Source organism: Elephas maximus, chromosome 4 (genome assembly GCF_024166365.1).
Source record: "Elephas maximus indicus isolate mEleMax1 chromosome 4, mEleMax1 primary haplotype, whole genome shotgun sequence".
Lineage (NCBI taxonomy): Eukaryota > Metazoa > Chordata > Mammalia > Proboscidea > Elephantidae > Elephas > Elephas maximus.
In genome coordinates, this window is record NC_064822.1 from 114,634,282 (window position 1) to 114,706,370 (window position 72,089).

The 72,089-nt window shown below is 37.9% G+C and overlaps 3 protein-coding genes across 3 annotated transcripts; 1 reads left to right on the forward strand and 2 right to left on the reverse strand.

Annotated features, from left to right (window-relative positions):
- The first annotated feature begins 2,900 nt into the window (after positions 1 to 2,900).
- On the forward strand, positions 2,901 to 3,839 carry LOC126075573 (olfactory receptor 6C2-like). Its single transcript, XM_049883412.1, has one exon. It carries the CDS (start codon positions 2,901 to 2,903, stop codon positions 3,837 to 3,839), a length of 939 nt encoding a protein of 312 aa, XP_049739369.1.
- An 8,991-nt stretch (positions 3,840 to 12,830) lies between these two features.
- On the reverse strand, positions 12,831 to 13,784 carry LOC126076423 (olfactory receptor 6C4-like). The gene has a single exon (XM_049884941.1). The coding sequence runs from the start codon at positions 13,782 to 13,784 to the stop codon at positions 12,831 to 12,833; it is 954 nt and encodes a 317-aa protein (XP_049740898.1).
- Positions 13,785 to 21,151: 7,367 nt separating this feature from the next.
- LOC126075618 (olfactory receptor 2AP1) lies at positions 21,152 to 22,081 on the reverse strand. Its single transcript, XM_049883457.1, has one exon. It carries the CDS (start codon positions 22,079 to 22,081, stop codon positions 21,152 to 21,154), a length of 930 nt encoding a protein of 309 aa, XP_049739414.1.
- Positions 22,082 to 72,089: the final 50,008 nt, after the last annotated feature.

A 72,089-nucleotide genomic window follows, 5' to 3' on the forward strand; every position in this document is an offset into this window, starting at 1 on the left:
TTTCTATCATGCATGCTTTTCCTGGGTTTGTGGCTGTATATTAATATTTCTCCTTAGTATGGTTTGTAATTGCCTATTTTGTTGCATACCTATGCATTTTTCATTAGACTTCAGACATTGTGAGTTCTTCAGCGTTGGATATTCTTGAGCTGTGTTCTTGGATACGGTTATATTACTTGGAAATAAATTCATCTTTTTGAGGTTTATGTTTGCCTTTGTTAGGTGGGACCACAACATCTCCTTTCAGTCTATGGATTATTTTTCTATATTATTGAGAAAATAAACTTCTATGTACTCTACCAAATTCCCTTGAATTAAGAGTTTTTCCTTTCATTCCCAGCCCTGTTTTATCTTCAGGATTTTACTCTTTATTATTTTTTGGTGGCTCTTTTCCTAGCCTCAGTAGTTTCCTTATATGCATGCAACAATAATATTCAGTTGAAGACTTGTGACTTGTGGGCTTCTCTTTGAACATATCCACAGTTCTCTTTTCGCTCTATAGTTCTCACCTCTCTGGTTCTCTGCCATGTAAAATTTAGCCACCTTGGCTAAATTTACAGCTTTGTTCTCTCAACTTTGGAAGATGACTAGTCTGCTTCTGCTTTTCCCTTCATTGTGTTGCAACATGAAAACACTAATTAGTAAACTGTGTTAATTGTACATTCACCCCATTTGCTTCTCCCTCTCAGGGATAACTGGCCTTTGCTACCTAATGCTTGGTATCTGAAAATTGTTGTTTCACGTATTTTCCTATGTCTTTTACTATTTTTTTACAGTGGAAATATAAATATTGGGCATCCATCCTGAATTGAAGTGGAAACCTTCTGGCCATTATTTCTTTAAATATTGCATCTTTTTCTGTCTCTTTTATCTGGTATTCCACACAATTGTTTGGATTTTTACTAAACCCCTTACGTGTTCTGTCTCCTTTTTATATATATTCCATCTATTTGTCACTCTGTGCTTTAATCTAGGTGTTTAATTTTAATGTATATTTCCCTTTATTCTTTCTTCAGCTGCATTCAACTTACTGTGTTCTAGCTACCAACTTTTATTTTCTATTTATTTTTAACTTGAAAATTTAAATTTCATTTTGGTTTATAGTGTTCATGGAAATTCTTCTTGTTATATAATGTCATGAGCATATTAATTTGAGTTATTCTAATATGTCTGTGCTTGAAAACTATAATATATCAATCTTCTGTTTGTCTGTTTTGCTCTCCTTATTTACTTTACCTTTCAGTTATGTGGTCATGCCTCTTCCAATGATTGTTAAATTTGTCTTTGTTTCTGTTTGTCACTGTGGGTATTACATACGAAAAACTTGTATAAGGCATGGTCATGGAAGTTCCCTAGAGACATCCAAACTCCCTGAGGGAACGAATCACTGGGCTGAGGGCTGTGCGGACCATGATCTCAGGGAGCATCTAGCTCAATTGGCACACAATAGTTTTTAAAGAAAAATATTCTACATTCTACTTTGGTGATTAGTGTATGGGGTCTTAAAAGCCTGTGAGCAGCCATCTAAGATACTTCAGTGGTCTCACCCCTTCGGGACCAAGGAAGAATGAAGAAAACTGAAGGTACAAGAGAAAAATTAGTCCAAAGGATTAATGGACCACGTTTACTATGGCCTCCATCAGACTGAGTCCAGTAAAACTAGATGATGCCCAGTTACCACCACTGATTTCTTTGACAGGAATCACAATAGAGAGTCCTAGAAAGAGCTGGAGAAAAATGTAGAACAAAATTCTAACTCACAAAAAAAGGCCAGAATTACTAGCTTGACAGATACTGAGGAAACCATGAGTATAGCCCCCAGACACCCTTTTAGCTAAGAAATGAAGACATTCCAGAGGTTCACCCTTCAGCCAAAGACTAGGCAGGCCCAGAAAATAAAAAAAAGGGGCATACCAGCACAGGGTCAAGAACTAGAAGGCAGGAGGAGACAGGAAAGTGGTAATTGGAAACCCAAGGAGGAGAAGGGAGGGTGTTAACATGTCATTGGGTTGTTAACCAATGTCATAAAACAATATGGGTACCAACTGTTTAATGAGAACTAGTTTGTTCTGTAAACCATCTAAAGTGCAATAAAAGAAAAGAAAGAAAAGAAAAATCAAACACAAAAAAAGAAAAATTTTAGAAATAATTTGAAACCCTGGATGAACAGTTGTTCTTCTATTGGCACTTTATTTTGCCCTGGAAGTCAATTAGGCCATATCATCCTAATCCAATCAGGAACTAATTACAAAAGATGGTCTAATTCCAGTTCATCATAACTCCTATAGTCCATGAAAGTCCCAATTGATATTTCCCAGATTATCTCATCCTTGATGGACTCTGAACTTCATTTTGTGTGCTTATCCAAACTCATGAGACTCACAGAAAGATATCACACCTTTCAGATGAAAAATAGTTAATACCTCAATGGGAAATATGTTGTCAAATATCCATCTTACCTTTCTATGGATCTTTATCCCACAAGTCCTTACTGCCCTATTACCATTTTGGTACTTTCCAAGGGATAATTTTTTTGTTTATTTACTTGTTTATTTTGTTGTTTTTTAGCCTTTCTAGTTTTCTATTTGAAGGTGAGATAGCATACTTTACCAGAGAAATTTTCACAGTACTTAAAAATATTACAGAGAAAATGTGAAAAAAATTTTATAAGCTATAGATGTAATAGACAAAACCTGATGTGAGTTTTTGAGAATAAAAAAAAGGAATAAAACCTCAAAGCTCTTTTCAGTGGAGTCCATTTTAAAGTAAGGCTTATATAGATCACTGAAAAACCATAATGAATAAGAAGAAGGGGTCATTTAGTATTTGTACTTTCTGGTGAGTTATATACTTTCTGATTTTTTCTTTACATGCAGATTGCCTAAAGATCAAAGGTAGTAATGAGAAATCATACAGCAGTAACAACTTTCATCTTGCTGGGACTTACTGATGACCCACAGCTGCAAGTTCTGGTTTTCATCTTTTTATTTCCGACGTATATTCTGAGTATAACCGGAAACCTGACCATTATCATTCTTACTCTCACGGATTCCCACCTTAAAACACCTATGTATTTTTTCCTTCAAAACTTCTCCTTTTTAGAAATCTCATTCACAACAGTCTGTATTCCCAGATTCCTGTACAGTATATCAACTAGGGATAATACAATTACTTATGATGCTTGTGCAAGTCAAATATTTTTTATTGGACTCTTTGGGGTCACAGAGTTTTTTCTCCTGGCTGCCATGTCCTATGACCGCTATGTGGCCATCTGCAAGCCCCTCCATTATATGACCATCATGAACAGCAGAGTCTGTACCATCCTCGTCCTCTGCTGCTGGATCTCTGGGTTGATGATCATCATCACACCGCTTGGTATGGGCCTGCAGCTGGAATTCTGTGACTCCAATGCCATTGATCATTTTGGCTGTGATGCAGCTCCTCTTTTTAAGATTTCATGCTCAGATACATGGTTCATAGAACAGGTAGTTATAATTTGTGCAGTGTTGACATTCATTATCACACTCATAGGAGTGATTCTTTCTTACATATATATCATCAAGACAATACTAAGATTCCCATCTACTCAGCAAAGGAAAAAAGCTTTTTCCACGTGTTCTTCTCACATGATTGTTGTTTCCATCACCTATGGTAGCTGTATCTTCATCTATATCAAACCTTCAGCCAAAGAGGATGTGGACATTAATAAAGGGGTATCCATGCTCACTACATCTGTTGCTCCTTTGTTAAACCCCTTCATTTATACCTTGAGAAATAAGCAGGTAAAACAATCTTTCAATGATATGATTAAAAAAATTGCATTTAATTCACAAAAGTAAGAGTACACTGAAAGTGTGCAATCAAACGAAAATGGAAGGCTAGTTCCTTAATATTTCTTCTAAAGTTCTAACTAGTTGAATTAGGTTAACTTTCTTATGGTCCTTTCATTTTGACTCATGAACCTACTCTGATCAAGTAATTCCTTACCCTCTTCAATCTCAGTCAGAATTGCTTTCATGGCTAAGAGAACAAGGCCAGCCAGAGTGACAGGCCTTATTAATACTTCTTCAAAGCCACATAAGAATACCTTAGGAGTAATGACCATGTCACAGAGTCAGCAAATCAAGGCCTGGGAACAAACTCTGTCCACTTCCTCTTTTTTTAAATCAAGTGTCATTGGAATAGAGTTATACCCTTTCACTGGCATATGTTGCTTATGGCTGCTTTTAATGAAAGAATCAAGTAGTTTAGTGAACCTTATTGCCTAAAGATTTAAAGTATTTGCTATCCGGTCTTTTACGAAAAGAGTTTTCCCACCTAGGGTGTAGAATTTACTTTCTGCTCTCATGATTTTATATCATTTAGGTAGAAAATAATAGGAAGTAGACCGCTATGCAACCACATTGCCTTCACCTGCCCAGAGATCTCCAAGGCGTGACCCTTCAACTTGTTGGCCAGCTAAAAAATTTCTAGTTTAGTCATTCCCTCTGTAACCTCCTCCTTTGTCCCTGAGTATACTTCAAAACAGATTTTAAGGACACTATTTTGGGAAGCCTGCCTATTCTGTCTACCTAGATCTCATACTATCCAATAAAGCATATCAATATTTGATAAAAAATGGAAAACTCATCTGCTTTCCCATTTAAAAGCAAATTTGAACCACCATTTCCTATAAATCTTGAATCTCACCAAAAATGACCCTGAAAAAAATATATCATGAAGTATGCATGCAATTCAAAATCCAGCTGCAGGAATGTATTCCCTAAGAATTTGGGGTAAGCCATTCACATGATCTGTTCAACATTTGACTAAGATCATTTAATTTATCATAAGTTTAAGATTCCATTCCTGAAGTTTGGTTAGTGTTTGTCAAGTGGTGTTTGGCTGAACATCACAAGTGCAGTCTGCCCTGCAATAACATAAAAATTGTCATTCATGTGTGGAGAAGAGCATCTTAACTGGAAGGGACCCTCTAAGATGAAAATTCTTTGATACTAGTTTTAGCTAAATACTGCTAGAAAATTTAACTAGTTTCTCATAGGGAGTATATTCACTAATTGTTATGTTAGATCTTGTTTCATTCATGCTATTAAAAAAAAGCAGCTTTTATTTTTTTTTTTTCTCCTAGATATTTAAAATAGATACTGGAAACTTCTTCAAAATTGAAATACAATGCAATTCAATATTATCTGTCTAAGCCAAATAAATTATTAAGGAGATTTAAAGCTGACATTTTACCTTGCCTCTTTAATGGAATATTAATCATTTCTGATTTTATTTATTTTTTTTACCCCAAATAAGCACTAGCACTACTTTGATTAGTGGTTTAAAGTAGTTTGGAGTAGTTGCTTTACTGTTTGAAACAATACTTTCTATATGAAGGAAACCTGAAAAACTTTGTCAAAGACATTGCATTTAGAAGATGTGAATTCATTGATTACATTTTTATACAAATAGCTTATTTTTGCATTTTTTAAAGAGTAGATACCGTTTCGATGTTGTTGTTAGGTGCCATGGAGTTGGTTCTGGCTCATAGCAATGCTTGGTACAACAGAAGAAAGCATTGTCTGGTCCTGGGGCATTCTCACAATGGTGTCTATGATTAAGCCCATTGTTGCAGCCACTATCTCAATCCATCTTGTTGAGGATCCTCCTCTTTTTCACTAACCCTCTACTTTTTCAAACATTATGTCCTTCTCCAGGGACTTTTCCCTTCTGATAACAAGCCCAAAGTGTGTGAGACCAAGTCTCATCATCCTTTCTTCTAAGCAGCATTCTGGCTCTACTTCTTCCAAGATAAATTTCTTTGTTCTTCTGGCAGTCCGTAATATATTCAATATTCTTCTCCAACACCGTAATTCAAATGCATGAAATTTTATTCAGTCTTCCTTATTCATGGTCTAGCTTTTACATGATTATGAGGGGGTTGAAAATAACATGGCTTCAGTCAGAAACACCTCAGTCATCCAAGAGTCATCTTCACTTTTTAACACTTTGAAGAAGTCTTTTGCAGCAGATGTCAAATAAAATATGTGGTTGGATTTCTTAACTGCTGCTTTCATGGGCATTGATGGCGAATCCAAATAAAATGAAATTCTGTGCAACGTCAGTCTTTTCTCCATTTATCATGATGTTGTTTACTGATCCAGTTGTGAGGATTTCTATTTTCTTTATGGAAGGTGTAATCCATACTTAAGGCTGTAGTATTTGATCTTCATCAGTAAGTACATCAATTCCTCTTTGCTTTCAGCAAGCAAGAATGTGCCATCTGCATATCACAGGTTTTTAATGAATCTTCTTTCAATCCTGATGATGCATTTTTCTTCGTATAGTCCAGCTTCTTGGATTATTTGCTCAGCATACAGTTTGGATAAGTATGGTGAAAGGATACAACCCTGACACACAATTTTCCTGATTTTAAACCACACAGTATCCCCTTGTTCTGTTTAAACAGTGGCCTCTTGGTCTATGTACAGGTTCCACATGACCACAACTTAGTGTTCTGGAAGTTCCATTCTTTGCAATGTTATCTGTTATTTGTTATGACCCACACAGTCAAACACCAATTCATAATCAATAAAACACAGGTAAACATCTTTCTAGTATTCTCTGCTTTCAGCCAAGTTCCATCTGACATCAGAAATGATATTCTTCCTTCCAAGCCTTCTTCTGATTCTGGCTTGAATTTTTCACAATTCCCTGTTGATGTACAGCTGCAATCATTTTTTAATTATCTTCAGCAAAATTTGACGTATGTGTGATATAAATGATACTGTTTGATAATTTCCACATTCTGTTAGATTACCTTTCTTTGGAATGGGAACAAATATGAAACTCTTCTAGTCAGTTGGCCAGATAGCTTCCAAACTCCTTGGCATAAACTAGGGAACACTTTCAGCTTGCTTCCGTTTGTTGAAACATCTCACCTGGGGTTCCATTAATTCCTGGAGCCTTGTTTTTCACCAATGTCTTCAGTGCAACTTGGATTTCTTCCTTCAGAACCATTGGTTCTTGATCATATGCTACCTCCTGAAATAGTTGAACATAAACCTATTCTTTTTGGTTCAGTGACTTTGTATTCCTTCCATCTTCTTTTGATGCTTCTTGTGTCATTCAATTTTTTGCCTATAGAATCCTTCATTACTGCAATTTGAGTCCTGAATTTTTTTTTTCAGTTCTTCCAGCTTGAGAAATGCCAGACTGTTCTTCCTTTTTGGTTTCCTAACTCCAGGTATTTGTACACGTCATTATAATACCTTACTTTGACTTCTCGAACTGCCATTTGAAATCTTCTGTTCGGCTCTTTTACTTCATTATTTCTTCCTTTTGCTTTAAATACTCGATATTCAAGAGCAAGTTTCAGAGTCTGTTCTGACATCCACTTTGGTCTTTTCTTTTATCCCTGTCTTTTTAATGACCTTTTGCTTTCTTTACGTATGATACCCTTCATTCCATCCCGTAGTTTATCTGGTCTTCAGACACTAGTATTCAATGTGTCAAATCTATTCTTGAGATGGTCTCTAAATTTAGGTGGGATATGCTCTAGGTTGTTCTTTGGCTCTTGTGGACTTATTCTAATTTTCTTTAGTTTCAATTTGAACTTGCACATGAGCAATTGATGATCTGTTCCACAGTTGGCCCCTGGCCTTGTTCGGATACATAACATTGAACTTTTCCATTGTCTCTTTCCACGGAGTAGTGAATTTGATTCTTGTGTTTTCCATCTCGTATAGTTACCATTTATGTTGATGAAAAAAGGTATTTGTAATGAAAAAGTCATTGGTCTTGCAGAATTCTATCATGTGATCTTCAGCATCTTTTCTATAACCAAGGCCATATTTTCCAACTACAAATGCTTCTTCTTTGATTCAATCTTTCTCATTCCAATTACTAATAATTATCAATGTATCTTGACTGAATGTTTGATCGGTTTCAGGCTGCAGAAGTTGGTAAAAATTTTCAATTTCCTCATCTTTGGCATTGGAGATAGGTGAGTAAATTTGAGTAATAGTTACATTACCTGGTGTTCCTTGTAGGCATATGGATATTATCCTATCAATGACAGTGTTGTACATCAGGGTAGATCGTTAAATGTTCTTTTTGACAATGAATGCAATGCCATTCCTCTTCAATTTGTCCTTCCTGGTTTGGGTTAGTTGGGTATAGTAGACCATATGATTGTCTGATTCAAAATGGCCAAATGCCTAGGATATTGATCTTTATGCATTCCATTTCATTTTTGATGATTTCCAATTTTCCTACATCCATGCTTTATATATTCTCCTTTCCAATTATTAAGCAATGTTTTCAGCTCTTTCTTCTCATTTTGAGTCATGGTATATCAGCAAATGAAGGTCCTGAAAGCTTGTCTCCATCCACATCATTAAGTTCAACTCTGTTTTGAGGAGGCAGCTGTTCCCCAGCCATATTTGGAGTTCCTTCCAACCTGAGATATTCATTTTATGGCACTGTATCAGACAATGTCCATTGTTATTCATAATGTTTTCATTGGCCAATTCTTGAGAAGTAGATGGCTAAGCCCTTCTTCCTATTCTGTCTTGTTTCAGAAGCTCTGCTGAGACCTGCCTACCATGGATGACCCTGCTGGTATTTGAAATACCAGTGGCATAGCTTCCAGTGTCACAGCAACATGCAAGCCACCAAAGTATGACAAAAGGATAGATGCATGGCGATTTGATTTTTAACTCTATTATTTAATTAATAACATGATTATCTTTCTTCCATCAAATCTTATTACATTTCTTAAATGTATATGATATAAAATATAGCCATGAAATACAACTATATATTTAAGAAAAGGACCCCTGGTAGTGCTATGGTTAAGCACTAGGCTGCTAAAAGAAAGGTCAGTTGTTCAAACTCGCCACAGCTCTGTAGGAGAAAAAGCCTAGTGATGGGCTCCTGAAAGCTTATTGCAGCTTAAGAAGTCCTATGGGGCATCTCTACTCCGTTCTATAGGGTCACTATGAGTCAGAATTGACTTGATGGCACACAGCAAAAAATATATTTAAAGAAACAGATATAAAGGTATTAAAAACCTAGAAAGAGGAAGGCCTGTGTAGTATTGTTAGAAGAGGAGAAGAGAAATAGATGGAAAGAGATTGGAAGAAACAAGATGGCATTTCTGTCACACGTAAGTGTAATCATTTGTTTTCTTTATGATTAATCTCCTTTTAGTTGTAAATATTCTCTGAAAAGTCCACTTACCTTCAGGAGATAAGGAAAATAAGACACCTAAATGAGCAATCTCCAAGGCCCTAAAGTTTAGGTGGTCATAATCCAGGGAACAAAAAAGAGGAAATTTAATCATAAATATCTGGATATTATAATGAGCTTTATTATTGTGAGCTGAAGAATAAATGAAAGGTTGAAATAATGGCATGTAAGTGGAGACTGTAAACTGAATGGATAAAGGAATGAAAAAAATAATGTGCTTTGTATAGTCATGTTTATTTTTGCCTTTTTTTTATACAACAAAGTAACAGAGAGATGTTCAATTTGAGGTAAACTAGCTGAAATTATACAACTTCCATTACGATACCCTTACCCTGCATCCAAAAAAAAAATAAATAAGTGAAGGACTTTATAATTCTATTTATATGTACTATCAGTCATGAATTCCTAATACTAACTGTAGAACTATGAAAATCATACTGAGCTAGGGCAGTTTCCCAAGTATGAAACCTGTCCCAGAGAACTAAGGAAGAAAAAGTGAAGATTACCCATCCTGTGACTTAAAAGTAAAGAGTTGAGCATCTATTCAAAACCAAGAGCTAACATCATTTGCAATGTTGAGAAGCTGAAAACATTCCCTCTGAAAACGGGAGCAAGACGAGGATGCCCTTTATAACCATGCTTATTTAACATTGTGCTGGAAGTCCAAGGTAGAGTAATGTGGCAAGAAAAAGAAATAATGGACATTCAATTTGGAAAGAAAGAAGTAAAACTGTCCCTCATCTCAGATGATATGATACTATACATAGTGAACTCCAAAGATTCCACAAGAAAATTACTGGAACTAAAAGATTCAGCAGAGTAGCAGGAAGGACACAAATTAACATAGAAAAATCAGTTGGATACCTATACACAAACAAAGAGAACTTTGAAAAGAAATCAAGAAAGCAATAACACTTATAATCATCCCTAAAAAAATAAAATATTTAAGATTAAATCTGACCAGGGATGTAAAAGACCTATATGAAGAAAACTACAAATCACTACTTCAAGAAACCAAAAGAGACCTACATAAATGGAAAAACATACCATGCTTATGAAAAGGAAGACTCAATATTGTGAAAATGTCAATTCTACCCAAAGCAATGTACAGATATAATGCAATCCCAATCCAAATACCAACAGGATTTTTTTACAAGATGGAAAAACTAATCACTAACTTTATATGGAAATGAAAGAGGCCCCAGATAAGTAAAGCATTATTGAAAGAGAAGAACAAAGTAGAGGACATCACATTCTGATCTGAGAACGTCCTGTATAGACACAGTGGACAATACAGCCTGGTACTGGCACAATGACAGACACATAGACCCAAGGCACAGAATTAAGAACTCAGAAGCAAATCTATCCACCTAGGGTTAGCTGATCTTGACGAAGGCTCAAAGTCTATTAAACCGGGAAATGACAGTCTCTTTACCAAATTGTGCTGTCAAAACTGGATATCCATCTGTAAAAAAAGTGAAACAGGACCCATAGCTCACACCATACACAAAAACTAATTCAAGGACATAAATATAAAACCTGAAACTATAAAGATCATAGAAGAAAAAATAGGGACAGCACTAGGAGCCCTGATATACAGTATAAATAGGATATAAACCAAAACTAATAATGCACAAGCACCAGAAAATAAACTATATAACTGGGTGCTCCCAAAAATTAAATACATATGCTCATCAAAAGATTCAACAAAAGAATAAAAAGAGAACCTACAGACTAGGAAAAAATTTTTTGGCTACAAAATATCTGATAAGGGTCTACTCTCTAAAATGTACAAGATACGTCAACACCTCAACAACAAAAACAGAAATAATCCAGTTAAAAAATGGGCAAAAGATATGAACGGACACTTCTCCAAAGAACACATTCAGGTTGGTAACATGCACATGAGGAAATGCTAGTGCTTATTAGCCATTAGAGAAATGCAAATCAAAACTACGTTCAGATACCATCTCACTCCAACATTACTGACACTAATCAAAAAAAAAAAAAAAGAGAGAGAGAGAAAATAACAAATGTTGGAGAGATTGTGGGAAGATTGGAATTCTTATGCATTGCTGGTGGGAATGTAAAATTATTCAACCACTATGGAAAACAATATGGTGTTTCCTTATAAAGCTTGAAATAGAAATACCATATGATCTAGCAATCCCATTTCTAGGAATATATCCTAGAGAAATAAGAGCCATCACATGAATAGACATATGCACACTCATGTTCATTGCAACATTATTCACAATAGCAAAAAGATAGAAATAACCTAAGTGCCCTCAACAGATGAATGGATAAACAAACTATGGCACATACACACAATGGAATACTACACAATGATAAGTACCAATGATGAATCCACAAAACATCTAACAACATGAATCAATCTGGTGGATATTATGCTAAATGAAATAAGTCAATCATGAAAGGACAAATACTGTATGAGACCACTAATATAAAAACTCAAGAAAAGGTTTACGCACAGAAAGAAACAGTCTTTGATGGTTATGAGGGAGGGAAGGGTTGAGGTGGGGAAGTTATTAACTAGACGTTTTTTAGGTCAGTGTTTTTTTGGTGAAGGGAAAAACCACAATATAGGAGAATTCAGTACAACTTGACCAAGGCAAAGTCATAAAAGCTTTGATAGACACATCCAAATACCCTGAGGGACTGAGTTACTGGGGTTAAGAGTTGGGGATCATGGTTACAGGGGTCATCTAGGTCAACTGACATAACAAAGTTCATAAAGAAAATGTTCTACATCCAACTTTGGTGAGTATCATCGGAGGTCTTAAAAGCTTGCAAATGACACCTAAGATACATCTACTGGTCCCATCACATCCAGAGCAAAGGAGAATAAAGAAAACCAAAGACACAAGGGAAACAATAATCCAAAGGACTAATGGGCCACAAATTACCACAGCCTTCACCAGCCTGAGCCTAGAAGAACTAGATGGTAATGTATAGTAATGTATATACAATCTGATCTTTCTTCTCTGTCTGCACTGTAATGGTCTTACTAGGCCGGTTTTTTAGGCTTTTTTGAGAAGTGTCTCATTTCTCTTCATTTCACTTTTTTTCAGTTCCTAAGTCAAATTTAACTTAGCATAGAAATGCTTTATTTTAATTATTATTATTTTTTTTAACTTTAGCTTAATGTAGAAAGCATTGGATAATTTGGACCCTACATTCCCAGTCTTTTCATTCCATTCACCTATGGGTATTTTTCTTCTGAGGCATTGAACTTCTCATTTTTACTCCAACACACTGAGCTTTTAATAATCTCTATCTTGGAGAGTACCACTGTAGGCTTATTCATTGGGAGAAAAACTTGAAGACAAACTTGAATGTCAAGTAGTTAAAACCTTCTCGAACTGTTCAGTTTGTTAGTTAGACCACTTTATTTTTGTCTTGGTTTTGCCCTCAACAGACTGTTAATAATATTTTTTCCATGTCTTCATCTCACCATTGAAAGTAAGTTCTCAAAGATACTGTCTCATTCATCATTTTTTGCCTAGAAATTTGAATAATGCATTGTATGTGAAAAGAGTTTAATAAATAATTCCTTATCAACAAATTTTCTCTTATGGGATGAATTCTATGTGGCAGTAAAGACTCACAATTTTTCTGACTGTATCCTTGAAGGCTCTTTTCACTTGTTGGTTCCGTAGGGTATAAATGAAGGGATTCAATAGGGGAACAACAGAAGTAATGAGCACTGCTACTGCCTTGTTGAAGGCAACTCCTTCTTTTGCTGAAGGCTTAATGTAAATGAAGATGCAGCTGCCATAAGAGATGGAGATGACAATCACATGGGAAGAACATGTGGAAAAGGCCTTTTTTCTTTGTTGTGCTGATGGAATCTTCAGAACTGTTTTGATGATGTAAGTGTATGAAAGCATTACCAGCACCAGGGTAACCACCAAGGTCACAATAGCTAAGATAAAGTCAATCAGCTCCAAGAGACTGGTGTCTGAACAGGAGATCTCCATGAGGGGCCCATAGTCACAATAAAAATGATTCAGCACGTTGGAGGCACAGAAATCTAGTTGGCTGGTAAGAATGATGGGGGATAAGATGATTAGGAAACCACTCAGCCAAGACCAGAGAACCAGCTGGGTGCAGGCTCTGCTGTTCATGATGGTTGTGTAATGCAGTGGTTTGCAGAGGGCCACATAGCAGTCATAGGACATGGCAGCCAGAAGGTAAAACTCTGTGTCCCTGAGGAATATGGCAAAGAAATACTGAGTGAAGCAGCCAGAAAAGCTGATGGTATTATTTCCTGTCAGGATGCTGCTCAGGAATCTTGGAATGAAAATAGTAGTGAAAGAAATTTCTAAGAAGGGGAAATTCCGGAGAAAGAAATACATAGGGGTCTGGAGATGGGAGTCCAGCAGGGTGAGGGTGATGATTGTCAGGTTGCCCATAACACTGAATACGTAGGTGAGGAACAGGAAGATGAAAACCATGGCCTGAAGCTCTGGGTTGTCTGTAAATCCCAGTAGGACAAACTCAGTCAAAGAAGTCTGGTTTTTCATAATTAGCCTTTGTTGAACTCTTACAAATAAAAGGAAACAAATCAGTGGTGAGTGTGGAATGGGAGCTCAGGGTGCCAGAGATGAATCTAGTACACAAAGCCAACTCATGTACATTTCCTCTGTTTACTACTGACATATTGTACTTGAGTTAACTTCTTGGGAAGAGCAATTCTTTGGCACAGAGGCCCTATTAATACAGTTTTTGACAGATCCTTGTATGCTAGGATATTTTATATTCCATCCAGAAAAACATAGAACTATTCAGGCAATAATCTGTTTTGGGTGGTGCTTACTTTCTTCTACCAACTCACTCCTTTACCTCTTTGACTGTCATGGTCAAGTGAGACCTACCCAGTACAGGTGTGTTCATGTTACAGTATTCGAAGACCTTTGTGAGATCACACTTTTAGTAAGACCATACAAGTCTTAGTTGACAATGACGTTCCATGCTGTGGAATGATAAACTATAAATGTTTTACCTTCCTTTACTAGCACATGTAATAAAAAACTGCAATAGCAATGGAATGGAATCAAAGGATACAATTCCAATTCTGACACACTAAGGAGTTAGAGTTAATTCCCTCTTCCTATCTGTTTAAGATTTTCTTCCTTCAGATTCTTTCTGATTCTCCTGTATTCTCCATGCCATCCTTGTCCTTAGAAAGAGACTTATGTTATCATTTGCCAGCAATTCTGAATTCATTTCGTATGTAATTGTCAAAGTTTACTTGAAATACCCTCTATCCACCTTTTTCCTTCTTACTGTCCATCCTTTGTGAAACAGTGGTTGATTCTAGCTAAATTGTAGGAAGAGGCAGAGCCTTGCTGTACGTTGAATTCTTCTCCAATGTAAATATCCCATATTTCTTTCTTGAGTGTTTTTTCCCCCTTGTATCAGTGTATCTTCTGTGCTGTAGTGATAAAGAGGGTTTTATATTAATCACTTGGTGGGGAAAGTAGTGTCCTCTTTAAGACCTGAATTTAAGTCCCCTTAGCGTTTACTAACTTTGCCTCTGTAACAATATGGAACATTCTCTGGTAGCAGTAGCGTAGGAATTTAACTGTGGAGTAATGTTTGTTTCATTGGTTGTACTTGCTTCAGTTAAGTTTCTACCACCTTATAGGTGGTGGGAAAGTATTGCTGAATTAGTGAGAGTCTCAAGCATGCTGTATTTTCTTTCATTTGCAGTCCTTTTTTTCCATTCCTTTCCTCTGATTTTACTCATGTCTCTTCCTCCTAAATGATTTTTATTATCTCCCCACCTATTCCCCATGGGTGAATTCCCAGTGGGTCCTGCCTTACCCTCTGTCCCTGTGTTCCTGGTAGAATTTGAAGGCTTTTGGCTTAAAGCCGAGTTCTGCTGTAGTTTGAGTCATCTCTGTGCGTGGCTTGGGCTCAGTTGTCATTAATCTGTATGGATCTGTCTGCTTTTTGGTGAAATCAGAGTCTTTCAGGCACTGATCTAACAATTACCAATGGGAGAAGAGATGCAGTGTTCAGGAGTGGCTCCCAATGAATGATTTAAAATCTCTTGAGTGACGAAGTTAATCATGGCATGGATGCCTTTTTATTCTCTCTTTGTTTCCAATATGAGAAATAACTGCTTTCGCTGTGACATAAATGTAACCTTACCAAATAGAGCAGAGAAAGCTCTTATCCATCCCCTCCCACGTTTTTGGACAAAAGACTTTTATAGACAGGATCTGTAGGTCATGTCACTTTTGATTGCCTCCTTCAGGATTCTATAGGGAGAGACACATCTTTAATCAGTGTTCATTTCAGACCCTCCATTATGTCGTTGCGTTGATGTAGTCATTGCTTATATTCACATGTTCTGCACAGTAAACAATATGATTCATTGACATGTATAACTCAGTGTTCTTACTCATTTGCTCACCTGCTATGCATTTCCTTTCAGAAATTCACAATCAAATCATCTTAATGATTCACAACCTTAGCAAGATAATATTACAGTTTTTGAAAACTAGGAAGATATTTACGTTGGTTAATCCAGATGGTTGCAGTGGGGTTTTAATCCAAAGTATCCTAAATTATGAATGAAAGATGAGAAATTATGAATGAAAGATGAGAGGTTAGGTAGGATCAATTTCTGAAATCTTTTGTATCTGCCTTATATCATGTCTTTGTGTACTCTGTGACAGAGTTATGTAAGCTTTCACAGGTTTTTGGTAAAGAAATAGATTCCAGCTCTTTCCACCCCATATCATTCTGGTGGGCATTTGTCAGCTTTGCTTCCTGTACTAATTTGAACAGTAACAGAAATGAGACCCAGAGAGACGCTATACCGTTTATGTAGAGCAAATAAATAGAATAGTTACAAGTTCCAGGAGAATGGTGTGCTTCAAAATATTATTTCCTTCCTTCTAATTATGTCTTAAGTAGAAAAAAAGCTGGTGATTTCTACGAGGTAGACATTGGCTTCTTTGTAGTTTCCATGTCACCCAGAGTGAGGCAGTTTTTATTTGCCTTGTTCAGAGAAAACACGAGGGATTAACTAAGTTAACAACAGAAGGTCTCCTGTGATCTGTCTTCAGAAGGTGCTAATAAACCTCCTTTGTTGACAAGTTGGAAATGAACTTGAAATAGATGGCGGAGGAAAGAGGTTTCAGAGAGAATGGTGAAGAATGTGGTTGGAGCACACCATTACCTTTGAAGCATGGTCCAAATATAGGAGTAATTATGTTTGTCTCTTAGTGTCTACAGTGTTGTTCAGAACCTAATTTGGCATGGTGGTCAATTTGAGTTTCCAAGAGTGCTTAGGCCTGGAAGTCTAGTGAAAATTGGGTCCAAGAGATAGCAGAGCTGGGGTCATACTTGGAAACGATTTCTCTCATGTGTAAGGGCTCTTCTGGGAACAGATGATAAATCTAAAATGTAAAGAATCAGATAATGGCAATAATGTAGTAGAAAGTGAGTAGAGAAGGCTGGATTGAAGGAAAAAAGCCTAAGATACTTGCTGAGAATATGATATTTAATTTAGGCCCCCAAAATATTATTTTTTCAAGTTCTGGCTGGGTGCAACAAGCTAATATAATGTTTGTCTAAGGGCACTGTAATTCTTTAGTTTACATACTTCTGCCTGGAATAATGAATCTGGGTTTTAAAAAAAAGTTTTGTTGATAAAAGATCATAATATAATTGGAGGAGATTCTTGAAGTCGGAAACTTGTTTCCAAATGTGACCTGAATCTACTAGATCTCCTGTGGAAATAAGTACTTGACGCAGTGCATTGAGTGGGCCAATGACCTGCTGGGATCACCTCATGGGAATGATATAATTCCTTTGTTCACATTTTCTTGGAAACACAAGTCGCTTTACCTGTAGAGTGGATGTTTAGTCAAGGATCTTTGCTTTTTAAGTCACAGAAACTTTCTCAAGCTAGCCCAAGTAAAAGATATTTATGCTAGGGATCTGCCAGGTAATGCAATGGGTGCAGGTTCTTATAGGAACTGACATTAGGAAACTTAAAGGATTAGAAGCTGCTTTTTCTCCCTCTTATGGCCCCGTGGTCACTCATCTCCCCAATCCTAGAGGTCACAAGGGTCTCTTACCTTTATATTTCTCTCTCTTGAATGGTTTTCTCTACTTGAACACGAGCCAACATTTAATCACAAATAACAACAAACATTTATCGAGCCACTACTTTCCCTAGGCACTGTTCAGATACTGAGAACACTGCAGTGAATAAAACAGAAAAAAATTACTGTTCTCATGAATCTTTACATTCCATGGGAAGAGGAAGACAATTAATATGTAAATAAAATCCATATTGTGTTGGAGAATGGTAAATGCTAGGAGAAAAATGGAGCAAGTAATGAGCACAGGGAATTTTGATGAGTGGATTGCAATTTTAAAAATGTGGCCACACACAGCCTCCCTGAGAAGGTGATGTTTGAGTAAATATTCGAAGGAAGTGAGAGAGTGACTTATGTATATCTTGTGGAAAAGGATTCCAGGAAGAGGGAAAAAAGTAAGTGCAAAGGGTAGAAGGTGGAAGCAGGCCAGTGTTACTGGAGTGGTGAGTAAGCAGATAGTGGTAGGAGATGAGGTCAAAGAGGAACTGGGGACCATTTCGTAGGGCCTTGTAGGTCATTGTAAGTGAGTGAGATAGAAAGTCATTGGAAGGTCCTGAGCAGAGAAGAATCTGAGCTTAGAAGTTTCTAAACTCTAATTTATGTTTTAATAAGATCACTTTGGGTATTACATTGAGATTAAATGTCAAGGGAGCAAGGGTTGAAAATAGCGTCAATTGGGCTATTGTAATAATCCAGGTTAGAGATGATGGAGGTTTGGGTCAGGATGGTAACAGTAAAGGTGGCAAGAAGTGGTCAGATTTGGGGTAAATTTTGAGGGTAAAAGATTTACTCACGGACCACATACGGGATTGGAGAAAACAAGAGAGGAACCAAGATTTTTTGCTGGAGCAAGCGGAAAATCTAATTACCAAATACTGAGGTGGAGGGAGACTTTGCTCATTTATTAATTGAACATTTACTGAGTGCCTGTTATGGGCATAGGAGCCCTAGTGGTGCAGTAGTTAATGGGCTCAGCTGCTAACTGAAAGGCTGGTATTTGGAATCCACCAAATGCTCACAAGAAAAAGATGTGGCAATCTGCTTCCATAAAGATTTATAGCTTTGGAAATCCTATGGGGCAGTTCTCCTCTGTCCTGAAGGGTTACTAGGAGTCAGAATCGATTTGCTGGCAATGGGTTTGGATTATGGGGCTGTCACTATGTTATATGCAGTGAGATCATCATTCCTGCCCTCAAGCCCAGGAACCAAAGCCACTGGCCCATAGTGCGAATGAAAATGAATAGGGAGGAGGGAGTATAGTCAATGCGGTTGTTGTTAGGTGCTGTCCAGTCAGTTTCAACTCATAGCAACCCTGTGTACAACAGAATGATGCATTGTCTGATCCTGTGCCATCCTCACAATCGTTATTATGCTGGAGCCCATTGTTGCAGTCACTGTGTCAATCCATCTCATTGAGCTTCTTCCTCTTTTTCGCTGACCCTCTACAGTTAGCAGTGGATAAAAAACCCTTGTTCATAATTTAATCTTTATTGGAAGCTTATTGGGGGTGAGAGTGGAGGCAAAATATTGATTTCTCAGGTCCAATGTTTTCTGGAGGACTTTCTATTCCTTCTGAAAGAAAAGGAATAAAGTATCCACTTTGTCCAGAAGAAATATGGAAATGGAAAGGAGAGGCATCTTGAGAAAAGTCACAAACTATCAGATGGAAAAACATGGCTTTTTGTAAGCTTTCAATTTCCTAAAGATTCATGTTCTAAAGGCTTCTAACTGAAGTTTGTTGAGAGCTGGGAAAGATGGGATACAGGAGGGAAGCCAAGGACACTTAAAATACTTTCAAACACTTAGAAATACTTAGAAACACTTAGAAATACTTAGAAACATTGAACATGAATGTTAAGAGCAGTTATAATGGGTGGGTGGGTGTATTGCTCTGTGGTTAAGCCATTGGGCTCTGGTTCCACACAAATCTGGCTTCTGATTTTAGTTAAATCACTTAACTCTGCGACCTTACATTAAGTTATTTCACCTCAGTAGGTTTCATTTTTCTCATCTGTAAAATAGAATGGAATTTCCAGGTGGATCTAAGAAGTCTATGTGAGGCATGCTTTGCCAATTCATTGTTCTCAGTATCTAAACTCTCAAATGGCTAAGGCTCTTCCCTTTTAAAATATTCTCTTCTGGGCTCCCTAATTCATTTGTCTGTCCATACATGTCCACATCCATTATTTCTTCAACTATTCAACAAGTATTTATTCAGCACCACCTACCACTGGTTGGCATTGCAGATAGAACTGCGACCAAGGAGATTCTATCCCTGCACTCCTGGAGTGCAGAATAAAGGTGAATACAGACTTTAAATATATAATTGTTTTATTATGGGTACTATTAATGAAACAGCACAGGATACCATGCTAGTACATAACTTGGGGGCCATCCTTCTCGTCTTCATTATTTCACTCTTGAAATTCCATTTTACTATTCTCTTTCAGTTACCTCACCCCCTACTCCCACATTTTCTGAAAATGGCTAAGTTCACCAACAGTGCCCTTATTGTCAGTTCTTATATTTTCAGTCTTCATATTAATTGCTCTCTGCAGCATTTCACATTGCCATCCATCTATGTTTCCGGAGATATTCTCTTCTTCTTCTTTTTAGATTTTGGAAGGGTCTTTAGAATTTAATATTAAATCCTATTCTATACTTGCTTCTATTTGTGATTGCCTCTATTCCCATAAGAGCCCTGGTGGTGCAGTGGTTAAGAGCTCAGGCTTCTAACCAAAAGGTTGGCAGTTCAAATCTACCAGCTGTTCCTTTGGAATCGCATGGGGTAGTTCTACTCTGTCCTATAGGGTCAATGTGACTCAGAATTGACTGGGTGGCAACAGGTTTGGTTTGGTTTTGGTTCTAATCTCATACCATCAATTACCATCTCTATGGTTGTTATTGTTAGTTGCCCTGTTTTTGCAGGGGAGTACTACTGCATAAGGTTTTCAGGGATATGAACTTTGGGAAGCAGATTGGCAGGCCTGTCTTCTCATTTGCCTATGCGTAGGTAGGTTTGACCCGCTAACCTTTAGACTAGTCATCTAGCCCTTAACGCTTTGTGTCACCCAGCTGCCTATCTCTATGGCAAGGATTACTAAATCCATATCCCGTAAACCTGTTCAGTCAGTTCCAACTCACAGTGACCCTATAGGACAGAGTAGAACTGCCCCAAAGGGTTTCCAAGGAGCAGCTGGTGGATTTGAACTGTCAAACTTTTGGTTAGCAGCTGTAGCTCTTAACCACTGGCCCACCACCCTCCCATTTCCATTGCAGGGCTTCTAAGCCCATATATATCTGACTTCAAATCCAGGTGCCGTGTCGTTACGGGCATTCAACTTATTTTAAACATGAATTTAACTCAAAATCAAAATTATAATTTGCACATTGTAATCTTTTTCCTTCTCTTTTTTTCTTGATTGAAATCAATGAAAAGAACATATACTCAGTCTCCCAGGATTGAAATTTTGTGCAATATTCCTTCTTTCTTTGTTTTGCTTGCTTGACCTATTCCTACATGTTAAGGCCCAATTTAAATGCTATCTTCTCGGAAAATATTTATTGACTCTTTAACTCTGATTGAGTTGCTTTCTCATTTATGAAACCTTATTTATGTCTTTGTATTAACACTTAATAGGCTGTAAGTTATCTATTTCCAAGTCTCTCTTACTGAACCAGAGTTGAACTTTTCATTGGATACATAGTAACTGGCACAGAGCTGGTACATAGTAGAGACTCATCCATTAGGACTTGAATTCTGAAATTATTTAAAGGTTCATAAGCTTTTTGATGGCATCCTTGAAGGCTTGTTTTATCTGCTGGTTCCTTAGGGTGTAAATAAAGGGGTTCAATAAAGGGGCAACTGAGGTAATCAGTAGAGCTACTCCCTTGTTGAATATGTCCCCTTCTTTTGTTGAGGGCTTAACATAAATGAAAAAGCAGCTTCCATAAGAGAGGGAGATGACAATCATGTGGGAAGAACAAGTGGAAAAGGCTTTTGTTCTTTGCTGGGCAGAGGGGAGCTTCAGAATAGTCCTGATGATGAATGCATAGGAGAGAATCACTAGCACCAGAGTGAGCACCAGGGTCACAGATGCCACAAGAAAGACAACCTTCTCTAAAAGGCTCGTGTCTGAACAGGAGAGTTCCCGAAGGGGCTCAAAGTCACAGAAATAATGATTCAGCCTGTTGGATGCACAAAAGTCCTGCTGACTCATTAGGGTGATAGGTGGTATAATAATCATTAACCCAGCCAGCCAAGAGCAGACAACCAGCTGGGTGCAGACTCTGCTGTTCATAGTGGTCATGTAATGCAGGGGTTTGCAGATGGCCACGTAGCGATCATAGGACATGGCGGCCAGAAGATAAAATTCCGTTGCCCCAAGGAAGATGACAAAGAAATACTGAGTGAAACAGCCAGCAAAGCTAATACTCTTATTCCCTGTTGTGATGCTGATCAAGACCCTGGGAATGATGTTGTTTGTGAAGAAAATTTCTAAGAAGGAGAAGTTCCAGAGAAAGAAATACATGGGGGTCTGAAGGTGGAGATCCAGCAATGTGAGGATGAGGATAGTCAGGTTTCCAATGATGCTGAGCAAATAGGCGATGAGCAGAAAGGCGAAAACTGCTACCTGGAGTTCAGGGACATCTGTTAGTCCCAGCAGGATGAACTCCATTACCATAGCTTTATTTTTCATTGTTGAAATTTTTTGAGTGTCAAAGTGAAAAAGAGACAGTAACCAAATGTGAAAAAGGAAGATATGCTCTGAAATGGACAGGTGAAATCTGAGGAGAAGAAAAGGAGACAAACCATGAAGTTTTCCTCTGATGACGTGAACCCGACCAGTCACTAATTTGAATGGTGTTGGGTCTTTCCTGGTTTTATTTGCCCCATATAGAAAAGTTTTTGTGATTGTTTCCTCATGGTACCCTATCAGTGTCAGCCAGAAGCAAATGCCTGCTCCATAAATGAGGTTCAAAAAGTTTGTGGAATGAATTAATAAAGGAATGCCTCCAGGAGTTGTCTTCTTCCAGAATAATTACTAATTTGCTTCCTCCTGCATTTATTTTCCTTACTTCCCATTGAACTCCACTCATTGCTCTCCTTCTGTCTAATTGTCCTTAAAATGCTGTTTTTCTTACTCTTCTCTGCCTTTTTTTGTTTTTATTTTTCATATAATTATAGCAATCTCTCGTGTTCTTTCTGGTCCAGGTCCCTTAACTCCCTCAATGCTAAAAAGTGTCAGTTCCTCACTTCTTCCCAACGGACCCTCCATTCTTCTCTGCCGATGTCTGTTCATTAGAATTCAAAGACCTTTGAGTTAGGAGTATGTCTGTCCTTTGAACCTTTCCACATGCCTGTCTAGAATTCAGTAAACAGTAAATTCTAATAATCATCTGCATTAACTTACTCAAATGCATTCTGAATCTTTAGAACAGGAGTTTTGCTTTTCCATTAGAATAAAAAAGAAAAAAAAAAAACCTGTTACAGTTGAGTTGATTCTGACTTATAGCGACCCTATAGGACAGAGTAGAACTGCCCCATAGGGTTTCCAAGGAGAGGCTGGTAGATTTGAAATGCCAGTCTTTTGGTTAGCAGCTGTAGCTCTTAACCACTACACTACCAGGACTCCAATAAGAATTTTCCATAAAAATAGGGAGATTCTATTACATTACAAGGAAATTTTAGGAGCTTAAGAATACTAAATCAGAAGTTCTTAACCAGGGATCTGTTATTTCCCAGATTAGATTTACTATGTTTGTGAATCCACAAAATCATGTGTAAAATGTTTTGTGTATGTAAATTTGGGAATGCAACTGTTATCTCATTAAAAATATTAAGAACCATTATGTTCAAGACTTTTCAGTGGTAGCCTGGTTGTAGGGTTAATCAAGATGTAGATCCTCTTCTCAGCTTTCAGAAGGTTGTTTTGAGTAATTATCCTTTTAATACAAATATAATCTTAGCATAGATTTCAGGGAACGGGACATCAGGAAATTGCTCATTGAAACCTTTTGTAGCTAAGCTGATGGTCCCATTGCGTAAAACTTGTTTTCTGGGATTTTTCTGGAAGGCTCCATCTTTGAGCACTTTAAGATCATTTCCAAGTCTCTAGTGATTTGGAAGCTCATGTGGTTAAAGAGTCATATTTTCTGGGGGTGACTTTTGATTTATTCAAGACTTTTTCTAGTTATTGTTTTTATAAACATTTATAAGGAAACAGCTTTGTGATGTTTTAGGCTTTAATACATTTTGCATTTTATATCATTTCTCAGCAAACATGTATATACCTAACAAAAGCTTTATAGAGCACACCTTACTAAAACATGCAATATAATCTGACTTTTTAAATTTTATTCCATATTTAAATTTTGTTTTTGAATTCTGGTTGCAGCTCATTAAATGGATTTCATGACCCCCCTGATAGGTTGCAGCCCATAGTTGCGATCAGAGATCAGAATATACCACATAATGGCCCTGATGCCCTTGCCCTCCTTGTTACCAACCTGGAGTCTTCAGGGAGTGGTTGAGTATTCACACCTGCATTCCTTTCAGGTTTCACAACCGCAGAATAAAATCAACGAAGTAAATGAAGTAAAAATCAATGAAGCTACAAACGGGGGAACATACTTGCTCACTTGACTATCTAAACAAGTATAGTGGGATTTTAATCCTAAAAATTCTTAGAGTTGAATCAAAATGTTAAGATCACATAACTACAAAGTAATATAAAATTTATCGTGTTTTCTACACTCTGCTGCCAAGTCGTGTCCTGCATTTCACAGAAATACACACACTTTGAGGGCTTGTTTTAGAAGAAGTAATACTCTTCTCTGCCTCTTATCATTTAGTGGTGATTTGTTTATTGCTGCTCTTCCACTAATTCGGACTGATGCTGAATCAGTTTTCGGACGTCTGCTCTTTTTAAACACAGCCAATAAACAGGAAGCTGAAAGGAGGACTTTTAGGAGCTTTCTGTTCTAGAGGAAAGAAGGCTGATGACCTCAAAAGAATATAAACTCCCCCTCTCATCCCCAGGTCATACTTTACCCAGAGTGACACAGGTTATATCTTCTCTGTTGAGAGTGTGCACTGAGGGATCAATTGTGTGAAGGAGCACAAGTTGCCCTGGGGATCCATGTTTGCTAAAGGCTAATGAATGTCTTTTGCTGACAACTTTGGGAAAAATCTTTAAACATATGCTGAGGAAACAGGGTCCGGAGAGCCTTTCTTGGGGGATTAGGGTGGAGGGTAACAAGAAAGCATCAGCTTGCAGAGAAAAGGAAGAGTATGAGGTCACAGCATTTGCCTTCCCCAGTGGGTGGTGTGGCTGGACTTGGCAGTGGATAGAAAGGACAGCAGCCTAGGTGGAACCATTTGGAGATCATGAAGGTCTTGAAAAGTCATATTGTCTGAACATCACCAGCCTGGTTATATTTAGCCCATTTATAGACTATTGGCTAAAGTCAGTAAGGCAACAGTTTTCATGTTTCTGAGGACACATGCAGAAATAAAATGCAAATCAGATAAATGTGGAATGCTCAGGTTCAGGCAGGGATAGGAGCCCGTATTGACCTGTAATCACTTCTGAGAAAAGCCTTGTAAATCTCCAGTTTAGGGCATTGAAGAATTTGTTAAGCCCTGGGAGGACTAATCCATTTCCATATTGGGACACCTTCACAGCCATTCATTTATCAGGTTAATCATCTATTTATCTGTAGAGTGCAAGCACCAGAAAACCCAACGTCAGCCTTGGGAACAAAATGCCAGATTAGGGACAAAACATACACAATGCAAATGTTTTATAAATGGCTTCCTCAAATATAATTCTCACAACAATGCTGAGGACCAGGGAAGTAAGGAGGCCTAATCAAATGTAGCACAATAATCATCGCAATCTTGATTGACACATGAGACATCAACTCCCTAAGTCTCACTTTCCTGTTCTGTAAAATGAGTATAATAAAAAATAGCATTATATATGTCCACAAATATATTTCTCACTTTCTCTTTTCCTATAAGGAATCGTTGTAAAACTGTATGCAATAGTTCAGTTGTTTCTCTCAAATATATCTGTAGAAAACAAAGCCAAAGTCACCACTGGAAACCATTTGGTTCTGACAGATTGTAAATACTGCATTTGTTCTAGGAAATCTTGGAGACTCATTCTTCTTGTGGATGGGGTAGCTAAAGAGGTAAATAGAGTGAGGGGTCATGCCTCATTGAGGGGTCATGCCTCATTGATGAGTCAGCACAGGCTGTGAATTGTGTAGGGTTTGAATTTGGGAGCAAGAATCAACATAAAATAAGGCAGCAAGAGGAAGATGTGAGACTCTGCTGAAGAAATAATTCACAGAGGAAATAATTTGATAGCAAGTTGTTTGAAAAGCCTAGGCTATTTTAGAAAATTTAGCAGGTGCCTAAATTGCATAATAAAGAAACGATTGAGGTAAATGGGACTGATGGAAAGTAGCTGTTACAGTAAAAATGGTAAAAGCTGGAAACTTTGTAAGACGGAAACCTGTCAGAGAAACCACCCAACCCAGTGCCATCGAGTCGATTCTGACTCATAGCGACCCTATATGACAGGGTAGAACTGCCCCATAGAGTTTCCAAGGAGCTCCTGGCAGATTCGAACTGCCGACTCTTTGGTTAGCAGCCGTACCACTTAACCACTAGGCCAAAAGAAAACTCAAATATTTTCCGCTAAATTTAAATAGAGAGTGATAGAAAAATGGTGACTGCACCCTGTCAGGAAACCCTGGTGGTGTAGTGGTTAAGTGGTACGGCTGCTAACCAAAGGGTTGGCAGTTTGAATCTGCCGGGTGCTCCTTGGAAACTCTATGGGGCAGTTCTACTCTGTTCTATAGGGTTGCTATGAATCAGAATCGACTCGAGGACATTGGGTTTGGTTTTTTCGGTTTTGCACCCTGTCAAAGGCAGAAAACTTGGGAGATCTGGAAAAACAAGGCAGCCCCGTCAAGTCCAGCTCTTACAGGTTTCTCTGAATTTTAGAAATTATAACATATTTGTTTGATTTGGGGTAGCATTGTAATGCCAGAGGTTTCTGGTTGCTGATTTTATAGGTGTTCCATTTATGATCATGTTATCTTGAGATGAAGAAAGGAGAAAATCAGCTTTGCTTATGAGATGCTATGATAAGAATCAGTAAAACCTTTGATCATTTCTGACCTGACTTCAGGAATATTTTAGTTCATAGTCTTACTAAGCATTTACGGCGCTTGAACTAATAATGATTAGGGTCCTGTACCTAATGACAATAACCTAAGGCATTAATTTCCTTCTTGTATAATATTGAAATAGAAGTGATGAGAGCAGACATCCCTGTCTTGATCCTGATCTTAGTGGGGAACTATTTAATCTTTCCTCTTTATGTATGTTAGGTGCTGGTTTTTTGTAGATGGCTTTTAACAGGATGAGGAATTTTCTTTTTATTCCTGGTTTATTGAAATCTTTTATCAGGAATGAAATTTGATTTTGTCAAGTGCCTTTTCTGCATCTATTGAGATAATCATATAGTTTTTCTTTTTAAGTTTGTTACTATGACGAATTACAATGATTACATTTGATTTGCAAAAATTTTGTTTAGATTTTTGTACCCATGTTCACGAGGGTTATTGATTTATAATTTTCTTTCCTTGTAGTGTCTTTGCTTTTGGCATCAGGATGCTAGTCTCGTAGAATGAGTTGGGAAATTTTTCATCATCTTCAGTTTTTGGGATGGTTTGTGTTGAATAGATTGTATTATTTCATCCTTAAATGATTGGTAGAATTTATCAGAGAAGTCTCTTCCCCTAGAGTTTTCTTTGTGTGAAGGCTTTTAACTGCAATTTTGATTTCTTTAATTGATATGAGGGTATTCAGGTTATTCCTTTCTTCTTGTAAGGAGCACTGGTAACGCAGTGGTTAAGTCATCGGTTGCTAACCAAAAGGTGGGTGGCTGAAACCACAAGCCACCCCGTGGGAGAAAGACCAGGAGTCTACTCCCATAAAGATGACAGCCTTGGAAACCCTATGGGGGAGTTCTACTGTGGCCTGTAGTGTTCCTAAAGTCGGAATGGACTGGACGGCAATGAGTTTTAGTTTTTCTTCTTGTATAAGCTTTGATAGTTGGTACATTTTAAGGAATTTGTCCATTTCATCTAAATTGTCAGTTTTTGGGCATAAAGTTATTTATAATATTCCCTTATTGTTCTTTTAATATCTTTCGAGTCTATAGAAATGTTACCTCTCATTCTTGATATTTGTAATTTTTTCTTTTTTCTTAACCTGGCTAGAGATTTGTCAATTTTATTGATCATCTCAAAATCCTGGCTTTTGGTTTTATTGTTTTTCTCTATTGTGTTTCTGTTTCCTATTTTGTTGGGGCAAACAAGCAACCAGTTGCCATGTTGTGAAATAACTCTATAAAGAGGCCCACATGGCAAGGAACTGATGTCTTGGCCAACAGCCTCAAAAAGCCTACCAACCAGCCATGTGAGTGAGACTGAAAGCCGTTCTTCCCCCAGTCAAGCACTGAGATGGCTATAGCCCCAGACAATACCTGGATCACAGCCTTGTGAGAGACTTGGGAGTCAGAGGCACCTGGATTGCTGACCCCAGAAACTGTGAGATGTGTGTAGTTTTAAGCTGCTAAGTTTGGGGATAATTTGTTATACATCAATAGATAACTAATACAAATAATTTATGTTTTTTAAAGAGTTTGACCACTCCTCCTAAATATTCCAATTTATTGGCATAAAATTGTTCATAATATCCCCTTGTCTTTATCTTAAAAACTGCAATATCTGTAAATATGTCCACTTCTTTCATAGTGGTTTTTGCTTATACTGCTGTCTTCTATGTTTTCCTAAGTCATTCTCTTCAGAGGTTTGTTGATTTTAGCTTAAAGAAGCAACTGTTAAGTGTGTTGGTTGTCTATATTGTATGTATTTTCTGTCACTCATTTCTGCTGGAATCTTGATTATATCATTCCTTCGGGCTTATTTTAAAGTTGTTGTTGTGTTAGTTATCATCAAGTTGGCTCTAACTAATGGCAACCCCATTACGTTGATTTGTTGTATGCCATCGTCATGTTTGTTGGTATGTTTGTGTCCACTGTTGTGGTTATTGTAGTGCCTTTAAACCTAGGGAGCTCATCTTCCAGCCCTATATTGAACAATATTCTTTTGTGATCTATAGGGTTTTCATTGCTTAATTTTCAGAAGTAGATCACCAGGCATTTCCTCCTGGTCTGCCTTAGACTGGAAGCTCTACTGCTCCTGTCCACCATGAGTGACCCTGAAGGTATTTCAAATACTGGTGGCTCCTATAGTATGATGAACTGACAGAGGTGTGGTGATATATTTAAGGTACCCATTGTCATTGAATCAATTCTGACTCATAGCGAACCTATATTACAGAGTACAACTGCCTCATAGCGTTTCCAAGGAGCAGCTAGTAGATTCGAAGTGCTGACCTTTTGGTTAGCAGCCAAGCTTTTTAACCACTGTACCACCAGGGCTTCTCATTTAAGGTGCTTCCTTTAATTTCCCAAGATGGGTGAGTAGTTCATTAATTTGCAGTCTTCCTTTTTCTCAATAAAAACATGTAAAATCCCTCTGAATATTTCTTTGATGATTATCCAAATACTTATATGTAGCATTTGTGTTTTTATTCTGTTCAGAAAGCTTCCTATTTTCACTATGATTCCTTCATTCAGACCTAAATTATCTAGAAAGTTTTTATTGAATTTATCAAACATGTATGAACATTCCTGTTATCTCTTTTATTTCTTGCTTAATTGCATTTTGATCCCAAAATAAAATGTAAGTTTCATAAATCATAGAACTTGGTTTATGACAATATGGTCAAATGTCATTAAAGTTACGTATTTGCTTCAAGAAGATTTCATTTTTCTGCCATTTTGAGGTGTAGAGTTCTATATGTATCCATTAAATAAAGTTTGTTAAATTCTTTTTCTGTTTGTTCTTGTAGAAATACATTAAAATCTCCCACTAAAAATATAGATTTGTCTGTTCATCCTTGTACTCCTGTCAAGTTTTTCTTTATATATTTTAAGGTCATTTTATTAGTTACATAGACTTTTTACTCTTTTATGACTGAAATATTATGAAGTATTCCTAACTCTTTACTATAACTATACTAGTTTGCTTTTAAACAATATTCACTAGCGTATTTTTCCATCGTTTTGTGTCAACATTTCTGTATCCCATTTCATACATTTGGATTTTGCCAACTAATCTGACACTCTTGGTCTTAACTGGAGTTGTTAGTCCATTTATATTAAATGTAATTACTGATATATTAGATTTAAATGTGGCATATTATTTTGTGGTTTTTATTTGTATCACATTTAACATGTCTCTTTTTCTGTCCATTTTTTCCTACTTTTTGTGGTTGCCATTTTGGTATATGCACTCAGCTTCTTTTGTTTTAGTGATTACTCAGGAAATTAAAAAAAACTTCCTGATCTCAGCAAACTCAAAATTAAACAATGCATCCAGGAACTGAGGGAAACTTTTTTCTACTTACTCCCTTCCTCTTATGCATTGAATTTTGTCCCCTAAAAATATGTGCTGTAAGTCTAACTTCTATGCCTGTGGTTACAATCCTATTTGTGAATGGATTGTCTTTGTTATGTTAATGAGGCAGGATTAGTGTAGTGTGTATCTTGAGTCGATCTCTTTTGAGAGATTAAATGCAAGGTTTTTAGCAAGCAGAGATGGGATAAAATAGATGTCAAGACCTATGGAGCTCTCCAAGGATCCAGAAAGCAGAAGCTGAAGAGACAAGGACTTTCCTCCAGAGCCCACAGAGAAAGAAAGCTTTCCCCTAGAGCCAGTGCTCTGAGTTTGGACTTCTAGCCTCCTAAAGTGGGAGAAGATAAATTTGTTTGTTAATGCCATCCACTTGTGGTATTTCTGTTACAGCAGCACTAGATAACTAAGAATTTGGTACTGAGAGTGGGGTTGCTGCTCTAACAAATACTAGAATGTGGAAGTGGTTTTGGAATTGGGTAATGGGTAAAGGCTGGAAGAGTTTTAAGCTCCCTAATAGTATAAGCCTAGATTTCCTTGAAGATGCTGTTGGGAAAATTATAGATGTCAAAGGCAATTCTTGTGAGGGCTCAGAAGGAAGTGAAGAAAGCTACAGAGAGATCCTCTAGCATCACAGACAATACCTATGGCGACAGCAACAAAACGTTGCTAGAAATGTGGGCATGAAATGTGCTTCTGATTAGGCTTTAAAAGAAAATGGTGAACATGTGGTTGAACAAGGAAGGATGGGTGATGCTTTTTATGCAGTGGCAAAGAACTTGTCTGAATTATGTTCAAATGTTTAGTGGAAGGTAGAACTTGCAAGTGATGAACTTGAATATCTAGCTGAAGAGATTTCTAAGCAAGATCTTAAAGGGGGATTGTGGTTTTTCCTTGCCATGTATAGTAAAATGTGAGAGAAAAGAGATGGACTGAAAAGTGAACTTTGCAAAATGAAAACAAACTTAAAAATTTGGATAATTCTGTTGTACAAACTAAGGATGCATGTCCTGAAATGTTCACCAAGGACGTGGCTATACGATCTTTTGTTAAAGAAATTAAGCCTGTGACTGATGGATCTTAACAACTACCACAGCAGAAAACCCATCAGCTTAGACTGAAGGGGACAGAGAAAGAATGAAAGGAAAGGACAGTGCCTGCCTCTTGGAATTCTACACGCAGGAAACAGACCAAAGAAGCTATATCTGTTGTCCTCTAAGAAAAGAAAAGGACCATCCCTGGAGAAGCTCCGAGATCAGCAGAGCTGTTGGAAGGAGCATGGAAAGCATGGCCTTCTGAATTTCAAAGGGTAGGGGCAAGGTCTCCAGAATCTCAAATGGTGATACCACAGCCTTCTAGGTTTCAAAGAGTTGGATCTTTGTCAACTCGGTTCCGGAGTGTGAGCCTGCCATTAAGGTGTGTCAGGGAGATGGGGCAGCCACCCAAAGCTGAGAAGGTGGGACTGCCATGCCCAAGGAGCAGAAGAATGGGGTCTGCTAGGGGAAAGAGTGTGGGTTCACCACTCAGATGGACTAGGACAATGGGGCCACCCAAAGCGGAGGGAACAGATTTGCCATCCCAGTGGACCTGGAAGGCAGAGCTGAAGTCCAGGCCTAAGGGGCCTCCATTCAGAATCCAGAAGGCATGATTAACACCAAAGTCTGGAGGGCAGGGCCCTTGCCCAAATGGCCTCAGAGAACAGGGGACTGTTTTCAAGACTTGAGAATTAATGTGTTCTTCTGGGTTTTGGACTTGCTTGGTGTCTGTTATTCCTTCTTTTCCTCCAATTTCTCCCATTTGTAATGGAAAAGTCTACCTTGTGCCTGTTCCACCTTTGTACTTTGGAAATAGGTAACTTGTAGTCTAGAATTCACAGGTTCACAGATGAAAATGAATTTTGTCCCTGGGTAGAATATGCCTAAAATCTCACCCATATTTAATTTAGAGAATTCGGAAGATGAGATTTTGGACTTGGAGTTGATTTAAGACTTTTTCAATGATGTGATGTGGTGAATGTGTCTTGTATGTGGCAAGGACATTAATTTTGGGGGGCTTAATGTTGCAGATTGAATTATGTCTTCCAAAAGTATGTGTTGTAAATTCTAACCTCTAAGGCTGTGATTACAATCCCATTTGGGAATGTGTTGTCTTTGTTTTGTTAGTGAGGCAGAATTAGTGTAGGGTGTACTTTGAGTCTGTCTCTTTTGAGATATAAAGAGATTAAATGCAAGATAGAAAGCAGAGATGAGGTAAAACAGATGCCAAAATGCTTGGAGCTCTCCAAGGAACCAGGAAGCAGAAGCTAAAGAGACAAGGACCTTCCTCCAGAGTCGACAAAGAGAGAAAGCCTTCCCCTAGAGCTGATGCTCTGAATTTGGACTTCTGGCCTCCTAACTGTGAAAAAATAAATTTCTGTTTGTTAAAGCCATCCACTTGTGGTGTTTCTGTTATATTAGTACTAAATAACTAAGACATTTTCTAATGTTGCCTAGTATTTAATTTCTCAAGTTTAGCCTCAATAAGCATTATTATCATTATAATTAGCATTATACTAGAACTATTACTACTATTATAATTTTATCTGTTAATTTTTTAACTTTTGCTCATTCTTTAATATTTACTGTTTTCTTTGATTTACATTCCCTTTGCTATTCAATTTTGTATTCCCTTCCTTTTAAAACTATATTCTTCAGAATCTGTTTAACAAGTACCAGATGATGGTAAACTCAGTTCTTGTTCATCATAACAAATCTTGAACAATGTTTTTACCTGGTATAGAATAGTAGTTATTTTCTCTCAGTGCATTATTATGCCATTGACCGTTGGCTTCCATTATTGTTGTACAAAAATTAATTAATTGTTGTTACGAAGGTAGTAATTATTCTTTCTATGCCTTTAAAATTGAGATTGCCACCTTTCTTTGATGATCTGTGGTTTTGCTCCAACGTGTCTACATTCAAATTTTCTTAATTTATCCCTCTTGGAATCACTTGGATTTTGAATCTATGGATGCTTCCTGAATCTATAGATTAGTGTTTTTTTTATCAGCTCAGAAAAATAATCAGCGAATCTCAACATAAATGTAGCTTCAGAAACGGAATATGGCATATGACTGATATATTTTTACAATCTGTAGGTAGGTGTCTTTTCTCAGTTCTGATAATTCTCAGGCTCTATCAACCATAAATAATACTTTTATTTTTTCTCTGCTCTTAGATTTCTATGTGTTACTCTTTCTCATTCTTTATTTCATATATCTTGATCTCTCACATTTTTATCTTATTGTCCCTTTTTATTAGGCTTCCAATACCATAGCATTTTGTGCCATTAAACACACCTATCAAGATTTTAGTTTTGTTAAAAAAAAAACCCAGATTTTAGTTTTGTTTATTGTGGTTTAATTTCTAGAATTTCTGTTGAATATTTTTCAAATACTTGTACAGTTCATTTAATATAGTTTTCTGTTCCACCCAGAAAAGTCCAAGCTTATCTTTCATTTCCCTAAGCATATTAACAAGGTTTATTTTACAAAGTGAGTCTGATAATTCCCAAATAATATGTTTACTGGTATATATTTGTTCCTTATTGATTCTGTTGGGTTTTATTCACAGGGCAGTCTTCCTTATTACATACTTGGTTACTCTGACCCAAGAATTTTCATTGACCTTGAAAAATGAGTGTTGAGGAATTCTTTTGTGACTCAGCTGAAGGGAGTGCCCTTCAGGTTATTTTCATTTGCTCAACAGAAACAATGAGAGCTGAGGCATAATGGAATGCTGTCTCTGAAGTGCTAAGCTAATATAACTGTCAACCTATAACTCCATACCCAACAAAAATAACCTTCAGTTATGGATATTAAATGAAGATATTTCCAGAAAAATAAAACCAACAAAAGAAGATTTCTTACTGGCAATCTACACTAATGGAAATACTGAGGGGTATGTTTTAGGGGGAAAGAAAATGATTTCAGTTTGAAGCTTGGGACTCAGGAAATAATTAAAGTAAGTAAAGGGTAAATATATACAAATGAAAATTGACTATATACAACAATAATACTAGGATGAAAATACAAAGAAAAATAAATGTAGGTTTAAATACATATGGATATAAAACATATACAGAAATAGAAGGTTTTACAGTATATAAGGAAATCAAATACATGACAACAATGCCTTATGATTCTGAGATATGATAGTAAAATATTCTAAGTTTCTTGCATTATCCAGGAGGATTTAAAATATTAAATGAAGTTATATTTTATAAGTCAAGGTCACATGATACAATTTCTAGGATAACTCTTGTGGTCATTGTTGGTACTATGCATATATCACCTTGGATCATCCGATTCCCGAGCACTCTGCTCAGCTTCTAACTGCCAGCATTGGCATGTCCTCGACATGTTGGCTGGAGCCACCACAACAAGCAGAAAATAACTAAGAATTAACCTGAGGCAAGATTTTCTTTCTGGTTTTCATTTGGGTCTCTCATGTAGTTGTAATCAGATGGTGACTAAGGTTGCAATCGTCTGAAGACTGTACTACGTTGTTTGTCAAAATGACTTCTTCAGTTACATGTCTGGCACCACAGCTGGTGTGGCTACATGACGCGAGAACTGATAAGGCATCTCTCTCTCTCCACAGAGCTTCTCCAGGAGGCTAGCTCAGGCTTCCTCATTTTATAACAGTCTCAGGGTATTTGAAATTTTCACATGGCTGCTGGATTCACCAGGGCATATGTTCCCAAAGAGAAGGTGGAAGCTGCAAGGCCTCCTATGGCCTGTTATGAATTGAATTGTGTCTCCCCAAAATGTGTGTCAACTTCCCCAGGCCATGATTCTCAGTATTGTGCAGTTGTCACAATTTTGTGATCTGATGTGATTATTCTATGTGTCGTAAATTCTAACCTCTACGATGTTAATGAAGCAGGATTAGAGACAGTTATGTTAATGAGACAGGACACAATCTACAGGATTAGGTTGTATCTTGAGTGACTCTCTTTTGAGATATAAAAGAGAGAAGTGAGCAGAGAGGAGAGGGCTCTCCTACCACCAAGAAAGAAGAACTGGGAGTGAGTGGCCCAGAGCCCTGCACTGAGAAACTCCTAGATAACAAGGGCCTTCCCCCAGAGCCAACAGAAACAGAAAGACTTCCCCTAGAGCTGGTGCTCTGATTTTGGACTTCTAGCTCCTAACTGTGAGAGAATAAATTTCTGTTGGTTAAGTCATCCACTTGTGGTATTTCTATTACAGCAGCACTGGATAATGATGACATGACCTAATCTCTTAAGTCATACAACTCTGCACCTATCACATTCTCATAGTCCAGAGCAAGTCATATGGCCAACCCAGTTAAAAGGGAGAAGAAAAAACTCCATCTCTTGATGAGGTAAGTGACAAAGAATTTGCCACTATCCTTAATCTACCACAGGCAAGAATCTGATGCTTCCAAGGACAAATGCAATTACATATAATCAGCTCACTCTTCTGCAGTTCTATCCTTCCCAGATGTCGGTCCCTCTGGCCCTCATTGTTTCAGTGAAAAACCAATGACTTTAAGCCAATTATCTTTCTCTGGCATCTGGTTTTCTAGATGTTCTTAGAACAATTACTCAGAAGAGGAAGTCTATAAGTTATCTTTAAAAATTATATTGTTCCCCTAGACACCATTTTAGCTCAGTAATGAAGCCAGTCCTGAGGCTCACCCTTTAGCCAAAGATTAGACAGGTCCATAAAACAAAACGAGACTAAAGGGGCACACCAGCCCAGGGGCAAGGACTATAAGCCAGGAAGGGACAGGAAAGCTGGTAATAAGAAACCCAAGGTTGAGAAGGGAAGCGTGTTAACATATCGTGGGGTCATTAACCTATGTCATCAAAAAATATGTGTACTGTTTAATGAGAAGCTAGTTTGTTCTGCAAACCCTCATCTAACGTACAATACAAAAAATTATATTGTTCCATTTTTGTTTTTGTAGGTGGGGTTTTTTTTTTTGTCATATGTTTTAATAAGTTTAAATTGAAAGAGGAAAGGAATATTGTTATATTATCATGTTGTGCAAGTCTATGTAGTATTTATCGTGAGGGCAGAATTGACGTGGTTAAGTTAAAGATGAAGGTACCTTGATATTTCATAAAAATTGTTCTTACCCTTTTGAAAAGACATGTCGAAGAGTTTGTGTTTTAAGGAAGGGACAACAGTTGCATGTCCAGACTAGTTTCCACAAACAAGACTAATGGTAAATGGATATTTGAGAAGACTAACAAGAGTTGTTTGAATTGTAGACAAAGAAGAGACACAAAGGGTTATCATTTTCAGGAGAGTAGAGAACTTTCCATCTGCATTATGCTGGGTCCTTCAGAGTTCTCTAAGAGGCTTTCTTCTTAATTTGCTCTAACGCTCTTCAACATTAGGAGCATGCACAACTCCCAGTGGCTTCGATTTCCATCCATATGCTGATGATGGATCTTTTATTTGAATTTGAATTCCCAATATGCAATTCTACTACTTCTTTGAAAGAAATGCAAGTCTTTTAAGGATATCATTGAAAGACTGCTTTACTTGTTTATTTCTAAGGGTATAAATGAAGGGGTTCAACAAAGGGGCAACAGATGTAGGGAGCAGAGAAACTACCTTATTAATGGCTACTGCCTCCTTTGCTGAAGGTTTGATATAGATGAATATACAGCTGCCATAAGTCATAGAAACCACAATCATGTGGGAAGAACAAGTATAAAATGCTTTTTTCCTTTGATGGGCAGAAGGTAATCTTAGAATGGCCCTGATGATGAATACATAGGAGAGAACTATACACACAAGATTCATTATGAAGGTCAGCACGGCGCTAACTATAACCAGCTGCTCTATGAACCATGTATCTGAACATGCATTCTTCAGTATTGGAGAAGCATCACAGTAAAAATGGTCAATGACAGAGTCACAAAATTCAAGATGAAGGCTCAAACCAAGAGGTGGTAAGATAATAAATAAGGCAAGCACCCAACAACAGAGGACCAGAATCCTGCAGATTTTGTTATGCATGATGATAATGTAATGCAGGGGTTTGCAGATGGCCACATAGCAGTCATAGGACATGGTGGCTAAGAGAAAAAATTCTGTAGTTGCAAAGAGGCCAAAAAAAAAAAAAAACACTTGGCTGAAACAGGCTTTGACGATGATGGTTCTATCCCTAGTTGATAAGATGTGCAGGTATCTGGGGATACACACAGTTGTCATTAAGATTTCTCAGAGGGAAAAATTTTGAAGAAAAAAATACATAGCTGTTTTTAGGTGAGAATCCACCAAGATGAGAGAAATGATGATCAGATTCCCAAGTACACTTAATATGTATGAGGTAGACACATAGATGAAAATCAAAATCTGTAGTTGTGGGTCACTGGTAAATCCCATTATGGTGAATGTTGTTATTGCTGTGTGGTTTCTTATCATTGACTTCACACTATTGCACAATCTTCACATAAAAGTCAAAGAAACTGGATCTGAGGAGCAATGTCAAAGTATGACAGTATTGGACAGTGGTAACAAGCATCAATCGAGCCCCCACTCACATGCATTTTCTTCTAAAACCTTATCATCAGTCTTTGATGGGGTGACTCTCTCAACATCACTGAAATGTAACACAGGGAAGCTATGCTTTAGGAGATTTTTCTTGAAAGTTACGACTATTGAAATTGTCCCAAAGTTTCCAGGAGTTCCAATTCATTGACTATTTCCAACTTATTATATACTTGAAGGGCATACTTTAAAAGGGATTCTCACATTAGATTAGAAGTCAACTGCATTTGAGATTTTGATTGGTCATAGAGTCTCTTAATTCTCCCAAAAGTGATGTACTCAAAATTTGAATCCTACAATTCCTTTGCTTCAAGCTGTGGTACTTGATAAAAATGAAAAAATGAGGAGGATGGTGATTATACCCTACCTTGATTATACAGATCTCTTTCCTACTAATGTAGACATTATTTTAGGGTCAAGGTAAATTTTTCCCTCTAAGCAGTCATATGATGGCCCGTTTTGTTGTCTTTTTCTAAATTCTTATTATTCCCTTATTCTCCATCTCCAAAAGAGAGCTAGGATACATGACTAAATCTTGGGTAAAAAGTATAAAGAGTTCAGGTGTACCATCACATACTTTGCTTCCCTCTTGCTATTATGGCAGAAGTGTGATACATGTATCAACACAGCACAGGGTTGATTATATGGTCCCTGGAACAGTTTGTCTGGGAACAAATCATATCTCTGTCATCTACAGCCTCAGTCACCTTGGGCAAGTCATTTAACCTCTCTGAGCTCCCAGGTTCTAATCTGTAAAATGAGTTACCAAAAATATTACATCATAGAGTTCTGTAAGGTTTAAATGAGATAAGCCAAGTAACAGGACCTGGAGTTAGAAAACCAAAAGGAAAGAACACGCTCAGTATTTCTCAAGGTGAAAGAACTGAAGAAAAAATTCAAGCCTCAAGTTGCAATATTGAAGGATTCTATGGGGAAAATATTAAACGATTCAGGAAGCATCAAAAGAAGATGGAAGGAAGGCACAGAGCCACTGTAGCAAAAAGGATTAGGCAATGTCCAGCCATTTCAGGAGGTAGCATATGATCAGGAACCAAAGGTACTAAAGGAAAAGGTCCAAGCTGCTTTGAAGGCACTGCTGAAAAACAAGGCTCCAGAAATTGACGGAATGCCAAATGAGATGTTTCAACAAACTGACGCAGCGCTGGAAGTGCTCACTAGTCCAAGCCAAGAAATTTGGAAGACAGCTACCTGGTCAACCAACTGGAAGAGATCCATATTTATGGCTATTCCAAAGAAAAGTGATCCAACAGAATGCAGAAATTATAGAACAATATCAATAATATCACACACAAGCAAAGTTTTGCTGAAGACCATGCAAAAGCAGCTGTAGCAGTATATCAACAGGGAAATGCCAGAAATTCAAGCCAGATTCAGAAGAGGACATGCAACCCAGGAAACCATTGCTGATGTCAGGTGGATCCTAGCTGAAAGCAGAGAATACCAGAAAGATGTGTTTTATTGACTGTGCAAAGGCATTTGACTGAATGGATCATAACAAATTATGGATAAACTTTCCAAGAATGGAAATCCCGGAACACTTATTGGTGCTCATGAGGAAATTGTACAAAGATCAAGGGGGAGTCCTTCAAACAGAACAAGGGGATACTGTATGGTTTAAATTTAGAAAAGATTTGCCTCAGGGCTGTATCATTTCACCATACTTATTCAATCTGTATGGTGAGCAAATAATCCAAGAAGCTGGACTATATGAAAAAGAACGGGGCATCATGATTGGAGGAAGACTCGTTAACAACCTGCCTTATGCAGATAACCTTGCTGAAAGTGAAGAGGACTTGAAGCACCTACTAAAGATAATCAAAGACTATAGCCTTCAGTATGGATTACCTTTCACCATAAAGAAATAAAAAATCCTCACTACTAGGCCAAAAATCAACATCATGATAAACAAAGAAAAGATTGAAGTTGTCAAATAATTCATTTTATTTGGATCCACAATCAACACCCATGGAAGCAACAGTCAAGAAATCAAGAGATGCATTGCACTGTGCAAATCTGCTGCAAGAGACCTCTTTAAAGTGTTAAAAAGCAAAGATGTCACCTTGAAGACTACAGTGCACCTGACCCAAGCCATGGTATTTTCAGTTTCCTCATATGCATGTGAAAGATGGACAATGAATAAGGATGACGGAAGAAGAACTGATGCCTTTTAGTTATGATGTTGGCAAAGAATATTGAACTGGACTGCCAAAAGAAGAAATCAATCTGTCTTGGAAGAAGTACACCCAGAATGCTCCTTAGAAGCAAGGTTGGCAAGATTTCGTCTAACATACTTTGGACATATTTCAGGAGGGATCAGTCCCTGGAGAAGGCCATCATCTTGGTGAAGTAGAGGATCAGGGAAAAAGAGGAAGACCCTTAATGAAATGGATTGATACAGTGGCTGCAACAGTGGGCTCAAGCATAGCAACAATTGTGAGGATGGCGCAGGACTGGACAGTGTTTCGCTGTACATAGGGTTGCTATGAGTTGGAACCAACTGGGCTGCACCTAACAACAACCTTTACTGATATTATAGAATATCAGGGTTTTCACCAAGGAAAAGAAGAGATACAAATGTGGATCGGGGGAAGGCAAGAAAGGACCCAGAGAAGTTGTGTTGAAATTAGAGGTATCAGTGTGAATTCATAATTTCTAAAATATGTGTATGTATATGTACATGCATCAATATATGTGCAGGTATGTATATATATGTATGTGTGTATGTTTATATATTGCACGTATATGCATATATAAAAAAAATGCATATATTTCCTCTGTACCCTAAAATGGCTAAGAAAAAAGATACCCCAGTAGCAGCAAGCTCACTGGGAACCCAGATTTTTATCTCTATATCCCACTAAAATTAACCTGGGCTAAACACTTTGAACCTACCCATTTTTCAAATAAGAAATTTAGGAGACATACTTAGGTCTTTTCTTTACCTCACTCTCACACCAGGTATATCAGCAAATTCTCTTTCATGCATTGAAACGCATCCCTAATCTAACAGCACACAACTGCCCGTGCACTAGACAAAAAACTCCACCACCTCTCTTAACTATCTCTCTGCTTCCCATCTTGACCCTCGCCATAATTGCTTCCTTCCTGGAAGCTGTAGGAACCTCTTAAAAATGTACATCAAACTATGTTCCACCCCGAACTTAAATGCAACGATAGCTTTCTAGAGTGCTTTTAACAAAGCCTATCACAAAGCCCCCTAACCACATCCTTTAATTCTCACTGTCCTTCACTACACCCTAGTTCTCTGGCTTATGCTCTGATTTTCAAAGCTGCCCAACTTGTTCTGTCCTTTGGGACATTGCACATACTGAGCCCTCTGCCTGGATTGCTCATCTCCTGTCTCTGCATAATTCTGGATTCTTCTTGTTACCATGGGCTCAGCTCAAATATCACCTGCTCATCAGCCTCTTCCCTGCCTGACCTCTGAATTGATGAACACTAAGGTTAAAAAAAAAAAATCCCTTTTTCTATCATGATGTCTGCAAATCTGGATTATACTGTGGAAACTCTGTACTTGAATTTTCTATCCAGTTACTCTAATCTACTTCAGCCTCTTTTATTGTATTCCTAATAATCATCATTGTCTGGAATTATCTGTTCCCCTTCCTTACTCCCAGCTAAAATACTTGCTCCTCTTTGCCAAGGGAAATACGTCTTATTCTCTCCCCTATAACCAACACTGAGACAAGTGTCTGGCATATAATGGGGTTATGATGACTATTTCTTGAATTATTTACCCTTTCAAAACTAGAATCCTTGAAAAAGGAAATATTAAATATAAACAAAGGAATGCATCTCTATAGTAAAGTAAGTTACCTTAGTAACAGGAGATTTGAGAACATATTTAGTGGACAGATGCAAACCTTTCATGGGAGGTTTTTTGTTTTTTTTTCAGTGCCTCTTAAAGTATATTTTTAACTGACCAAATACAGTCATTCTGAGAAAGAAGAAAAATGACCAAATGTTCCCTGAATTTTCCTTTCTTGACCTTCTCTTTTTCTAAGTTCAATTTCTGTTTACTCACTTCATCTGCCAGTGTGATTACAAGACTAAGGCCCCAGTACACAGTTACTCTGGGCCTAGAACAATAGCAAGATAATAGCTGTTCTTCAAATAACCTAACAAATAGCATTGATCTATTCAACTCTTTACTATTTCAATCAATTATCTATGCTTCTGGTACCAATATCCACCTGCCCCATATGGCTGTGAGCGTTGGAAAATGTGGCTAGTTCAAATTTAGATGTGCTGTAACTGTAAAACACTATATTTGATGACTTAGTAATCAAACAATAACATAAGGCCTCTCATTAACAAACTTATGCTGATTACATGTTGAAATGATAATATTATGGATTCATTGAGTCAAATAAATATATAATTGAAATTAATTTCACCCATTCGTTTTTACTTTTTTAATGATACTACTAGAAAATTTAAATTACAAATACAACTTCATAGAAACTTATTTCTATCAAATGGTGCTGTCCTAGTGTTTTAAGTCCCATTGCCTTAGGGAATTAAAAAAAAAATCTCGTAAGACCCAATTAGTTTATTTTATGAATCGTTTTAATTCTTTGTCAATATTCCTCACAAATTTCAATGAAGTCTATGCTCCATGAATCTGAGAAAATGCAACTCTTTTTCTGTTTGTGAGATTTGTGGTATCATCTCCCACCAGGGACAGAGTTTCCGCAGAATGATGCCAGATTTGCAGACATCATTATAGAAAAAGGGACAGTAACCTTTGTTTTTGAGACAAATAATTTGCAGGTAGGTGATACTGGTATTGAAGAATAGTGAGATATAAAAATAAAACCATGGAATGTTTACCAGTGTTAATTGACACAAATGGAATAGATGAATACCTGATAAATAAACGAGAGACAGACAGAAACAGAGAGGCACAGAGAGAGAGGGAGAGAGAGGTTTGAAGAGATCAGGATAATTGGTTCTGTGTGCCAATCACATCACCAAACCTGGCATTCCACCAGGTTAATGGTAGATAAAATGAGTCCTGTCCACGTTCTCAATTTGATGAAGGCTCGTGCACTCTGTAAATAATCTCAGCAATGACTAGCTCTTAATGAAATATCAAAAACAAACTTTGAAACTGGTCATTCATTTGCTTTACTAGAGTGAAGCACCATCACAAATGCCTTCTGCATGAGTTATAAGAGGAAAGATGCCTGGCTTGAAAAACCTCCAGTACTTACCTTAGACATTCTTCATTGATTCACCTGGAAGCTGCACCTCAAATGAAAGATCCTCAGAATGGAACAAAAATATGCTAGTAGGGAATCTAAGTGAATTCTGAGCCCCTAAGCCGCAGGAACCTATAAACCACGCCCCCCCCCCAAAAAAAACCCCAAACCAAACCCTTTGCTGTAGAGGCAATTCTGACTGGCACAGTGGTTAAGAGCTATGGCTGCTAACCAAAGGGATACCAGTTCAAAGCCACCAGCTGCTCTGTGGAAACTCTATGGGGCAGTTCTACTCTGTCCTATACAGTAGCTATGAGTCAAGACCCTATATTCACCATAAATGTATACGTGGCTTCTGAAGTTATAAGAAATATTATCCTATTTTAAAACCAGGAAATATTGTCTGTGCACTCTGGGTAGCAGAAAGGAAGAAAATAAGGTTCGAAGAGCGTGGAGGCATGAAGAAGTCTCTCTGGCTTATGATTTTCTCTGCACAAACAGGTTTTTACATTAAAGACCCTGTTTAATTCCTCTATCTGCAAGAGATAGGCAGAAAACAACTGCATTAAATGGTATTTGGAAGCCCTAATTCAAGTCTCTAATTAATCTAAAACGTAATTTACTTGGCAAGAATCCTAAAAGAAACACCAATAGGGATAACGTCCTTGGAGAGAAAAAGATTAAAAAAAAGGCAATAAACTCAGTCCAAGTGTAGAAAAATAAGATCCAATGACAAATCAAAAACCTATTCTTCATTATTTCTTCACACATGCAATGAGTATGAAGATGCCAATTACGTAAAAGTATATGCATAGTACACATTAACTACAAGCTCAAAAGTAGATATCAAAACTGAAAAAAAAAATCATAAAGCTCTACCATCCAGAAATAAGCATTATTAGTATTTTGGTGTTTGTCTTTCAAAGTAGTTTCCACCTTTATAAACACACAAATACTTTTAAGTGTAATATGATATACAGCATATTAACTTGCTTTGTCACAAAAAAATCACCTTTCCATTTGAATAAACAAAGATCTAAACCAATATTTAATATGTCACCATACAGTTTGCTCTAAGATTTTTTGTAGATACTCTTTAATCAGATTGTAAGTACCTTTCTATTTCCAGTTTGCTAAAATTTCTAAATTAATAAGGAGTTAATTTTTATCAAATGTCTCTTCTATATCTACTTTATATATGTATATATGCATGCACACATATGTATATATATTCATCTACCTTTTTATTCATTTAAAGTGGTGAAAGATAAAAATGTTTTCTGATATTAACTAACCTTGCATTACTGTGATGAATTCAACTTGGTTGAACTAAATTATGCTTTTAATATATTACTGAATTAGGTTTGCTAATCTTTTCTTTAGGATTTCTGCATCTATTTTGTGAGTGAGATTAGACTATAATATTCTATTCTTGACCATCGTTGTCAGAGTTGGGTATTAAATTAATGCTACAGTGATCTGGGGAGTACTCCTCCTAAACTCTGGAATATACTGTGAAGTTATTTCTACCTTGATGACTGGTAGAACTTGTGGTTGCAGTCATATGGGTAGGAGGTGTTTTTGTGAGGAGGGTTTTGACCATTGCTCCATTCCTTTAATTACTACAAGATAAAATGTCATTCTAATTTTAAATCAGTGTTTAGAGTGCAGGAGGCAGCTTGTAAAATGGCTCTCAGTGATCTCTGCCTCCTGGTTTTCAAGCCCTTGTATAATACCCCAAGTGTGAGTTGGATATGCTGACTTACTTCTAAAGAATATAATACCACAAAGTAAGAGCTTATAAAAAGACCATGAACTTTGTCTTACTCTCTCTTTCTCTCAGAGACCTTGTTCTGAGGGAAACAAGCAACAAACTACCATGTGTGAACAGCCCTATAGAGAGGCCCAATAGGAGCCTGGGTGGCACAAATAATTTGGAATCGGCTGCTAACCAGAGGGTTGGAGATTTAGCCCACCCAGTGGCTCCTTAGAAGAAAAGGCCTGGTGATCTACATCTGTAAAGATTACAGTCAAAAAAACCCTTTGAAGTAGTTCCAATCTGTAACCATGGGGCCACCATAAGTCAGGTGCTAACAACAACAACAGAGGCAGGCCCACATGGCAAGGAACTGAGGTCTTTGGCCAACAGCCACCAAGGAAGCCAGCCAGCAGCCATATGAATAAGATTAGAAGCAGAGCTTCCTTCAGACGAGCCTTGAGATGACTGCAGTCCCACATGATACCTGGATCACAGCCTTGTGAAAGAAAGACTTGGGAATCAGGGGCACCCAGATTCCTGACTCACAGAAGCCACGAGATGTGTTTTTCAGGCATGGACCAAAAAAAAAAAAAAAAAGGACCAGTACTGCGAAATTTGCCTCTGAAAATAGAGGGCACTGAGAGATTGAAGAAAGAGGTGGGCAACTTCAGTGTGGCAGCAAAGAGTTTATTAGGGAGACTAACAGATGAGACAAGTCCTGGGCAGCTACTGGATCAAAACAGATCTCCGCCCTGTGCAGTGGGAGGGCAGAAGTTTTATAGTGGTGGTGGACAATAGTGGCTACAAGCCAGGGGCTTACATAAGAATGACTCAGCAAACACTAGTGAACTAGCCGGCCATGAAGGCACTCATGTTCAGCCTTGCAAACCCTGTTTCCCCTTCAGTCCACCCTTACAATCTGGCATATTCCCCTTCTCCTATCACAGCACAAGAGATCCCTTCTATATAACAGGTATAGAAGTGGAGTTGGCCAGGTTGTGTATGATGTCCGTGCATGTGCAAGAGACAGAAAATTATTGTGTGCCTGGAACAGGGGGAAAGCTTCTCTGATAAGGAGAAGGAACTGGGAGAAAAAAGGCAACTCAATTCCCAGCCTCCTTATCAGGGAATGCTCTGGACCCCAGGCCTTTACTTAGGCAGCCTGGATGGGAAGCATAGAGGCAGACCATTCCCCCATGTGTGCTGTTTTAAACTGCTGTGTTTGGGGATTATTTGTTACACACCAATAAGAAACTAATGCAAATAGGTTGTATTTTTTAAGACTTTATCAACTTCCTCTAAATGTTCTAATTCCTTGGCATAAAACTGTTCGTAATATCTCCTTGTCATTATCCTAAAAACTGCAGCATCTGTAAATATGTCCACTTCTTTCATAGTGGTTGTTGCTTCTACTACTGTCTTCTATGTTTTTCCTGAGACATTCTCTTTAGAAGTTTATCAATTTTAGTTTAAAGAAGCAAATGTTGGGTGTCGTTGATCTTCTTTACTGTATGTATTTTCAATTTCACTCATTTCTGCTGGAATCTTTATTATATCATTCCTTCTCATTTCTTTGAGCTTATTTTAAGGTTGTTCTTATTGCATTAGTTGCCATCAAATTGGCTCTGAGTGATAGCAACCCCATGGACAACAGAACAAAACACTGCTTGGTCCTACGCCATCATCATGTTTGCTTGTATATTTGAGTCCATTGTTGTGGCCATTGTAGTGCCTTGCAACCTAGAGGGCTAATCTTCCAGCACTATGTCAGACAATATTCTGTAGTGATCCGTAGGTTTTTCCTGGCTAATTTTCTGAAGCAAACCCTTGGGTATTTCTTCCTAGCCTGTCTTAATTAGGTTTTAGGAACACTAAAACCTGTCCACAATGCATGACCCTGCTGGTATTTCACATACCAGTGGCATAGTTCCCAGCATCATAGCAACATGCAAGCCCCCACAGTACCAAAAACTAGCAGAAGGGTGATAGTACTTTTGAGGTATGCCCTTTAATTTCCTGAGATGGATGCCTAGTTCATTAATTTTCGTTCTTCTTTTTTCTCAATAAAAACATTAACATCCCTCTAAATACTTCTTTACCTGATTATCCAAATACAGTAACTCCTGCCAGAGCTAGAACTCAGTGGGACTGCCTTGTTTTTCTGGGTCTCGCAAGTTTTCCGCCTTTGACGGGATGCAGCCTTAACTTTCTATAGCTTGTTTTAGTGGAAAATATTTCAGTTTTTCTTCTCTGACAGGTTTCTGCCAGATTTTGCTATATGTATGTGTAGTATTTGTATTTTTATTCTGTTTAGAAAGTTTCCTATTTTTGCTATGATTCCTTCATTCAGGCTTCAATTATCTAGAAGGATTTTATTCGGTTTTTCAAACTTGTATCAATATTCTCGTTTTTTTTTTTTTAATTTTACTTAATTGCATTTTGAACTGAAAATATACTGTAAATTTTAATCTTTGGAAATATGTTGGACCTTGCTTTATGACATAATATGGTCAGATGTCACTAAAGTTTCATATATCCTTGCAACAGTATTTTAGTTTCCTGCCGTTTTAAGGTGCAGAGTTCTATATTTATCCATTAATTAAAGTTTGTTAAATATTTTTTCTGCTTGTTCTGGGAGAAATACATTAAAATCTCCACTAAAAATATAGACTTGTCCGTTTCTCTTTTGCTTTGTATATTTTAAGGTCATTTTTTTTTTTTTATCAGTTGTACAGAATTTTTTCTCTTTTACGACTTCCTGAAGTATCATGAAGTGTTTCTAGCTGTATTATTACACTTGCACTAGTTTTTTCTTGAGCAATGTGCACATGGTGTATTTTTCCGTCATTTTGTTGTCAAACTTCCTGTATTCCATTTCATTTATTTGTGTTTTGTCCTCCCCCCTCTCTTAAGCATCAAAGAGTATTTTCTTCTCTGCTTAAACCGTTTCTCCAGTTCTTGTAATAGTGGTCTTATAGAATACTTGTCCTTTGCAATTGACTGATTTCACTCAGCATAATGTCTTCAAGATTTCTCCATGTTATGAAACGTTTCATGGATTCAACATTGGTCTTTATGGATTCGTGGTATTCCATTGTGTGAATATACCATAGTTTATTTATCCATTCATCTGTTGATGGGCACCTTGGTTGCTTCCAAATTTTGCTATTGTAAACAGTGTTGCTATGTATATGGGTACGCATATATCTGTTCGTGTAAAGGCTCTTATTTCTCTAGGATATATTCCAAGGAGTGGGGTTGTTGGATCATATGGTAGTTTTATTTCTAGCTTTTTAAGGAGGCGCCAAATTGATTTCCAAAGTGGTTGTACCATTTTACATTCCCACCAGTAGTGTATAAGCGTTCCAGTCTCTCCACAACCTCTCCAACATTGATTATTTTGTGTTTTTTGGATTAATGCCAGCCTTGTTGGAGTGTGATGGAATCTCTTTGTAGCTCTGATTTGCATTTCTGTAATGGCTAATGATTGAGAGCATTCCCTCATGTATCTGTTAGCTGCCTGAATGACTTCTTTAGTGAAGTGCCTGTTCATATCTTTTGCCCATTTTTTAATTGGCTTATCTTTCTGTGGTTGAGTTTTAGCAGAATCATGTAGATTTTAGAGCTCAGGGGCTGGTCTGAGATGTCAGAACTGAAAACTTTTTCCCAGTCTGTAAGTGGTCTTTTTACTCTTTTGGCAAAGTCTTTGAATGAGCATAGGTGTTTGATTTTTAGGGGGTCCTAGTTATCTGGTTTCTCTTCAGCATTTTTAGTAATGTTTTGTATTCTGTTTATGCCATGTATTAGGCCTCCTAATGTTGTCCATATTTTTTCTTCCATGATCTTTATCGTTTTAGACTTTATGTTTAGGTGTCTTTGATCCATCTTGAGTTAGTTTTTGTGCACAGTGTGAGATATGGGTCTTGTTTCATTTTTTTTACAGATGGATATCCAGTTATGCCAGCACCATTTGTTAAAAAGACTATCTTTTCCCCAATTAACTGACACTAGGCCTTTGTCAAATATCAGCTGCTCATATGTGGATGGATTTATATCTGAATTTTCGGTTCCGTTCCATTGGTCTATATGTCTGTTGTTGTACCAGTACCAGGCTGTTTTGACTACTGTGGTGGTATAATAAGCTCTAAAATCAGGTAGAGTGAGACCTCCCACTTTGTTCTTCTTTTTCAGTGATGCTTTACTTATCCAGGGCTTCTTTCCCTTCCATATGAAGTTGGTGATTTGTTTCTCCATCTCATTAAAAAATGTCATTGGAATTTAGATCAGAATTGCATTGTATATATAGATGAATTTTGGTAGAATAGACATTTTTACAATGTTAAGTCTTCCTATCAATGAGCAAGGTATGTTTTTCCACTCATGTAGGTCTCTTTTGGTTTCTTGCAGTAGTACCTTGTAGTTTCCTTTGTATATGTCTTTTCTCTGGTTAGATTTATTCCTAAGTATTTTATCTTCTTGGGGGCTACTGCGAATGGTATTGGTTTGGTGATTTCCTCTTCGATGTTTTTTTTTTTTTGGTGTAGAGGAATCCAACTGATTTTTATATGTTTATCTTGTAAGCTGATACTCTGCTGAACTCTTCTATTAATTTCAATAGTTTTTTTGAGGATTCTTTAGGGCTTTCTGTGTATAAGATCATGTCATCTGTAAATAGAGATAATTCTACTTCTTCCTTACCAATCTGGATGCCCTTTATTTCTTTATCTAGCCTAATTGCTCTGGCTAGGACCTCCAGCGCAACGTTGAATAAGAGTGGTGATAAGAGGCATCCTTGTCTGGTTCCTGTCCTCAAGGGGAATGCTTTCAGAATCTCTCCATTAAGGATGATGTTGGCTGTTGGCTTTGTATAAATGCCCTTTATTATGTTGAGGAATTTTCCTTCAATTCCTATCTTGCTGAGAGTTTTTATCATGAATCGGTGCTGGACATTGTCAAACGCCTTTTCCGCATCAGTTGATAAAATCATGGGGTTCTTGTCTTTTATTTTATTTATATGGTGGATTACAGTAATTGTTTTTCTAATATTGAACCATTCTTGCACACGTGGTATAAATCCCACTTGGTCATGGTGAATTATTTTTTTGATGTGTTGTTGGATTCTATTGGCTAGAATTTTTTTTTAAATAATTTTTATTGTGCTTTAAGTGAAAGTTTACAAATCAAGTCAGTCTCTCACATGTAAACTTATATACACCTTACTACATACTCCCATTTACTCTCCCCTTAATGAGTCACCCCGCTCCCTCCTTCCAGCCTCTTCTTTCGTGACCATTTTGCCAGTTTCTAACCCTCTCCACCCTCCTATCTCCCCTCCAGACAGGAGATGCCAACACAGTCTCAAGTGTCCACCTGATGCAAGTAGCTCGCTCCTCATCAGCATCTCTCTCCAACCCATTGTCCAGTCCATTCCATGTCTGATGAGTTGTCTTCAGGAATGTTTCCTATCCTGGGCCAACAGAAGGTTTGGGGACCATGACTGCTGGGATTCTTCTAGTCTCAGTCAGACCATTAAGTCTGGTCTTTTTATGAGAATTTGGGGTCTGCATCCCACTGTTCTCCTGCTCCCTCAGGGGTTCTCTGTTGTGCTCCCTGTCAGGGTAGTCATCGGTTGTGGCCGGGCACCAGCTAGTTGTTCTGGTCTCAGGATGATGTAAGTCTCTAGTTCATGTGGCCCTTTCTGTCTTTTGGGCTCATAATTATCTTGTGACCTTGGTGTTCTTCATTCTCCTTTGATCCAGGTCCTTAATGTCTTCTATAACCCAGTCTTTTTTGAGCAGGGTATTGTTCAGTTTCCAAGTATTTGATTTTTTTCCCCTGGTTTTTCTGTTACTGATTTCAACTTTTATGGCCTTGTGGTCTGAGAAGATGCTTTGTAATATTTTGATGTTTTGGATTCTGCAAAGGCTTGCTTTGTGACCTAATATGTGGTCTATTCTAGAGAATGTTTCTTGTGCACTAGATAAGAAAGTATACTTGGTTGCTGCTGGGTGGAGTGTTCTGTCTAAGTCTATGAGGTCAAGTTGGTTGATCGTGGCAATCAGATCTTCCGTGTCTATATTGAGGTCCTTACTGGATGTCCTGTCCTTCACCAAAAGTGGTGTGTTGAAGTCTCCTACTATACTTGTGGAGGTATCTATCTCAGTTTTCAATGCTGATAGAGTCTGTTTTATGTATCTTTCAGCCCTGTCATTGGTTGCATAAATATTTAATACAGTTATATCTTCCCAGTAAATTGTTCCTTTAATCATTATGTAGTGTCCTTCTTTATCCTTTGTGGTGCATTTAACTTGAAGTCTATTTTGTCAGAAATTAATATTGCCACTCCTGCTCTTTTTTGATTGTTGTTTGCTTGATATATTTTTTTCCATCCTTTGAGTTTTAGTTTGTTTGTGTCTCTAATTCTAAGGTGTGCCTCTTGTAGACAGCATACAGCTGGATTATATTTTTTTAATCCAATCTGCAACTGTTTGTCTCTTTACTGGTGACTTTAGTCCATTTATGTTGAGCATAATTATAGATAAGTATGAGTTTAGTGCTGTCATTTTGATGCCTTTTTGTTTGTGTTGTTGACAATTTCATTTTTCTACTTTCTTTTTTTGTGCTGAGAAGTTTTTCTTTGTAAATTGTGTGTTCCTCATTTGCATTGTAGTTGAATTTATTTTTGCTGAGTCGTTATGTTTATCTTCATTTTTATTTTGAAGTATGGAATTGTTAGACCTCTTTGTGGTTACCTTGGTATTTACCCCTGTTTTTCTAAGTAAAAACCTAACTTGTGTCACCCTGTATCGCCTTGGTTTCCTCTCCATAAGGAAGATCTATGCCTCCTGTATTTAGTCCCTCTTTATTGATTATTGTAACTTTTTACATAATGGCATCAATGATTCCCTGTTTTGAACATTTTTTTTTAAATTAATGTTATTTTGTTTTTGTGATTTCCCTAAGTTGATATCAGGATGTTCTGTTCTGTGACCTTGTGTTGTGCTGATATCTGATATTATTGATTTTCTGACCAAAGAATTTCTTTTAATAATTCTTGTGGCTTTGGTTTGGTTTTTGCAAATTCTCTAAGCTTGTGTTTATGTGTAAATGACTTAATTTCACCTATTTGAGAGATAGTTTTGCTGAATATATGATTCTTGACTGGCAGTTTTTCTCCTTCAGTGTTCTATATGTGTCATCCCATTGCCTTCATGCCTGCATGGTTTCTGCTGTGTAGTCTGAACTTATTGACTCTCCTTTGTAGGTGACTTTTCGTTTGTCCCTGGCTGCTTTTAAAATTTATTCTTTATCTTTGGTTTTGGCAGCTTTGATGATAATATGTCTCAGTGATTTTCTTTTGGGACCCATCTTGTATGGGGTTCGATGAGCATCTTGGATAGATATCCTTTCTTCTTTCACAATGCCAGGGAAGTTTTCTGCCAACAGATCTTCAACTCTTCTGTCTGTATTTTCTGTTATCCCTCCCTGTTCTGGAACTCCAATCACACAGAAGTTATTCTTCTTGATAGAGTCCCACATGATTCTTAGAGTTTCTTCATTTTTAAAAATTCTTTTATTTGATTTTTCTTCAAATATATTGGTGCCAATTCCATTATCCTCCATCTCCCCAATTCTGGATTCCAATTTCTCAATTCTGCTCCTCTGACTTCCTATTGAGTTGTCTGAATCTGTAATTTTATTGTTAATCTTTTGAATTTCTGAATGCTGTCTCTCTGCGGATTCTTGCAGCTTATTAAATTTTTCACTATGTTCTTAAATAATCTTTTTGATTTCTTCAACTACTTTATGTGTTTCTTGGCTTTTTCTGTAGATTGCCTTATTTCATTTCTGAGGTCATCCCTAATGTCTTGAAGCATTCTGCATATTAGTTTTTTATATTCTACATCTGGCAAGTCCAGGAATGACTCTTCAGCTGGGAACGGTTTTGATTCTCTGATTTGGGGGTTTGTAGAAGCAATCATGGTCTGCTTCTTTATGTGATTTGATATCGACTGCTGTCTCTGAGCCATCTCTAAGTTATTGTAATGATTTATTTTATATTTGCTCACTGAGTCTTATCTTCTTGTTTTGTTTTGTTTCGGTACAACACTCAGATGGGCTACTAGAGTGCGCTAATTTGATTTTTGGAGCCTTTGAATCACTTATGTCCTGTTACCAGCTGGCTTGAGCTGTTAGCAAATATATAAGCCTGTGAGTCCATGCACTATTCTTGAATAGAATCAGCTCAGGTGTCCTGATAGTGGGCCACCTAGCGTGTGGTGTAGACTCTCATCTACTATCTTAGAGGAGTAGTGGTGATGGTTGTATGCACTGGTTTCTAGTAGCGGCAGGGGGTCACACTCCGAGGAGGGCAGGGTGCTGACAGCCTTCCCCCAAGCACCAGTGAGGAAGGAGTGTCTCTGTTCTCTAGAGTGCTCTGGTGGGTGGGCCCTGCAGCTGTACCTTAGGCACTCAATGCTTGTACCTCTAAAGATTCGTAGGTGTCACTATCCTCAGACTCCTTTAGCAGGTGGCTAGGTGGTATGGATGGAGCCTCAGGCCTCAGTTCCCTGCTGTGGATCAGTGAGGGCTCTGTTTAATAGATAGAGCAGTATCAGACCTCCAAAACTTGCCTTTCCACTGCTCAGCGAAAACAATTACAGTCAGATCTTTAACAGAATTGCCTTTGCATAACAATAGCCACAGGTTCCATGTAGGGGTTAAAGCCAAAGACTGTGGATCTCTTATGCCTGGATGAAGCTGCTTCTGTACTGTTATTCCAGTTTAGGGAAGTCAGGAAAGAATTTTCCCCTGATTGTTCATTGCTGCTTTTCCCGGGCCTGGAGAATGGGTTAGGAAAAAACAAAAAACAACAACAACAAAAAAAAAACACAGAGCACCTCACTCTCTGGCCCAGGGAATTCCAATATTAATGAAGCCGGCTGGAGCAGGGAGGGGAGGGATCTGATAGATAGGAGAGGGTAGGGAGGTAAAATAGATAAAATCACTTATCTTGTTTGGTGAAGACTGTTGTATCTGAGATTCCAGAGGGGTGTGTAGCCTGTGTGCTGGCTGGGTCCCTGCTGAGATTGCCCCAGGGGGTTAGGGCTGCGCCCTGTTCTTGCCTTGTCTCAGGAAGCCACCATCAGCTCTGCAGCACTCTCTCCAAAGCCCAACACCAAGGGTTCAGGGCTAGGTGGCTGCTTGTGTTCAGTCTCTCGGCCCCTGTCACTCAGGTTGGTTTGTAGCCTGCGTGTGGTGGTTAGGACCCTGTGGTGATTGCCCCTGGGAGTTAGGGCTGCGTCCCGTGCTTGCCTTATCTCGAGAAGCCATTATCAGCCCCACTGCACTTAGTCCAAAGCCCAGCACCAAGGTCTCAGGGCTGGGACACCGAGCGCCAGTCTCCATAAGCAGTTTCTGCTTCTGCGCAGTCTCTCGCTCCCGTTAGCCGGGTCGGTGAGTAGCCTGCTTGTGCTGGCTGGGTCTCTGCTGAGATTGCCCCAGGGGGTTAGGGCTGTGTCCTGTGCTTGCCTTATCTCAGGAAGACATGATCAGCCCCACCGCTCTGGCACCAAGCCACTGCAAGGGCTCAGGGCTGGGCGCAGCACGATGCGCTCCGGAACTGGTCACTGCTTCAGTATGTGGTTTCTCACTTCCCTGTCACTCAGGTCAATTCCTTAGTTCTGTATTTGATGGTCAGGGTTCATAGATTGTCATGTATGTAATCGATTCACTTGTTTTTTCGAGTCTTTGTTGCAAGAGGGATCAGCGGAAGCTTCTGGCTAGTCAGCCATCTTGGTCCCACCCGAGAAATCAATTATTTTTTAAAAAACAAAATTAACCAAAGCTTCCAGGAACCTAGGGAAACTTTTTTCTGTTTTCTCCTTTCCCAGTGCTGTCCATCATTTAAATTCTCATATTTGGCCCCAATAAGCAGTATTATCATTATAATTAGCATTGTTATTATTACTTTTCTCTTCTCTTTTTATACTTTTACTTGTTCATTAATATTTACTGCTTTCTTCATTTTACATTCCTTTTGGTACTCTATTTTGCTGCACTGCCTTCCTTTTAAAACTACATTATTTTGAATTTGGGTTAATGAATGCCAGGTGATGGTAAACTCAGTTCTTGTTCATCATATCAAATCTTGAAACATGTTTTTACCAGATATGGAAATATACAGTTGTAGTTATTTTATCTCAATGCATCATTATGCCATTGAACTCTAACTTCCATTATTGTTTTTAAAAGAAAACTAAGAAGGTAATGGTTGCTACTTGTTGTCAAGTGCCTTTGAGTCAGTTCCAACTCATAGCAACCGTTTATACAACAGAACGAAACACTGCAAGTCCTATGTCATCCTTACAATCATTGCTGTGTTTGAGCCCATTGTTGCAGCCACTGTGTCAATCCATCTCATCGAGGGTCTTCCTCTTTTTGGCTGACCCTCTACTTTAACAAGCATGATGTCTTTCTCCAGGGACTAGACCCTTCTGATAACATATCCAAAGCATGTGAGACTGTCTTGCTACCCTTGCTTCTAAGGAGCACTCTGGCTTTACTTCTTGCAAGACAGATTGGCTCATTCTTCTGGTAGTCCATGGTACATTCAATATTCTTTGCCAACACCATAATTCAAAGGCATCAATTCTTCTCCGATCTTCCTTATTTATTGTCCAGCTTAAGCAATTGAAAATATCATTGCTTGGCTCAGGCACATATTAGTGCTCAAAGCAACATCTTTGCTTTTTAAGACTTTAAAGAGGTCTTTTAGAACAGGTTTGCCCAATGCAACACGTCTTTGATTTCTTGACGGCTCCTACCATAGGTCATTGATTGTGAATCCAAGTAAAATGAAATCCTTGACAACTTCAACATTTTCTCCATTTATTGTGAAGTGGATTATTGGTCCAGTTGTGAGGATTTTTGTGTTCTTTATGTTGAGGTGTGATCCATACTGAAGGCTGTAGTTGCTACTTAGGTAGCAATTATTCTTTCTCCATCTCTAAGATCTAGAACTCATTTCTTTGGTATTCTGCAGTTTAACTCTAATGTGTCTATATTCAGATTTCCTTTGTTTATCCTTCTTAGGATTCACTGGCCTTGCTGAATTTCTGGATACCTCTTGAATCTGTGGATTAGTGTTTTTCATAAGTTCAGGAAAATTCTCAGCCACTTTCAACATAAACGATGCTTCGGACACAGAATATAGCATATGAATGTTTAATTCATTTTTACAATCTATAGGTTGGTGTCTCTGTTCTGAAAAGTCTCAGGCTGCATTACCATGAATATTGTTTCTTCTTTTTCCCTCTGTTCTTTGAATTCTGTACATTAGCATGTTACTCTTTCTTACTCTTTATTCCATGTTTCTAGATCCGTTCCATTTTATTGTATTGTCCCTTTTTTATCTGCCTTCTAATACTGTAGTATTTTCTGTCATTAAAGTCACCTACAGAGATTTTGTTTATTGTGGTTTAATTGCTAGAATTTCTATTTGAATTTTTTCAAATACTCTAGCTTATTTAATAGAGTATTCTATTTCCTGTAGAATTATACAAGCTTGTCTTTTATTTCTGTAAGCATAGTAAGATATATTCTATAAATTGAGTCTGATAATTTCCAAATAATATGTTTGGTTGATATATATTTGCTCTTTGCTCTGTTGGGTTTTAGTCACGTGGCATATCTTACGTACTTAAATAGGTTGGTGTAAGACTTTTCATTGACCTGGAAAAATGAGTGTTGAGGAATTCTTTAATGATCAAGATGAAGTGGCTGTCCTTCAGAGGATATTTGATTTACTCATCAGAGACAATAGAACCTGGGGCATAATGAAGTGCTATCTTTGAAGTGCTGAGCTAATATAACTACCAACTTGGAACGCCGTACCTAACAAAAATAACCTTCAAATGTATGGGTAAAATGAAGACATTTTCAGAAAAGTAAAACCAACAAAAGAAGATTTCTTACTATTAATCTATGCTAATGGAAATACTGAATTTTTTTTTTGTGTGTGCTTTAGGTGAAAGTTTACACCTCAAGTTAATTTCTCATACAAAAATTTATACACATATTGTTATGTGACATTAGTGGCAATCCCTGTAATGTAACAGCACACTCTGCCTTTCCACCCCAGGTTTCTTGTGTCCATTCAACCAGTCCCTGTCCCTTCCTGCCTTCTCATCCTGCCTTCAGACTGGAGTCGCCCATTTGGTCTCATGTATTTTCTTGAACTAAAAACCACTATTTATGAGCATTATTTTGTTTTATAATCCAGTCTAATCTTTGTCTGAAGAGTGGGCTTCAGGAATAGTTTTAGTTCTGGGATAACAGCATCTGGAGGCATGGTTTTGGGGCTCCTCCAGTCTCAGCCAGACCATTAAGTATGGTCTTTTTACGTGAATTTGAGTTCTGCTTCACACTTTTCTCCCACTCCATCAGGGACTCTCTGTTGTGTTCCCTGGCAGGTAGCCATTGATGGTAGTCAGGCACCATCTAGTTCTTCTAGTCTCAGGCTGATGGAATCTCTGGTTTATGTGGCCCTTTTGTCTCTTGAGCTGATATTTTCCTTGTGTCTTTGGTGTTCTTCACTCTCCTTAGCTCCAAATGGGTTGAGACCAACTGATGCATCTTAGACGGCCACTCACAAGCTTTTGAGACCCCAGACGCCACTCACAAAGTGGGATGCAGAATATTTTCTTAATAAACTTTATTATGCCAATTGACCTTGATGTCCCCAGAAACCATGGTCCCCAGACCCCAGCCCCAGCTACTCTGTCCCTTAAAGCGTTTGGTTGTATTCAGGAAACTTCTTAGCTTTTGCTTTAGTCCAGTTATGCTGAATTCCCCTGAATTGTGTGTTGTCTTTCCCTTCACCTAAGATGATTCTTGTCTACTATCTAGTTAGTGAATTCCCTTCTTCCTTTCTCCCCTCTCTTATAACCATAAAAGAATGTTTTCCTCTGTGTTTAAACCTTTTCTTGAGTTCTTATAAAAGCGGTCTCACACAATATTTGTCCTTTTGTGACTAATTTCACTCAGCATAATGCCCTTCAGATTCATCCATGTTGTGAGATGTTTCTAGGATTCACTATTGTTCTTTATTGTTGTGTAGTATTCCATTGTGTGTATGTACCATAATTTTTTTATCCACTCATCTGTTCATGGGCACCTAGGTGGTTTTCATCTGTTCTCTATTGCGAACAGTGCTGCAATGAACATGGGTGTGCATATATTTATTTGTGTGACAGCTCTTATTTCTCTAGGATATTTTCCAAGGAGTGGGATTGCTGGATGGTATGGAATTTCTGTTTCTGGCTTTTTTTTATTTTTTATTTTTATTGTGCTTTTTTTTAAGTGAAAGTTTACAAATCAAGTCAGTCTTTCACACAAAAACTTATATACACCTTGCTACATACTCCCAATTACTCTCTCCCTAATGAGACAGCCTGCTCTCTCACTCTACTCTCTTTTCGTGTCCATTTCATCAGCTTCTAAACCCCTCTACCCTCTCATCTCCCCTCCAGGCAGGAGATACCAAAATAGTCTCAAGTGTCCACTGATCCAAGAAGCTCACTCCTCACCAGCATCCCTCTCCAATCCATTGTCCAGTCCAATCCATGTCTGAAGAGTTGGCTTCGGGAATGGTTCCTGTCCTGGTCCAACAGAGGTTCTGGGGACCATGACCACCAGAGTCCTTCTAGTCTCAGTCAGACCATTAAGTCTGGTCTTATGAGAATTTGGGGTCTGCATCCCACTGTTCTCCTGCTCCCTCAGGGGTTCTCTGTTGTGTTCCCTGTCAGGGCAATCATTTGTTGTAGCAGGGCACCATCTAGTTCTTCTGGTTTCAGGATGATGTAGTCACTGGCTCATGTGGCCCTTTCTGTCTCTTGGGCTCATAATTGCCTTGTGTCCTTGGTGTTCTTCACTCTCCTTTGATCCAGGTAGATTGAGACCCATTGATGCATCTTAGATGGCTGCTTGCTAGCCACTCTTCAAGGTGGGATGCAGAATGTTTTCTCAATAGATTTTATTATACCAATGGACTTAGATGTCCCCTGAAACCATGGTCCCCAAACCCCTGCCCCTGCTACACTGGCCTTCGAAGCATTCAGTTTATTCAGGAAAGTTCTTTGCTTTTGGTTTAGTCCAGTTGTGCTGACCTTCCCTGTGTTGTGTGCTGTCTTTCCCTTCACCTAAAGTAGCTCTTATCTACTATGTAATTGGTGAATACCCCTCTCCCACCCCACCTCCCTTCCCCCTCTCATAACCACAAAAGAATGTTTTCTTCTCAGTTTAAACTATTTTTCAAGTTCATATAATAATGGTCTTATACGATATTTGTCCTTTTGCAACTGACTAATTTCACTCAGCATAATGCCTTCCAGGTTCCTCCATGTTATGAAATATTTCACAGATTCCTCACTGCTCTTTATCGATGCGTAGTATTACCTTGTGTGAATATACCATAATTTATTTATCCATTCGTCCGTTGATGGGCACCTTGGTTGCTTTCATCCTTTTGCTATTGTAAACAGTGCTGCAGTGAACATGGGTGTGCATATATCTGTTCGTGTAAAGGCTCCTATTTCTCTAAGACATATTCCGAGGAGTGGGATTGCTGGATCGTATGGTAGTTTTATTTCTCGCTTTTTAAGGAAGCGCCAAATCAATTTCCAAAGTGGTTGTACCATTTTACATTCCCACCAGCAGTGTATAAGTGTTCCAGTCTCTCCACAGCCTCTCCAACATTTATTATTTTGTGTTTTTTGGATTAATGCCAGTCTTGTTGGAGCGAGATGAAAGCTCATTGTAGTTTTGATCTGCGTTTCTCTAATGGCTAATGATCATGAACATTTCCTCATGGATCTGTTAGCTACCTGAATGTCTTCTTTAGTGAAGTGTCTATTCATATCTTTTGCCCATTTTTTAATTGGGTTATTTGTCTTTCTGTAGTTGAGTTTTTGCAGTATCATGTAGATTTCAGAGATCAGGTGCTGATTGGAAATGTCATAGGTAAAAACTTTTTCCCAGTCTATAGGTAGTCTTTTTACTCTTTTGGTGAAGTCTTTGGATGAGCATAGGTATTTGATTTTTAGGAGCTCCCAGTTATCTAGTTTTTCTTCTGCATTCTTAATAATGCTTTGTATACTCTTTATGCCATGTATTAGGGCTCCTAACGTTGTCCCTATTTTTTCTTCCATGATCTTTATTATTTTAGATTTTATATTTAGGTCTTTGATCCATTTTGAGCTCATTTTTGTGCATGGAGTGAGGTATGGGTTTTGTTTCACTTTTTTGCAGATGGATATCCAGTTATGCCAGCACCATTTTTTAAAAAGACTGTCTTTTCTCCGTTTAACTGTTTTGGTCCTTTGTCAAATATTAACTGCTCATATGTGGATGGGCTTATGTCTGGATTCTCAATTCTCTTCCATTGGTCTATGTGTCTGTTGTTGCACCAGTACCAGGGTGTTTTGACTACTGTGGCGGTATAATAGGTTCTAAAATCAGGTAAAGTAAGGCCTCCCACTTTGTTCTTCTTTTTCAGTGTTGCTTCATTTATCCGGGGCCTCTTTCCCTTCCATATGAAGTTGGTGATTTGTTTCTCCATCTCATTAAAGAATGTCATTGGGATTTGGATCGGAATTGCATTAAATGTATTGATTGCTTTTGGTAGAATAGACATTTTTATAGTGTTAAATCTTCCTATCCATGAGCAAGGTATGTTTTTCCACTTATGTAGGCCTCTTTTGGTTTCTTGCAGAAGTGTACTGTAGTTTTCTTTGTTTAAGTTTTTTACATCTCTGGTAAGATTTTTTCCTAAGTATTTTATCTTCTTGGGGGCTACCGTAAATGGCATTGATTTGGTGGTTTCCTCTTCGATGTTCTTTTTGTTGGCGTAGAGGAATCCAACTGATTTTTGTATGTTTTTCTTGTATCCTGACACTCTGCTGAACTCTTTTATTAGTTTCAGTAGTTTTCTGGAGGATTCCTTAGTGTTTTCTGTGTATAAGATCATGTCATCTGCAAATAGAGATACTTTTAATTCTTCCTTGTCAATCTGGATGCACTTTATTTCTTTATCTAGCCTAATTGCTCTGGCTAGGACCTCCAACACAATATTGAATAAGAGCGGTGATAAAGGGCATCCTTGTGTGGTTCCTGACCTCAGTGGGAATGCTTTCAGGCTCTCTTCATTTAGGGTGATGTTGGCTGTTGGCTTTGTATAAATGCCCTTTATTATGTTGAGGAGTTTTCCTTCTATTCCTATTTTGCTGAGAGTTTTTATAATGAATGGGTGTTGAACTTTGTCAAATGACTTTTCTGGATCAATTGATAAAATCATGTGATTCTTGTCTTTGTTTTATTTATGTGGTGGATTACATTAATTGTTTTTCTAATGTTGAACCATCCCTGCATAAACATACCTGGTATGAATCCCACCTGGTCATGGTGAATTATTTTTTTGATATGTTGTTGAATTGTATTACCTAGAATTTTGCTGAGGATTTTGGCATCCACATTCGTGAGGCATATAGGTCTATAATTTTCTTTTCTTGTGGTGTCTTTACCTGGTTTTGGTATCACAGATATGCTGGCTTCATAGAATGAGTTTGGTAGTATTCCATCCTTTTCTATGCTCTGAAATCCCTTTAGTAGTAGTGATGTTAACTCTTCTCTGAATGCTTGGTAGAACTCTGCAGTGAAGCTGTCCGGACCAGGGCTTTTTTTGGTTGGGAGTTTTTTTATTATGTTTTCAATCTCTTCTTTTGTTATGGGTCTATTTAGTTGTTCTACCTTTGTTTGTGTTAGTTTAAGTAGGTAGTGTGTTTCTAGGAATTCATCCTTTTTTTCCAGGTTTTCAAATTTGTTAGAGTACAATTTTTCATACTAATCTGATATGATTCTTTTAATTTCAGCTGAGTCTGTTGTAATATCACCCATCTCATTTCTTATTCGGGTTATTGGCTTCCTCTCTTGTTTTTCTTTTGTCAGTTTGGCCATGGTTTATCAATTTTGTTGATTTTTTTTTAAAAAAAACAGCTTTTGGTCTTGTTAATTCTTTCAATTGTTTTTCTGTTTTCTATTCATTTAGTTCAGCTCTAAGTTTTATTGTGTTCTTCTGGTGCCTGTGGGTTTCTTTTGTTGCTCTCTTTCTATTTGTTCAAGTTATAGGGATAAATCTTTGATTTGGGCCCTTTATTCTTTTTGGATGTGTGCAATTTATTTATAAAAATTGACCTCTAAGCACTGCTTTTCCTGTGTCCCAAAGGTTCTGATAGGAAGTGCTTTCATTCTCGTTGGACTCTATGAATTCCTTTATTTCATCCTTAATGTCTTCTATAACCCAGTCTTTTTTGAGTAGGGTATTTTTCAGTTTCCAAGTGTTTGATTTCTTTTCCCTGCTTTTTCCGTTATTGATTTCCACTTTTAAGGCCTTATGGTCAGAGAAGATGCTTTGTAATATTTTGATGGTTTGGGTTCTGCTAAGGCTTGCTTTATGACCTAATATGTGGTCTATTCTAGAGAATGTTCCATGTGCACTAGAAAGAAAGTATACTTTGTTGCTGTTGGGTGGAGTGCTCTGTATGTGTCTATGAGGTCAAGTTGGTTGATTGTGACATTTAGATCATCAGTGTCTTTATTGAGCTTCTTTCTGGATGTCCTGTCCTTCACTGAAAGTGGTGTGTTGAAGTCTCCTACTGTTATTGTGGACCTGTGTATTTCACTTTTCAATGCCGATAGAATTTGTTTTATGTATCTTGCACACCTGTCATTGGGTGCGTAAATATTTAACACGGTTATATCTTCTCAGTGTATTGTCCTGTTAATCATTATATAGTGTCCTTACTTATCCTTTTTGATGGACTGAACTTTAAATTCTATTTTGTTAGAAATTAATATTGCCACTCCTGCTCTTTTTTGATTGTTGTTTGCTTGATATATATTTTTCCATCCTTTGAGTTTTAGTTTTTCATGTCTCTAAGTCTAAGGTGTGTCTCTTGTAGGCAGCATATAGATGGATCTTGTTTTTTAATTCTTCTGCCACTCTCTGTGTCTTTATTGGTGCATTTACTCCATTTACATTCAGGGTAACTATGGATAGGTATGAATTTAGTGCTATCATTTTGGTGTCTTTTTTTGTGTGTTGTTGACAGTTTCTTTTTCCCACTTAATTCTATGTGCTGGGTGGATTATCTTTATATATTGTCCTTCCCTCATATATGTTGTTGTTGATTTTGTTTCTGCTAAGTCTCTATTCTTTTCTTGTATTTTATTTTGATGAGTAGGATCGTTTGTCTCCTTTGTGATTACCTTATTATTTACCCCTATTTTTCTAAATTTAAACCTAACTTTTATTTCTTTATATCGCCATATCTTCCTCTCCGTCTGGAAGGTGTATGATTACATTTCTTAGTCCCTCTTTATTATTTTAATGTTGTCTTCTTTTATGTAATAACATTGCTGTTACCCTGTGTTGGGCTTTTTTTTAAAAAAAAATATTCTTGCTTTGTGTTTTTGGATTTTCCTGTCTGTGCTGACTTCTGGTTGCTCTGCCCAGTGTTCTTGTCTTGGGTTGATAGCTGATATTATTGATTTTCTAACCAAAAAATTCCCTTTGGTATTTCTTGTAGTTTTGGTTTGGTTTTTATGAATTCCCTAAGCTTGTGTTTATCTGAAAATGTCTTAGTTTCACCTTCATATTTATGAGACAGTTTTGCTGGGTATATGAATCTTGGCAGGCAATTTTTTTCCTTCAATTTTTTAAGTATGTCATTCCATTGCCTTCTTGCCTGCATGGTTTCTGCAGAGTAGTCTGAGCTTATTCTTATTCGCTCTCCTTTGTAGGTGACTTTTCGTTTACCTCTTGCTGCTCTTATAATTCTCTCTTTATCTTTGGTTTTGGTAAGTTTGGTTATAATACATCTTGGTGACTTTCTTTCAAGATCTACCTTATGTGGAGTTCGATGAGCATCTTGGATAGATATCTTCTCATCTTTCATGATATCAGGGAAGTTTTCTGCCAACAAATCTTCAACAATTCTGTCTGTATTTTCTGTTATTCCTCCTTGTTCTGGTACTCCAATCACTCATAGGTTATTTCTCTTGATAGAGTCCCACATAATTCTTAGGTATCTTCATTTTTTAAAATTCTTTTATCTGATTTTTCTTCAGATATATTAGTGCCGAGTGATTTATCTTTGAGTTCAGAAATTCTAGCTTCTACTTGCTCAATTCTGCTCCTCTGACTTTCTATTGAGTTGTCTACTTCTGTAATTTTATTGTTAATCTTCTGAATTTCTGATTGCTGTCTGTCTATGGATTTTTCCAGCTTATTAATCTTTTCATTATGTTCCTGAATAATCTTTCTAATTTTTTTCAATTGCTTTATCTGTGTTTCCTTGGCTTGTTCTGTGTATTGCCTCATTTCCTTCCTGATGTCTTGAAGGGTTCTGTATATTAAACTTTTGTATTCTGGCTCTGGTAATTCCAGGAATGCACTTTCATCTAGAAGATCCCTGGATCCTTTGTTTTGAGAGCCTGTTGAGGTGATCGTGGTCTGTTTCTTTGTGACTTGATATTGACTGTTGTCTCCAAGCCATCTATAAGTTATTGTATTAGTTTATGCTTGCTTACTGTGTCGTAGCTTCTTGCTTTTTCTGTTTGTTTGTTTTAGTATACCCCTATGCTTTTCTCAAGTGAGTTAGCTTGGTTATTTTCACCTTTGGAGCTCTGACATCCTATCCCCAGATGGCTAGAGCTGTTACCCGCTGTATCAGTCTAGGAGTCCATTCACTTTTCTTGTATGAATTCAGCTCAGGTTTCCAGGTAGCTGATTGTCAAGTGTGTGGTACAGGCTCTGTCCTACAGTCTTAGAGGTGGAGGGGTGAGTGGCATATATATCGGTGTGTGATTGCAGCAGGGGTTCATGCTCTGAACAAGGCAGGGGGCTGAGAACTGACCCCCAAGTGTCTCTGAGGAAAGCATGTCCCTGTTTCCTAGAGGTGGATGGGTTTTGCAGATGGACCATAGGCACCCAAAGTTTTTGGTTGTAAGGACTGGGAGGTACCAGTTATCTTTGTACCCCTGTCGTGGGTAGCTAGGTGACCTGAGTGGAGCTATCAGTCCTTCAGTCCCTGATGTGGGTAGGCAAGGACCTTGTTTAATAGGCAAAGCAATGTCAGACATCAAACACCCATCTCTCCATTGCACAGCTGAAGCAGTTGGAGTCTGCCAACAAGGGCCTATTCTCCTGAAATAGGCCCTCACAGGTCCATGCAGAAGGGAATGGTGCTCAAAGTCCATGGGCGGTTTATGCCTGGACAGGAGCCAGTTCTGTCCTGAGCTTCCCCAGTTAGTGGAGCTAGGAAATTATCTTCTCCCCCAGTTGCAAATTTTTTCCCTCCCCAAGGCCAGGAGGATGGCTGTAGGTGCTCAACAGTGCCTATTTCAGGCCCAGGGAATTCAGCTGCTCAAGCTGGCTGGGGGGTGGGGGAGGGGCACGTTAAATATACACAAGTACTTAGCTTTTGCTGGGAGCGCCATTCTTAGGTTCCGGAGGTGTGAGTAGGCTGTGTGGCTGGCTGCTTCTCCCTGAGGAAACTGCGGCCGAATGCTAGTACCAGCCCACTGCCACTGCCACTCCAGGAATGGTGCCTGAGGGCTCCCTGTGAATCAGTTCTGGTAACTCCTCTCCTCTTCTGAACAGTCTCTTCCCCCCCGTCCCTCAGTTCGTTTTCTTAGCTTGCCTTTGAAGCTCAGGGCTCCCAGCTTGTCACAAATATACTCGTTTCACTTGTTTTTTCAGGTTTTTTGTTGTAAAGAGCGTTCACTGGAAGCATCTGTCTATTCCGCCAGCTTGGCTCCACCTTCACCAGGGTTGTTTTCTTTTTATAGTGTTTATCTCTTTATTTAAATTCTCCTTTTGCTCATGCATTGTCTCTCTGTTTTCTTTAGTTCTTTCTCTATGCTTTCCTTTTTTTCTTTGAGTTTGTTTAATATTGTTGCTTTATATTCTTCCTACTTCTTCATTATTCTGGTTTCCATAGGTATGTGGTATCTCCTTCCTCTTGTTCATTTGGATGAGCCATTATTTCCTTTTTTTTTTTTTTTTTTGGTGTGTCTTGTAACTGTTTATTGAAGGTGGAATGTTAGAATTTTATAAGATGTTAGCTTTCTCAATTATCTCCAATATGCAGTGTTTTCAACAGCACTATTTTATGCAAGAAACCCTCAGGTAGGCAGAGCCTTCAGATTTTGCTTATCACTTCCTGCCCTTTTCATTGATAGCTCCCTGTCCTTAAAATGTTCAAAAAGTCAAGCCTATTGTTTCAATCTTTGGCTCTCAAACAGGACAGAGAACATGCACTATTAAATCTGTCCACCAGGTGGCAGGGCCTTCTTTTTTTATTTTTTATTATTGCTCTTTGCTCTGCTGTTCGTCTTTTTGACATCCTCAAAATGATGAGTAAGCCCACACCATATGACTTAGGCTGGGTTTTCTAGAGAAGCAAAACCAGTGAAGTGTACAAATATATATAAATAGGACATAGCTCATGTGGTTTTACAGGCTCGAAAGTCCCAAGTCTGTGGGTCAGGTTGGATGCTTCTTTTAATTCACATAGCTGCAGCAGTTGGTAGACCCAAGACTGACAGGTCAGACAGCAGGCCTCTTGCTTACAGGCTTTGGTGCCTGACGAATCTCATGATTGGCAGGCAATCTGCTATTTCAGGCACCAAGAATCTGAGGTCAGATGAACAAGAGCCAGCTGCAGGATATAGAGTGAGCAAGAACCAATGAGCTTTGCTGGAAAGTCCATCTGTATTTAATGCGGGCCACACCCCCAAGGAAACTCCCTTTCAACCAATCCACTGCTTATACCAGATCTCATCATGGATGTGATTACATTATTACATAGCTACCAAGCTACATCATAACTGTCAAACCACTGAGAATCATGGCCCAGACAAGTGGACACATAACCTTAACCATCACACCATATGAACTGCCACTGGTATTCAGTGAGGTTCTTCGTCCTATTTTGGAGCACGGTCCCCTGCTCTGTGACAATGCATTGTCACTTTGCTAGAGATTAGGAACTGTTTTGTGCTCAGGCAAATCATGGGTCAACTTGGGTTACTGCTTCCATCACTACCTAATGCTGGGTTGTGGAGGGGTAGACACATTCCACTGGTGCAACAGGGAGACATGTCCTGTTAATTTGGCCTGATCTCAGGGCTTTTCTCTGTGCATAGACAAGCCATATGTTTTCTGGAGGAGGAGGCTCTGCAGCACATCTCGCTGTAGCTATCTGTGAATGTATAGCATCGTGAGAGTGAGGGGCAAGAACAGTGGGTGAAGAACTACTGTATAGGACTTTATCGACTTGATTGCATCTCCAGGTCCTTACTGCTGCCCTCTGTTCACCAATTTAGAGTCTCTTTGGGCCGAGCACAGGTTTCTTACTATATTTCTTGGTGATCCTGTGGGAGGGTTGGGAACCTAGACTTGCTCATGCTACCATCTTCCCAGGATCCTTCAATAATATATTAAAACATAATGTGGTTTAACCACGTTAATTCTTCTCAGAAATGCAAGGTTGGTTTAATATTACAAAAATTTATTTGTTTCACTATTTTAACCAAATAAAAAGAAAAAAAAATGATACTCTTTAATAAATGTAGAAAAGGCATTTAATAAAAATCAATATGCACTCATTAACAATTAAAAAATCTTAGTAAACTAGCGATAGAAAGATACTTCTTTGATCGGATTAAAAACTTAAAGTAAACACCATAGTAAAATACTAAATACTAATTTCTTTCCCAGTGCCATCGAGTCGATTCCAAATACTAATTTAGATCTTTGTTTTTTGAAATGGAAAGATGATTACCATACACACTGTTATGGACTGAATTGTGTCCTCCAAAAATGTGTGTCACTTTGGCTAGGGCATGATCCCCAGTGTTGCTTAATTGTTCTCCATTTTGTGATTTGGTATAATTATTCTATGTGTTGTAAATCTTATCCTCTATGATGTTAATGAGGCAGGATTAGAGGCAGTTATGTTAATTAGGCAGGACACAATCTACAGGATTAAGTTGTATCTAGAATCAATACCGTTTGAGATATAAAAGAGAGAAGCAAGCAGAGAGTAGAGGGACCCCCCACCACAAAGAAAGAAGAGCTGGGAGTGGAGAGCATCCTTGGTACCTGGAGTCCCTGTACTGAGAAACTCCTAGACCCAAGGGAAGATTGACAACAAGGGCACTCCCTCAGAGCCGACAGAGAGAGAAAACCTCCTCCTGGAGCTGGTGCCCTGAATTGGGACTTCTAGCCTCTTAAACTGTGAAAGAATAAATTTCTGTTTTTTAAATCCATCTACTTATGGTATTTCTGTTGTAGTAGCACTAGATATCTAAGACACATATGTACGTGAAAAAGCAAGTTAAAATGTACTATGTAATAAAAAAAAAAAATCTTGTGTATATATAGCCTTGGAGAATATCTGGAAGGACAAACCCCAAAATATTAATAATATTTATTTCTTGATAGTAGAACTTTCATTTTTTTTTTTTTTCAGGATTTGATATCTACTTTAAAATTTTTCTCCATTAAATACCCCTACTCCTCACTTATTGACTATCTCATTGCCTGGCATTTCTCATTTACAACAGTAAAAAATCTACTGACAATTTTTTGTACTAATGACCTAAGACTGGCAATAATGAAAGCCGAGATGGAAGGTGAGAGTAAAGCTGGCTGTGATGGTTGAGGTTATGCGTCAGCTTGGTGGGCTGTGTTTCTCAGTGGTTTGGAAGTTATGTCATGATGTATGTAATTTGGCAGTTATACAATGACGTAGTCATCTTCCATTTTTTAATCTGATGTGATCATCCTTCATTTTCCCACAATGCCAATTTTCTCATAATGACCTGCTCTTTGAACCTAACCGTGTTGATAAATAAGGAGTGGGTGTATGTATTACGTAAACTATTTTAGACACAAAAGTATCATTATACTTCTTGCATTGCATAAACTATTTTTTTAAAAAATAATGAATGGGTTTCTGCTTTGTCATTATAATCTCATTTTTCTACAGTTGGATTGAATTGGTTGCTATTTTTGCATTTTTTTTCTCTCCAAGGACATTATACCTCCTATTGGTGCTTGAGTTAGGATTTGTTCCCAAAGTAAATTACATTTTAAATTCATTAGAGGCTTTTGAATCAGGGCCTTTGAGGACCTTTTTAGGCAGTTGTTTTCTGCACATCAGTTGCAGATGGAGGAAGTAAATAGAATCTTTAGTGTAGGAATCAATTTGCTCAGACAATATCGAACACTAAGTTTTCAGAACCAGAGAGGCTTGTTAACTCCTCTTTGCCTTTGAACTTAATTTTCTTCCTTTTAATTAACCTGAGTTCACAGAAATGTTTCCGAATTTTAAATAAGATTGTATTTCTTACAAATACAGAAGCCATGCATATATTTACGGTGAGTACAGTTTCCTAAGGGCTTAGATCCACCCAAGAGCACAATTTTGTTCAACTCTGAGGTCATTGAGGTCCAGCTTCCAGGGGAAACAATGAAGAATGTCAAAGGTAAGTACTGGAATGGTTTTCAAGTCAGGACACTTCCCATCGTAACTCGTGGAGAAGACATTTGTGATGATGTTTCCTGCTAGTGAAGCAAATGAATGACCAGTTTCAAAATACATGTTTTGATATCTTATTAAGATAGTCGCATCTGAATTTATCTGTGGAGCACATGAACATTCACACCAGACAAAAAGTATAAGCAGGACTCATTTTATGTATTTATTGTTCAGTGGGTGGAGTCCCAGGTACAGTGATTAGGTTGATACACAGAAACAATTCCCAGACCTCTTCAAATCTCTCCCAGTGTCTCTCTCTCTCTCTCTCTAATTTATCTATCAAGTATCTATCATCTATCTTATCTATTTATCTCAATTTGGACTAGTCACATTTCAAGTGTGCAATAGCCACATGTGATTGGTGGCTATCGTGTTAAATAGTGGAGGCCTAGAACATTGAATGAAGACAGCAAAGAGTTGAATAGATCGATGTGACTAATTAGGCTATCAAAAGAACCACTATTATCTTCCTATTGCCCCAGATCCAGAGTGGCTGTGTACTTAGGCTTGGCCTTATCATCACATTGACAGATAAATTGAGTAGAAAGAAATTGTATTAAGACAGAGAAGGCCAGTTATGTGCTTGGCAGATAAGACATGGAGGAAATTTCAGTGAGAATTTGGTCATTTTTCCTCTTCATCGGAGTGGGTATGGTTGGTCAATTAAAAATATAATTTAAGAGACACTGAAAACAAAACAAAACAAACCATTCCATGAAAAGTTCTGTTTTGCTTACCTTTCTCCTAAAATGTTCTCAAACCAAAAGTAAAATATCCTACTATCGTGACTCATTCCTTTGTTTATATTTAGTATATTCTGTTGAAAGGATTCCAGTTGTAGAAGATTAAAATTCATTAATTCAGCAAACATTTATCATGCCTCAACTATCTCCCAGACGCTTCTCAGTGCTGGGTATAGAGGAGAGAATAAGTTATTTAATTTCCTTGCCCAAGTTAATTTCTATTTTAGTTGATACTAAAGAAGGGGGAGGCAGATAATTCCAGGCAATGAGGACTATTAGGAAGGAAATAAAAGCATTCTGTTGTAAAATGAGTGAGTTAATGGTGGGGGGATGTCATCAAATTCAGTGGTCAGACCAATGAGCAGGTGATATTTGAGCTGAGCCCACAGTAACAAGAAGGATTCAGGACTGCAGAGACAGGAGAAGAGAAATCCAGGCGGAGTGCTCAGTATGTGCAATGGCTCAAAAGACAGAGAAGTGGGCTGTTTCGAAGATCAGAGAGTAAGCCAGGGAACTAGCGTGTGGTGAAAGAAAGTGAGAATTATAGGAAGTGGCTAGTAGGCTGTGGTTTAATATATGCTAGGAAACCTATTGCTACATTTTGAATTAGGGAAGGGACATGGCCTGATATACGTGTTTTAAAAGTCTCTCCAGCTACCGTGAAGGAAATAGTTTTAGGTGGGATCTGGAAGGGAAACAGAGAGATGAGTTAGGAGAGATGTTGGGGTTTTAGTCTAGTTGTGAGTTGTAGTTGGAGAGATAGTATTTGCTGATGTACTGGGTGTTGGAATGAAGGAAAGGAAAGAACTAAGCATGTTTCTTAAGTTTTTGGTTTCAGCAACTGGGCTGATGGTGTTGCTATTTTCTGCGATCAAGGGGAGGAAAAGCTTGGTGGGGAGCTCAAGAGTTTCTATTTGTGTATGTTATATTTGAAATAAGCCTTTGACATGCAGGTGAATACTAAGGATGCAATATGTAAATATATATACATATATATGTGTATATATTTGGGCATCATTAAGAATTGGATGTTATTTAAATCATGTGATTGCACAAGAGCACCTGGGGACAGAACATAGATATGAAACCAGAGGGCCCAGGATGGAGGCATTGATGGATTTGTAAGTAAGTTGGGTATAAGGGAAGGACACTGGATAGGAGCAACCAGTGAGTTACAAAGAAAATCTTAAGAGTGAGGTAGCAAATGTTTGAAGATAAAATGTTTAAATGTAGTTGAGAGTTCTAAAAATGTGAAGATTGAGGTGTGTATGCTCGATGTGATAAATGGGGAGACTGGTGACTTTGATAAGAAAAGGTAATTTTTGATGGCACAGCAGGGTAAAACCCAAAAAACCCAGTGCCATCAAGTTGATTTGTAGAAGCCAGATTTAAGTAAGAAGAGTGGACGGAAAGCAAGAAATTAAATAGTGACTGGAGGTAACTCTTTGGAGAAAGTTTGCAATTAAATGGAGTGGAAAAATGAGGTGATTTGCAGTAAAGGGCAGGGGAAGGTTTTATGTTTTAATTTTTTATTTGGAAACAATTTCAAATTTAAGAAAACTTGCAAAAATAATAATAGTACCAAGAACTCACCAATACCAAGATTCACCTATTTTTAACTTTTACTTCCATTTACTTTATCATTTGCTATCCTTTTTCGTTATCCACCTTTTGCATGCAAATTAAACAATTGGAAATATCATGGCTTGGGTTAGGCACACCTTAGTCAACAAAGTCACATCTTTTCCTTTTATCACTAACACGGTCTCTTGCAGCAGGTTTTCCCAACGCAATACGTTGTTAGATTTCTTGACTGCTACTACCATGGGTATCAATTATGGATGCAAGTAAAATTAAAGCCTTGACAACTTTAATATTTTCTCTGTTTATCATGATGTTGCTTATTGGTCCAGTCGTGAGAATTATTTTTTACATTAAGGTGTAATCCGTATTGTAATCTTTGCTCTTCATCAGTTACTTCTTCAAGTCCTCTTCACTTTCAGCAAGCAAGGTTATGTCATCTGAATATAGCAGGTTGTTCATTCCTGCCATAACAACAGGTATGAAAATAACATATGCAATGATATCCTTCAGCAGTCATACTTTACTCAAATTGTACGCGTCCAAATGATCTCTGTTGTGAACAAGACGGAAAATAAAG

Coding starts and splice junctions, on each gene's coding strand:
- LOC126075573 (XM_049883412.1), top strand. CDS start 2,901: ATGAGAAATCATACAGCAGTAACAACTTTCATCTTGCTGGGACTTACT.
- LOC126076423 (XM_049884941.1), bottom strand. CDS start 13,784: ATGAAAAACCAGACTTCTTTGACTGAGTTTGTCCTACTGGGATTTACA.
- LOC126075618 (XM_049883457.1), bottom strand. CDS start 22,081: ATGAAAAATAAAGCTATGGTAATGGAGTTCATCCTGCTGGGACTAACA.